Raw genomic sequence first — 72,089 nt, forward strand, 5'->3', positions numbered from 1 at the left:
ATATGTGACCAAACATTCTTTGGCTTAATTATTATGTATGTGACTAAACATTCTTTGGCTTAATTTTGGGGCTTAGCTATTTATGTAAAAGTAGTCTTATTATTACATTCTTATTATACAATAAAATGTTGAACATAACTAGAGAATTAAAGTCTGAAAGTTAGAGGAAAATTAAAAAAAGTGATATCATTCATTTTCTGAAGACGCTTTAAATTTGTTACAATCAAAGACTTAAATTAAGCTAAAACGTTTACAACCTATTTTAAACTATCATAATTTAAATACACAACCAATGATAACTCACGTAATAAGCAAAATAATTAATGGGAATGTCCCCAAGTTGGAGCATGCAAATTTGAAATGCCTAACTCACTGACAAGTGTAAGAAATGGTCTTTCCCCAATAGCTTTAGTTAAGATGTCTGCCAGTTGTAAATGGCAACAAACATAGGAAGTGGAAATCGTCCTAGCTAGGAGATGCTCGTTGGCAAAATGGCATTCTAAGTTGTTGCGTTTGGTGGATCGTGAAAAATTGGATTAGATGCTATATGAAGTGTAGCTTGATTGTCGTAATATAGAGATAAGGGATGATCGTAAGTAACACTGATGGAGGTTAGAAATGTTTTTAACCAAACAAGTTTAGTAGTGACATTAGCCATGAATTTATACTTAGCCTTCCAGGAGTTGTGTGCTACTTTTTTTGTCTTCTAGGATTGACCTCCAAGTGATGAGACAAATAGCCTAATCAAAATTGCGGTATACCTAAATATCCATTGCATAGTTAGACTTCATAGAAAGACCTTGACTTGAATTATTCTTGACATAGCAAAGCACACACGATTCCAGCATCAATATGCTCTTGTTGTGGATTCCCATGAACTATGAGAGAATGTGCACAATGTAATTGAGGTCGGCCAGGTAATAGTCAATTACACATATTTGTTAATGAGCTTGTGATACCTGTCGGGGTCGTCGTATACTTGTCCGTCTACCAAGGCCATTTTATGGTTGGGCTCCACGGATGAGTGAGTTGGTTTACACTCTAAAATGTTGGACTGGAGCAAAATTTGCATGGCATATTTGTGGTTGTAAACAGTGATGTCAATGACATTACGGACAATGTTACACGAAGGGTTTCTACTTGGGAAGCACTCAACATTCTTAAAGACTTTGTGGCTTAAGAGCCTTGTCACGTGGGCACCACGAGGGCTGTCACGTAAGAGTAATAATAAGGGGATTGTTATGTTGGCTACAGTTGTAACTATTGTAGGAAAAGGGGTATACGATATATATAGGAAATTAAAGTGTACTTTGAACCATCTGAATAATAAACTTCTTGTGTTAGTTTTCTTGAATTCCTTCTCTGTTTTAGTTCTCTCTGTTTGGTTGTAACCTAACAATTGGTGCTGTGCTTTCATTCCTTAAACACCAATTGTTTGTCACAATGCGCATTGAGCTAGCTGAAGAGTTCACTACTCTCCCACAACGCATTGATGTTCGTCATGACGATACTCAATCTCAATTGGCTTGACTTGAAACCAGATTCGAAGAGCAGCAGAATCAAATGGCGATGATTGTTATGCAGTTGCAACAACTCAATTCCACGGTACAGTCCATCGATGCGCGTAATCGTGAATCTATGCCTCGCATGTAACCTCCAATTGTGCCTCCGCATTTCGATCCACCATCTTCGCACACTGGACCGCGAAGCTATACAGATACCAGAAAATTGTAACACCCCGTGTATACTCGGTTTGTTAGGATGTCATCGTATTAAGCCATGCTTAATTAAAAAGGCAGAATATATTTTTCTTTTCAATTATGACGTCATTATACTTAACCAAGTTGATTACTTAATCATTTTCATAAAACGCATGTATGTAAACTGTAAAAGATAGCTAACTGAATTACCTCATAAATAATTAAGTGAGTATCTAAATCACAGATCTACAACACGTAATCCGGACACTATCCTGATACATTAATACAATCCAAACTACGAATCAGATAGTCAAGTCAACGTGGCATGGACAATCCCCATGCTCACTGAATAAATGACATAATCAACCGAGTCTCAACAATAACATCAAATGAAGCTATAAGCATGATATCAACATCCAAAGATCAGCATCCAAGCATATAAGCAGATAAACATCAATCAACTAAGCTCCGGCTCCTGCCGCTAAAGGTCTCAACCCCTTGGTTACCTGAACCTGAAATAAGCGCCCCAAACATGGGGTGAGATCTATAAACAGAAATCTCAGTAAGACAAGGGGTCCTCAAGGATCTTCCACCCCAAGCTCACTTACATGTGCAATATAAGTTCAAAAACAGTTCAACCGTGTAAGTTCCAAAATAGTGCAATGCAGTAGATAGTCATGTTATGTGTGTTATAACTATTCTACTAATCAGAGAAGTGCATGAATACGTCTATTACCCACACAGTACACACCCATGTTGTACCCGCCCACAGGACCACCCCATGGTTTCTTGTCTAGGCGAAACACCACATACATATCATAAAGCAATTGCACTTAACAGCTCAATATCATTTCAATAAAACAGTACATGATAACACTAAATGCATATAACCATCCCCCCATGAGACATGGTGGAACAAACAATGGCTAAACCGAGGACACGAAAGCTTACCTTGCAAGCTAACAATCCAAGCCAAGAGTCCACACTAGCTCAAAGTCCACAAACAGCACAATCACAATCTGTTTATACAGTAATAATCATCAATTACCATTTACCAAGGTTACATTAAGTGATTAAGACTTTCCATCACATTTTAAGTCATTACATGCTGTTTCTGCAGGAGGTATTCAAATACTCCCCGAGTAGTATTCGAATACTCCAGCTCTCCAGAAAGTATTCGATTACTTTCATTAAAGTATTCGAATACCACAAGGTATTCGAATACCAACACTCCAAGTATCCGAATACCACAGTATCCGAATACCAAAACTCACTGTATTCGAATACTCTTCAGTATTCGAATACTTCTTCAAAGGTATCCGAATACTTTTCTTCCCAGAAAACTATCCCAATACTCCTGCAAGGAGTATCCGATTACCAAGGGATAAGTATTCGAATACTACACAAAAAATATTCGAATACTTCTCCAACAGAATGCAGAAATTCGAACAGAATTCTGCATAATCCCACTTTTAAGGGTCCAAAAGCGATTGGGAGTCCAATAACTCCCTAAACAGATATTCAACAACATCTTAGGAACTCAGAAACACATTCTTTTACTCAAATGGTTAAAGTTTCTCTTTTTAATCGATTAAACAAGCTTAAAACATCAAAAACACAAAGCTATGATCATAGTATACCTCTAAGGCTCACAACTTCGAAAATGAGGCACACTAGGGGTCCTCTACTCAGCACCAAGGTTCTGACTATCAAAAGACACGAAGTTGACCACCAAGCTTGGTCCTTTAAGCCAAAAGATCACTTCTTGGCACCACACAAGGCAAGAACAAGGCCACACAAGCCAAACCCAAGAAGACAGCCCCAAAGTCAGCAACTTCACCTCACCACATAGGCTACAAACTTAGAATGCGACACTCCACACCCTCCCAAGGCCAACTCTCACAAGCTACAATGTTTAGGTGAAGGGAAAAGGAAGGAAATGGTCTCAAGTTCACAAAAATGGAGCAATGAAACAGTACCAAGATGATCAGCCCCTCCAAGAGTGTCACGTAGGAATAGAGAATGCCTAGGCTTTTGAGCCCAAAAGTTGAATTTATAGGCACTTAAGTTTTAAACACACAGTATTAACAAAAATAACTACGCTTAACATTTTAATCTCAAACTTTATATTCTGAACCTAACCATTTTTCTAGGATTTATCATATTTTTATTTTATTTTTCGCAGCACCTTTCCGGTACGCACTTTTCCATAGCCAGTATTAGTTCTGGCACCAGCTCTCATTATTTTAACTTGAAACTTGAAATCACAGTCCTATATATTATTCTTGAATTATTAGGGTAAATTATGGAATTATTTCCTAATTTCACATAATTAATTAATTAACTTCCTTAATTAACGGTGCGGGTTCTTACAAAAATTGTCTAAAGCGATTCGGCTGGAAATTCTTGAATTTTGTGGCATTGATCCTAATAATTGGATTTTTCGTGTAGTGTTGTTCTTTACTCTGCAATAGATTTCCGAGGAATTTAAGGTTCTTATCGCTGGACTACGTATGGATGGGATGGCGGCCTCCTGGTACCAGTGGATGTATAACTGTAGGCTGATCCATTCATGGAATGATCTTACTCGCGAATTGTGTGAATGATTTGGCTTCTCGACTTATACGAATCTGAAGGGAGTTCTTTCCAAAATCACTTAATCAGGTTCTTTGCGAGATTACATACAACAGTTTGAAGTTTTGATTAATCAGGTGCTTGGGTTGGACGATGATCTCTACCTGAGTTTCTTCGTTTCTGGTCTTCAGCCTGAACTTTGTAGTGCGGTTTAGTTACGCTCTCCGGTGACTCTCCACCAAGCCATGCAGCAGGCTTTGGCTTTTGATGATCATCATTCTGAGTTGAGAGTTTCGTTTATGGTCACACCTAAGAAGGTCCCACCTAAAACCTTCTCTGTGAATGATCCCGTCACCGCACCTATCTCCATTACTCCATTTTCTCAATTACCTTAATTGAAGCCTCTGTTGGCTTTATCGGCACCACCAGCTATTAAGAAACTATCTCACGCAGAGCTGCAAAAGAAATGTGAGATGAAGATTTGTTACTGCTGTGATGAAAAATGGAATGCCAAACATCGTTGTAAGAATAAATTGTTTTTAATGGTGGGTGATTTGAACGAGCAGAAGGATGATGCAGAGGTGGGAGAAGATCTAATTTGGCAAGCTGATGAGTTGTCTAAGGCCCCACATGAGGGAGCTCTTCATTCCTTAAGTGCTCAACAAGGTACTCGTTCTTTGATGTTTCTTGCTGCTATTAATGGGTGTGAGATATCTGTACTGGTTGATTCCGGGAGCACTTATAATTTCATCAGGAAGCAGTTACCTTGTGATTTAAAATTGACCATAACTCGTGGCAAGAAAATGCGTGTATTCTTAGGTAATGGAGAGTTTTTGGTGGCTGATCGTCAATGCTTAAATGTACCAGTCAACTTGCTGGGTCATATTTTCACTATTGATCTTTGGGTACTGAAACTAATTGATTTAGGGGTGGTACTTGGTATGCCATGGCTTGAGACACTTGGTAGGGTGACACACGATTATGAGCATTTGTCCATGGAGTTTTATTGGCAAGGTCAACTCATAATTCTGGAAGGAACTCATTCTCAGGAATGAGCTATCTCTACTATTGAAGGGGGGGTTCCCTGCACCTGTTACTTGTTATTCTCTAGTTTAACATGAGGATGAGTGCATGTTGGTCACTGTTCTAGAGCTATTGCCTTTGCGGACAGCTGTGGTAGAGAAACTTTTGCAGGTTTTGTTCCAATAACAAGCTGTGTTTCAAGTTTCGCATAAACTACCTCCCTTCAGCGGAATTGACCATGCTATTCACTTGGTTGATGGCTCAAAACCAGTGAATATGAAGCCCTATCGCTATGCTTACCACCAAAATTCAGAAATCGAGAAAGTTTTTGATTTGTTGTCCGCAGGCTTTATACAGCATTCCCAAAGCTCGTTTTCCTCTCCAATTTTATTGGTCTGCAAACAAGATAATTCATAGCGGATGTGCATTGACTATAGGGCCTTGAATGCAGCTACCGTTAAGGATAGGTTCCCTATTCCTACTATGGATGAACTCCTTGATGAGTTGGGATGGGCCATGGTGTTTAGTAAATTGGATTTGCGTGTTGGGTACCATCAAATCTGAGTTATGCCCCAAGACATTCTGAAGACAGCATTCAGAACTCATGAGGGCCACTATGAGTTCTTAGTCATGCCATTTGGGTTGACTAATGCTCCTGCTACTTTTCAAGCAACAATGAACCACCTGTTTAAACCTTATCTCCGCCGATTCATAATTGTGTTCTTCGACGACATCCTGGTGTTTAGTAGATCCATGGAAGAACATGTAGAGCATTTGAAGATTGCCTTTGAGCACCTGCAATTGCATTAGTTTTTTGTGAAGCTGTCCAAGTGCTCGTTTAGTGTTACGTCCATTGAGTATTTAGGCCATGTAGTCTTGGATCTAGGGGTGCATGCTGATCCAAAGAAGATTAAAGCCATGGTTGAGTGGCATGTCCCTTGCAATGTGAAGCAGTTCCACGCATTCCTTGGGTTAACAGGGTACTACCGTAGGTTTGTGAGAAATTACGCAACCTTGGATGCCCCATTGACAGACTTATTGAAGACTGTTGATAAGTTTCATTGGAATGAGGACACAAAACAAGCTTTTCTCTGCCTCAAAGAACCTATGATCCATACTCCGGTATGAATCCTACCTGATTTCAATTCATCTTTTGTAATTAAAACTGATGCTTTGAATAGTGAGGTAGGAGCTGTGTTGTTGCAACGGGAACGTCCCTTAGCTTTTTTTAGCAAGAAATTGGGAAAAAGAATGGCAAATGCTTCAGCCTATGTTAGAAAGCTTTATGCCGTTACTGTTGCTGTGAAGAAATGGAGGCAATATTTGCTCGGGTCTTCCTTTGTAATTATGACTGATCAAAGGAGTATTAAGGAACTGATGAGCCAAACGATTCAAACAATTGAGCAGCAAAAATATCTCTGTAAGCTACTTGGGTGTGATTTTAAAATTGAATATAAGGTTGGCATTAGTAATGTAGTGGTTGACGCTCTATCACGCATGTATGAAGGCGGTACTATTAATGTTCTGGTTTTGGAACCTGCCTTTAGTGTGTTAAATGAGGTTAAGAAGCAAAATCTAGAAGACCCTTACTTGTTGCAGTGTCATCAGAAGTTAACAATTGACCCTGGGGTTGATAAGAATTTATATGCTAAGGATGAAATTCTCTTATATAAAAATAGGTTTTTGTTGAGTTCCAATTCTTCTCTAATTCCTGCTTTAACTCATGAGGCTTATGCTACTCATGTAGGGGGTCATGCTGGGGTTCTTTTCACTTTTTTGAGGCTCTTTGCAACATTTTATTGGAGCTCTATGAGGAAAGACGTCAAGGAGTATGTGAGTAAATGTCTGGTGTGGCAGCAAGTTAAGTATGAAACTTCCAAGCCATGTGGGCTATTGCAACCCTTACATGTTCCAGAAGGCATTTTTGAAGATCTATCCATGGATTTCATCGTGGGTTTACCCTCTTCTAATGGATATACTACTATTTTGGTAATTGTAGATAGGCTTTCCAAATTTGTTTACTTTGGGAAACTACCTTGTTCATTTATAGCAGCCATTGTTGCTAAACTTTTCTGTTATTTAGTGGTTGTTGTCCACGGGTTCCCTTGTTCCATAGTCACTGATAGGGACCCCATTTTTGTAAGTCAGCTTTGGTCCCAATTGTTCAAACTCAGTGGAACAACCTTGCACACTAGCAAAACATATCACCCTCGGTCCGATGGGAAAACTGAAGTGACTAATCGCTGTTTGGAACAGTATCTTTGCGCCTTCTGTCATGCGAAACCACAACGCTGGTCAGATTTCATAGGGTGGGATCAATTCCATTACAATTCTAATCTTCATTCTAGCATTGGCATGAGTCCTCATCAAGCAGTTTTTGGAAAGTGTCCATGGATGATCCCTCATAACCCTCGCGGGTTAGTTAAGGTTGAAGCGGTGGAATCCTTGTTGGTGCAGCGTGATGAAGTTCTTGCTCGCTTTAAGATGCATTTGTCTCAAGCTTGTAATAGGATGAACATGCAATGTGACAGACATCGTAGAGAGCGCTCCTTTTAGGAAGGTGATCTTGTTTGGGTAAAACTACAGCCTTATAGGCAGATTTCTGTGGAAAAAGAGAGCTAACCATAAACTTGCCAAATGTTTCTTTGGACCTTATCTCGTTGTCAAGAAGTTGGGGGAGGTTGCTTACCTATTATAGTTACCTGAACACTGCCAAATACATCCTACGTTCCATGTTTCCTTGTTGAAACCATAGAAAAGAGATTCTAATGCTCAACCTCAACCACTTCCTCTGTTAGCGGTGGATAATAAACCACTCCAAGAACCCTTGGCAGTGTTGTCTACTAGGGAGATTCCAGTGAGAGGTGTTTCTCAACGTCAGTTCCTTATCCAATGGGCTCATACAGTACCAGAGGATGCTACATGGGAGTTTGCAAGTTTCTCAAACGTTGTTATCCTACTCTAGACCTTGAGGACAAGGTCAGTCTTGAAGAAGGGGAGAATGTTACATGAAGGGTTTCTACTAAGGAGAGGAAGCACTCAACATTGCTTAAAGACTTTGTGGCATAAAAGCCTTGCCACGTGGGCATCACGAGGGCTGTCACGTAAGAGTAATAATAAGGGGATTGTTATGTTAGCTACAACTGTAACTATTGTAGGGAAAAAGGTATACGATATATATAGGAATTAACAGTGTATTTTAAAGCATCTGAATAATAAACTTCTTGTCTTAGTTTTCTTGAATTCATTCTCTGTTTTAGTTCTCTCTGTTAGGTTGTAACCTAACAGACAATCTCGAGACGGAAAAAAAAATTAATGTTTCTAAATCCTTAATTTTAAATATTAAATTGAGATAGGCTTTAGCATATTGACATGCATTAGAGTTGTTGCCTGTAAGCACTATATCAACATCAAAAATATATTTATCATACACTAGTTGAGCTCAATGGCCGATGAATACAAATGAAAAGGAAGAAGAGATTGAGATAAAAAAAATACAAAATTCATTTATCTTTAGTTAGAATTCGTTTCAAGTGCTTATCTTCTTATTCATTCTGTCACAGCTCCTCACAACTTCAGAATGCACTGTTTCATTAAATGCTTCAGTGTTATATATAGTATTGCTACAACTTTGACTTGCATAAAAAATTTCATAGATAGTTAATTGCTTTAGAATTAAAATTAACTCAAATACAAACACTTGACATATTTTGCATTCAAAACACACAAAGATAATATTCATGCAATTATCTCATGATTATGAAGGAATTATAAACAATATTAGGCATCAAATCATCAACATTAAGCCCAAAATTAACTCTCCATGGAAAGTTAACATTTATGCACCCAATCAATGTGATCATTGGTATGAATGATATTCACAACAATTGGCTTGGTTGATACAAATAGACACCTCCACGATCTTTATCCAGACCAATCTTAATAGTTAACCATGTATTATAACTGTTAATTTTGTGTATTTAATGGTTATGGTTTATTTGGTCACACTCATTAATTAATTATTAATTTTCAATGAATCATAACCGTTAGATTCATGAAAATCAACAGTCACACCAAATCTTAACCGTTGATTTCCGTAAATCTAATGATTATAATTTATTGGATAATTATTATTAATTAATTATTAATTTTCAAAACATTATAACCGTCAAATTGACGAAAATCAACGGTTAATATTTGATATCAAATTTTTTAGTTTCACATAAGTATCAAATGATCCTTTCTCTCTCTCTCTCTATCTCTCTCTCTCTCTATATATATATATATATATATATATATATATAAAAGGTAAATATTTCTACAGTCACTTTAGATAAGGTTATCTACAGCTACCCTTTATAACTATGTACTACCGATAGTACTTAGTTATAATATTAAAGTTACTTTTTTCTCTCTCTCCACATCAGCTCTGAAAAATGACTGAAAGGAGAGAAAAAAAGCAACTTTAATGTTATAACTATGTACTACCAGTAATACATAGTTATAAAGGGTAGCTGTAGATAACCATATCTAAAGTAACTGTAAAAATATTTATTTATATATATATATATATAAATATTTCTCAAGTTGCTTGAGATATATTTATCTCCTGTCACCCCAAAACTATGTAATTTTGTTTATTTATTTTCTTATATTAATTGATTTACCTTTGAATGGTTATGATTCTGTAACGCCCCGTCTGCAGCCGGTTAATTCACATTCATATGATAGTAAGCGCAACATGCTCAACTTAATTAATGTGGAAGCTAACTAAATTTTCTCTCTCTTTTTCCTTATGTATTGCAAACTTTTTCACTTCCATGGCTAAAGTAAAACGGACAACATTTCGTCTATATTTTGGACCACTGGGGATAATTTCCACCAAGATAATTTCAACCTGCTTGACAATATAATATAATTCAGGCATACCACAACATAGATAAAACATATTGCCCAGCCATCCATGGCCTAGGCTATCTCATAATCATACTGTCTCAAAATAATGTACATGATGTTACTTATATAATTACATCAAATAAACAAAAGAGATCCAATTAAATTAGTAACATAGATCTGAGCATGCATCACTAACAACATATACAGGCTATCGACATGGCATAGACATCTCCTATGCTCTCAAAAAATACATGCCATATACAACTCAAAATAAAGTATGTCAGGTACAAATCTAAATATCCACAAGACCCTGACAATCATGTCAAGTAGTGTCTCTCATCTGGCGTCTTGTCACACGATGCCTCAGCACCATTAGCTCCTGTACCTGAAATGGTGATCCCCATAACGCGGGGTGAGATAATATAATTATCTCAGTAAATTAGGGACCCTTGGAGGGCTCATACACCCTTAAGCTCAGTTATGGTAAAAAAATTTATAAAAATCCATGCATGCATCAGAATATGTATGACAATCCAGTGTGCAAATAATAAATCCTACTGGCCAGAGAATATAACAAATATGCATTAGGCAAGGAAACACCGTCTTGCAACATATCGTATGAGGAAACACCGTCTCATACTATGCATAAGGAAACACCATCTTATGCCTCATATAACACCTCACAATTCTAAATTAAGTAATTAATACATTGACTGAATAATTAAGTGATGGATTAGTGAAAATCCTAAAGATTAGGCCAGAATACAAAGAAAGGGCAAAACAGTAAATTGCCAACACACAACCCTAGGAAGATAAAAATTGAGTAGAAGGTCTCAGATGGTAAAAATAACCCTGGAAATGGATTCAGAACGAAAAATTGAGTGGACAGGCAAGTTTCAGAAAAATCAATGAATAGTGTTTTTCGCGGGTAAAAATACTGCGGCACGATTGCACCGTAAAACGTGCCGATGGAGTTTTGAGCTCTAGGTTTCAAATATGAGTTATAATGGTTTACTGAGTTAAGAAATATGATTTTTGATAAAATCTGATGGAATTAAGTCAGTTTGGGGAAGCGTGCCAACGGCGCGCGCAATAACTTAAAACAGTGTTTTCTGCGAATGACCGAAAAATTCTGGATTCATCTGATCAAGTATAATTAAGGGAGAATGGTTAATGTTAAAAAATAGAGTTTCTAAATAGTTTTTGAATTTATGAACGTTTAGTGGAATCGGAAGGGAATTCAAATGAGTTTGAAATCGCGTGAGGTGGCGGTGGGACCCACCCCACTTAAACCACTTAAGCCACATCTCCCTACCACTATTCACCATCACTTTCCCTTCCCTTTTTCTTGCCAAAACTGTGACCCCCCCTCCCCTTTTAGACATTTTAGGTTCAAATTTTCATTCCTTGATAAATCCTTCATTTCTCAACCGAATCGAGTGATTTTTGTGTTGAAATTTGTTGAAAACAACCTTCCAAACACATTGGTAGTATCCATTAACCTTGAAACCCTCTCATTGGTGAGTTATTTCCCAAAGTCAGCTGCGATTTTCTTGGAAAAAATGGAGTTTCATGGAGTCATTTGAGCTCCCATTGCTCGGAGGAGTCTTGGGTTAGCATATAGCCTTGATTGTGAGTGTATTTCCATCCAATTTACATGGTTTGATTGTAGTTTATTTTCATGAACCCTACACCTTAATTTCGTGATTGGTGATGTTAGAGAGCTCAATTGGAAAATGTGTATTAGATGATAATGCCTTAGAATGATGTATTAAAGCTAGAATTGCAATGAAAAGTTTAGGTGAAAAGTGTTGATTTTTAACTTAGAGAAATTTTGATGGTTATGACTTGGATTTGGGAATTGTGTTAGGAGTGTGTTGATGAGTTGTTGTATGATTGAATGATGATATTATAGGATTATATGAGGTGTGGAGTGGTTAAAATTGATTGAAAATCCCTTGGAGTACCATAGGTTGCAATTCGGCCATTAAGTGAAAAAGAGGGGAATTGATGTTGAAAAATTATTTGGATGATGTTTTGTGTAATTATATGGTGATTAGATAGGTTGTGTAGTGGTTGGAAAGTGTTAGAATCAATGGAAAATAATAACTTGTGTTTAGGGACATAAATGAACCTAGAGTGAATTATTTAGCAAAACGATAAGTAAAAGACGTAAAACGGAACTTGAATTGGCCTCTTGGCAACCTAAGGAAGCATAATAAAATGAGAAAGAAATTTTAGAAAAATAAATCCTAAAATAACACTACAAGGGCCGAACCATCATGGTGATGGGAAGGATTTTTGTGTTTTTTCGCATTTTGACGTAAATTGACGTATACTGACGGCTGTATATGGTTGTATAGGTTGCCGTACGTCGACTTGAATCCTGAACAGTGAAACAGTGAATTGCCCTTGGTCCTGGAACAAGTGGATTGAGGTAAGTGATTGTATTATGCATGTGAAATTGAGAATTGACATGCATTTTGTGAACTTGAGTAAGTGGGAACGTCCTATGTGTAGGCGTTCTGTTGAGAAGCAGACTTGGAACTTAAGCTGCTGCGGAGCTAAGTGAGAAAACTATTTGAGGTAACCTCTTGGTACTGGGGCTTGTTCCCCTTTTCTGTTCCACCTTGTCAATTGATGGCAACGGTAGGAAGTGTGTATGAGTAGTGTAGAATAGCATTGGCATGCATGCATATATCACAATGGGTACTTATGTACCGAGTCTCTGGCCAGTAGACTAGTTTTAGCCTGCGGGCAGTGCAGACTTCCACTGGATAGGAAGGACTTTAGGGCTATGTTAGAGTTAGAGTTATGTTAAAGTATATGTTGTAAATGTAAAAGAGATGCATGATGTACCAGGATGGAAGGACTTTAGGGCTATGTTAGAGTTATGATTATATGCTTATATTGTGAAATTACATGTAAAGGGGACCTTTGTGATTGAAACAAGCAAGGATTATAATGTGAGTTATATAGTATAATCTGTGTAATAAATATAAACTGGATTGGGTTGTAAGTGCCCCAAGGCGTTGTTGGTACTTGTGTGTGCCACCCATTGGATTATTACTGTATTATTATGTGATCATTAGGTGCATTTGAGGCATAAATGAGCTTGTACAAATTTGGGGATTTAAGGAAAAACAAAGGAAACTCTGGCAAATTTTCTGTAGAATTGGCATATTTACGTGAACTTCGGGAGAGCATATCTCCCTCCATAGAGGTTTGATAGGGACGTACTATACGCCATTTTGAAGTTTGAGATGTCCCCTATATGGTGTTAAAATATGAGTCAGTTCTGGGTTGTACGCAGCCCTGTGGAATTTATTGAATTCGGACTGTCCAGGGACCTCTGATGCAGGGGCTGTTCTGGCCAGTTTTTGGGAATTTGATTCCCGCTTCGCCTCTTAGTCAAATTGAACGTGTGATACACTAAAATGAAATTTGAGATGTCTAGTTTGTAGGATAAAAATTTGAGAGAAATTGGATGAGTGGATTGTGTGCAGTAATTCGATAAGTGTGAGTGGTTTTAAGCTGTTTTGGGGTTGGTTGGTTGTTTTGCTTGTCCAACTTCAAACGGTGATAACCAGAGCAAATGAGCTCCGATTAAAGCGTGTGATAGCTTATTAGAAAGGGAATTAAGTAAGAAAAAAATATAATCTAAGAAGAAGGTCTGGTTGTGAGCGGTGTGTTCGCAGAAAATTAGTTAGTGAACCATGTTCAAGGAAGTAAAAACGTAAAAGTTAGTAATTGGCTAAGTGGGTTTATGGGAACCCCTTAGTAACTTATAATAAGTAAAGTAAGAAGTAAAAGTAGTTAAAGTAATTATTCAGCAATAGTTTTCAGTTATGGTCACAACTTTTAATTATTACGCTTTTATTGTTTTAAATGCTCGCGTAATAATCAGAAAAAGTTTATTCGTATTTTTTATAAATTTATTGCTGTGATTGTAACTGCGCTTAATATCATATTAATGTTAACAATATCGGTGTACAACGGGCTGTTACACCTCACACAAGGAAACACCATCTTGTGTAGCACACAAACATACATACATATACATGCGACATATAACAAATTATTTTCAACATATCATATCAAACAGACACCCTCCCTTGGAGTTTGGTGGAACAAACGGGGGATTAACTCCAAGGACTAAAAGCTTACCTGTCAAACACTGTCCTCCAATGCACTTTTTGTATCCAAGGGGTCACAACCACAATCTTTCACAATATCACAACCTATTCCAAATACGCGAAGACAATCAGTACATATATACTAGTCTACCACATTCAATATTCCAGACTACAACAATGAACTATAACAACCAAAGAGGGATAAAGCAATGGATTTAGTGAAGTAGGGATGCATAGGGAGTAAAATACGATGAAGCTGGAATGGTCAATGCCAAAGCCACGCAACATCCGACTTATTGGCCTCGGCAAATAGCCTACGGGTTCTCTTATAAGGAAGTGTTCCCAGAACATCAACCAAGGTACCCACCACCAATACACCCGAGACATTCCTAGAGTGCTCCTCAACGGATAACAACTCCATGACCCCAGGTCAACTGGAACTTCCTCATAGAGACCTATCCAGTGGAAGCCCGTAAAGCCTGGAAGCAACTATCTACTAACCAAAGACACGGTACATCCTATGTACCCAATATATATATACTCATGCATGAGCATGTTATAACACATCATTAATATACACCTCTAACCACTATCCCCAAGGGCATGGTGGAGCACAAACGGGGATTATCCCCAGTACCAAAGGATTACCTTGTTGAAGCCCCTTCCCTAGGTAACTCCAATGTAAGGTACAACCGAGCTTGGTCCCACCAGAAATGCCTACACACAAGACATTCCCATATCAATTATAACCAAATAAAACCCTACATGTGGCTATTCAAGTATTCATGCAATTTACCATAAGCACTTACCACAATCTTCTTGGTCAAGGACCAAAGGCAATCTACCGAGCTCACTGCTCAAAGCTCACGTCCGTGGGAGGCAACCTACAATGATCAGACAACGATCATCAACACAATGATGCAACCAAATCAAAATACAAAGCACTAAACTCCCACACACACATACACACCCCTAGGTTCGACCACAATGGCCAAAAATGCAAGGTCACGTTGTTAATTTTATTTCAAGGTTCCAATAGCTTTGTAAACTTACCACAACACCAAATCAAGTCCTTAATCCTATTCAATTACCATTCAACACCAACTTTTCCAATTTTCCTCTTTTAGGCCAATCCAACACTTAGGCACATCCAAGGGTTTCAATTCCAATCCATATGCATCAAACCAACATACAACTATTTAAACTTAGCTCACAATCACACAACACCAATTACATGATTTTTACATCATCCATCCTTATTTCTCCTCACATGGCCGAATTCGTCATGCATGTATACTAAGGGATTTTTACTTCAATTCAACACTTCCACACATCATACAATCCTATAATTAACTCATACAAATACTCCACAACTCAATTACACAGTCCCACAACATTTCCATTTAACAAAGTCATGCATACCAATCATGAAATTGCCGAAGTTATCAAACTTTTCACCAATAATTTTTATGACCTCAATCACTATAAAACATCATTCTAAGACAATTTTATCTAATACACATTTTCAATTTGAGGTCCCCAACCACATCAATCCATACAAGCATGCTTTAGGGTTCATAATTCAAATCCAACCAATCAACCAATGAAATGTGTTAAAACTTACCCCCACAATAAAGGCATATGACCTTTCCATACAATACCCAAGCAATGGAGGATCAAACAACTCCAAGAACATCAAAATTGTTCACCAAAATCGCGGACATGGGTCCATGTTTTCTCCCAAATTAGTGAGTTTCGTGCCTTGAGACTACCACGATTGTGTTTAGATTGCAATTTACTTAAAGTTTGATGTAGTGGAACATTGATTTTGGTGGAGTTTAGTGGAGATGAAGTTTTCAAAAAAAAACTGGCACACACCAGGGGGGCGCGTTTTTGGAGAGAGGAGAGGTGAGGAAGAACATTAATAGTGCCTTGTGCACATGTGTCAAGTCATAACTTAAGTGGGGTGGGTCTCACTGCCACCTCACGCGATTCAAGTTAATTCAAATCTCCCGCCTAATCCACTAAATGTCTATTAATTCCCAGACCATTTAGAAACTCCAATTTTTAACATTCACCAAAGTCTTTTAATTTTCCTTGATCAGATGAATTCGAAGTTTTCCGGTCGTTCGGTGCAATCAAAATTTTAAGCTGTTATGTGCACTGTGGACACGCTTCCCCAAAAATCCTAATTTCAATCACTTTTCATCAGAAATTATAATTCCTAGTCCTATGTACCATTTACAACTTATTTCCAAATCTAGAGCTCAAAATTCATTCGGCACACTTTACGGTGCAACTGTACAGCTGTATTTTTACTCGGTAAAAGCAATATTCATCATTTTTCCAGAAACTTGCCTAACCACTCAATTTTTCGTTCTGAATCCATTTTCAGGGTTAGTTTTTCCATTTGAGACTTTCTACTCAAATTGCATTTCCTAGGGTTATGTGTTTGGCAATTTACTGTTTTATCTCTTTTACGTGTTTTGGTTCTAAATTCAGGATTTTCACTAATCCTACCATTTAATCCCATGCTTTAAATATAATTATGTGATTTAGAATCACTAGGTGTTATATTCACCCCTTCTTTTTGAAATTTTGTCCTCAAAATTAATTCATACTTGTCCGCTAACTCAGGATATAACCGAAGAATCTCATCCTCCCGCTCCCAAGTAGCCTCCTCAGGTGTGCGTCCTTCCCACTGAATCTTCAACATTGGAATTATTTTACTTCTCATCCTCTTTTCGTTACGGTCAAGTACTTCAATGGGACCAACAGGAGTCTTCAGGTTCTCTCGAATTTCAATATCATCCGGTATCAGCACATGTGATTCATCCGAAACATAACGCCGCAGCTGTGACACATGAAAAACATCGTGTAGGTTCGACAACTGCGGAGGTAAGGTAAGATGATAGGCCACTAATCCCACTCATTTCATAATCTGATACGGCCCAATCAACCAAGAACTCAGCTTCCTTACTCCCAATGCACGGCCAACACCCGTCACCGGAGATAACCGCACAAATACATGGTCTCCTTCTTCGAATTCAAGCAGTCTATGTTTATTGTCATAATAAATTTTCTGCTGATTCTATGCCTGTTTAAGTTTTTCTCTGATTATTTCAATCTGCATTATAGTCTCCTGCACAAAATTCGGACCAAATCTTTCTTTATCACCTACCTCAGTCCAACAAGTAGGAGTACGGCATCTCCGTCCATACAATGCCCCATACGGTGCCATGCCCAGACTGGAATGAAAACAATTATTATAAGAAAATTCCACCAATGACAAGTATTTGTCGCAAGCAATATCCTGCTACAGTGTGCAAGCTCTCAGCATATCCTCAAGTGTCTGTATGGTCCTCTCAGTTTGACCATCAGTCTGCGGGTAATACGCAGTGCTCAGCCTAAGCTAAGTGCCAAAAGCCTGCTGCAAAGCTCCCCAAAAGCGTAAAGTAAACTTCGGGTCCTGATCACTTACAATACTAACCGGAATCCCATGGAGCCTTACAATCTCATTCACATAAAGTTTTGCTAGTCTCTCGGTAGAGAAATCCACCCGCACTGGCAGAAAATGTGCAGACTTCGTAAGTCTGTCCACTATAACCCAAATAGAATCGTAACCATCCTGAGTCTGAGGCAAACCAACAACAAAATCCATAGAGATGCTCTCTCATTTCCACTCTGGTATATCCAATGGCTGAAGTAAACCAGCCGGTTTCTGATGCTCTATTTTAACTTTCTGACATATTAAGCATTTAGATACATACTCCGCAACATCCTTTTTCATGCAAGGCCACCAAAATTTAACTTTCAGATCTTGGTACATTTTTGTAGAACCTGTGTGAATAGCATATTGACCTTTATGTGCCTCAACCATAACCTCCTCTACATTAACTTCTGAGGATCCTGGCATCTCATAACCTGAAATATTTTATCCATACCCATCATACAGGTAGTAACAACATTCGGGTCCTTTGACCCCTGAAATACCGGAGGTTTATGTTTTCTAAAAGAAATGAGTCTCCGCTCTTCAGCAGCACCAGCATCAAACTGCTCAGCAACCCCAGAAGTCTGAGCAATATAAGTAGGATCAACAGTGGGTTGACTAGCCTCACCATAATGATGACTAGCCCCACTCTCCCCCTGCTGGGGTGTAAAAGATGGTGTAGGTGTAGGAGTCACCGTAGCCGTGTGAGGAGGAGAATCATCCCTCCTATGATGAGCACTCTCCGCCCTTATCTCAGTCATGAAGGCCTGCATCATATCCTAATTATTCTTCATCATATTTTCAGTCATTGTTCTGTTAGCAGCCGTCTCCGCCTGCAAAGCATTCAAAACTGCAGTAATAGGATAAGGCGGTGGAGGATCTACACCTCGAGTCCCACAGCCGCCATGAATCCTCCTCATGATAACTGTACATGTAACACAAAGGAATGAGTTGATCATACCCACACTGAGGAATCACATATACATTAATCATAAAGAGTTTACAGACAGCTATGCAAAACCAAATACAGTCATACATAATCAGAGTTCCCTAGTAAACTGCTCTGATACCATAAAATGTAATAGCCCATTGTACACCAGTATTGTTAACATTGATTATGATATTAAGCGCAATTACAGTCACATCAGTTCATTTAAAAATGCAAGTATACTTTTTCCTTTTCATTACGTAAGCATTTAAAACAATAATAAAATGTAATGATAAAAGCTATGATCATAACTGAAATCTAAACGTGGAATAATTAAAATAATTACATAACTATCATATAATGCTTCTCTTAAGTCACTAAGGGGTTCCCATAAATCAACTTAGCATAATTCTCACTTTTACGGTTTTTACAAAACTGAACATGGTTCAGTAATCTAGACATTGCAAGAGATTTAGTGGTTATAAGCCTCTCATATTTTTGTATGTTATTCTAGACTTAATTAATTTCCCAACAAGGTATCACACGCTCCATAAAGTTCTCATTTACTACGGTTATCGCCGTTTGAAGTTGGATAAGCAAAGCTATCAGCCAACCTCAAACAGGGCTCCAAACATCCTCTACCATTTTGGCGATTCTGAACAAACTACTTCACGAATTGCTCTCAGATTTTTATACAGTAAACTAGACACCTTAAGCTTCAATCTGACATATCATGAGCCTAATTTGATCAAAGAATTTGGGGAGACATAAATTTCTCAAAACTGCCACCCGACAGCCCCCAAGTGCAGGGCATTCAGGACAGTTCCCATTCAAACGCCTCTACAGGTCTTCATACAACTCCAATGGTTACCAACTTTTGACACAACATAGTAGACATCTCAACCTTCAAAATGGTGTATGAAAAATCCTTGTTGGACCTCTATGGAGGGAGATATGCTCTCCCAAAGTTCACCCATAAACTATCATTTTATATAAATTTCGACGGCATCTCCTTTGCTTATTCAACCTATCTCATTTTATCAAAAGTGTGTTACTATCATCAAATGGTACCTAATAGACAATGGTGGCACTCAAGGACCAACAATGCCTTGGTGCTCTTACAACCCGTTACAATTTGTATCAATTTCCTCAAGTTACAATTCAATACTTCACTTGTCAAAACTTAAACAATCACATTATTCCATTTGCATGCATTCTTCACATTAAACGTAAATCATATCCTAGAATAGGCCTATTGCCCTTTCATCACATACATGCTTTAAATGTTACACAAGGTCCATAACAATAATATTACAATTCTCCAAATGCTTAACATAAATACAAATAAGTCCTCAAATAAAACATAATGAATCAACAACTAGACTTAGACAAAATATGACATGAACAAATATGACAATATGCATAATCCTAAACCCATATACAATGTTCATGCCCTAAGTCTAACCTATTCCAAAATGGCCTCAAAATGCAAAAAGGTCCTCCAATCTCCAAGTGCTCATCCTATGGGCCTCTTGCCTACGGCTCCAGCCCCACTGCAACTATATGAAATAATGCCCCTAACACGGGGTGAGATATACGAATATATCTCAGTAACCTAGATGTTCTGGAGATTACTCCGCCCAATGGCTCACTCAGATATAAATCAACAATGAACTATAACAACCAAAGAGGGATAAAGCAAGGGATTTAGTGAGGTAGGATGCATAGGGAGTAAAATACGATGAAGCTGGAATGGTCAATGCCAAAGCCACGCAACATCCGGCCTATTGGCTTCAGCATATAGCCTATAGGTTCTCATCCAAGGAAGTTTTCCCAGAACATCAACCAAGGCACCCATCACCAATACACTCGAGACATTCCTAGAGTGCTCCTCAACGGATAACAACTCCATAACCCTAGGTCAACTAGAACTCCCTCACGAAGACCTATCCAGTGGAAGTCCGTAACGCCCGAATGCAACTATCTACTGGCCAGAGACACGATACATCCTATGTACCCAATATATATATACTTATGCATGAGCATGTTATAACACATCATTAATATACACCTCCAACCACTACCCCCAAGGGCATGGTGGAGCACAAACGAGGATTAACCCCAGTACCAAAGGATTACCTTGTTGAAGCCCCCTCTCTACGTAACTCCAATGCAAGGTACAACTGAGCTTGGTCCTACCAGAAATGCCTACACACAGGTCATTCTCATATCAATTATAACCAAATAAAACCCTACACTTTGCTATTCAAGTATTCATGCAATTTACCATAAATACTTACCACAATCCTCTTGGTCAAGGACCACGGGCAATCCACCGAGCTCACTGCTCAAACTCACGTCCGTGGTAGGCAACCTACATTGATCACACAACGATCATCAACACAATGGTACAACCAAATCAAAATACAAAGCACCACACGCTCCCACACACACACACACAGGTTCGGCCACAATGGCAAAAAATGCAAGGTCACGTTGTTAATTTTATTTCAAGGTTCCAATAGCTTCCTAAGCTTACCACAACACCAATTCAAGTCCTTAATCCCATTCAAGTACCATTCGACACCAACTTTCTCAATTTTCCTCTTTTAGGCCAATCCCACACTTAGGCACATCCAAGGGTTTCAATTCCAATCCACATGCATCAAACCAACATAAAACCTATTTAAACTTAGCTTACAACCACACAACACCAGTTACATGATTTTTACATCATCCATCCTTATTTCTCCTCACATGGCCGAATTCTTCATGCATGTATACCAAGGGATTTTTACTTCAATTCAACATTTCCACACATTATACAATCCTATAATTAACTCATACAAATACTCCACAACTCAATTACACAATCCCACAACATTTTCATTTCACAAAGTCATGCATACCAATCATGAAATTGCCTAAGTTATCAAACTTTTCACCAATAATTTTTATGAGCTCAATCACTATAAAACATGATTCTAAGACACTCTTATCTAATACACATTTTCAATTTGAGGTCCCCAACCACATTAATCCATACAAGCATGCTTTAGGATTCATAAGTCAAATCCAACCAATCAACCAATAAAATGTGTTGAAACTTACCCACACAATCAAGGCCTAGGACTCCTCCACACAATACTCAAGCAATAGATGATCAAATAACTCCAAGAACATCAAAATTGTTCACCAAAACCGCGGACATGGGTCCATGTTTTCTCCCAAATTAGTGAGTTTCATGCCTTGAGACTACCATGTTTGTGTTAGAATGCAAACTACTTAAAGTTTGATGTAGTGGAACATTGATTTTGGTGGAGTTTTGATGGAGTTTAGTGGAGATGAAGTTTTCAAACAAAACTTGCACACACCAGGGGGCGCGGTTTTGGAGAGAGGAGAGGTGAGAAAGAACATAAAAAGTGCCTTGTGCCCTTGTGTCAAGTTATAACTTAAGTGAGGTGGGTCCTACTGCCACCTTACGCGATTCAAGTTAATTCAAATCTCCCGCCTAATCCACTAAACGTCTATTAATTCCCAGACCATTTAGAAACTCCAATTTTTAATATTCACCAAAGTCTTTTAATTTTCCTTGATCAGATGAATTCGAAGTTTTTCGGTCGTTCGGTGCAATCACAGTTTTAAGCTGTTATGTGCACTGTGGACACGCTTCCCCAAAAATCCTAATTTCAATCACTTTTCATCAGAAATCATAATTCCCAATCCTATGTACCATTTATAACTTATTTCCAAACCTACAGCTCAAAATTCATTCGGCACGCTTTACGCTGTAACTGTACCGCTGTATTTTTACCCAGTAAAAATACTATTCATCATTTTTTCAGAAACTTGCCTAACCACTCAATTTTTCGTTCTGAATCCATTTTCAGGGTTAGTTTTTCCATTTGAGACCTACTCAAATTTCATTTCCTAGGGTTATGTGTTTGAGAATTTACCGTTTTACCCCTCTAGGTGTTTTGATTCTGAATTCAGAATTTTCACTAATCCCGCCCTTTAATCCTATACTTTAAATATAATTATGTGATTTAGAATTACGATGTGTTATACTCATAATACCGTAATTAACTACTTATAACATCAGCCATTATACCCTTAATAAACATAATAGCAATTTAATTTCATAACTCTCATAAGAAAATCAAGAGACAATTGACTCTTCAACATTTTAAGTGACACAAAAAAATAAATAGACATTTCAGCATTTATACACAACATCAAAACTCAAAATGTATATTTTGTACCCAACCTTTATATACAAACGTAAACTTCCTATAACTATTGTAACAACCCGTTACGTACTGGTATTGTTAACATTAATTATGATATTAAGCGCAGTTACAATCACAGCAATTCATTTATAAAAAATACGAATAAACTTTTTCCGATTATTACGCGAGCATTTAAAACAATAAAACGCGTAATAATTAAAAGCTATGACAATAACTGTTAACTCTTGCAGAATATTTATTTTATCTATTTTTACATCACAATATACTTATTATAAGTTACTAAGGGGTTCCCATAAACTCACTTAGCCAATTACCAAACTTTACGTTTTTACGTATTCGAACATGGTTCACTCCTAAATTTTCTGCGTACACACCGCTCACAACCAGACCTGATTCTCGGGTTATATCTTTGTCTTACTTAATTCCCTTTTTAACAAGCTACCACACGCTCAATTCGGAGCTCATTTGCTCCGGTTATCGCCGTTTGAAGTTGGATAAGCGAAATAGCCAACCAACCCCAAAACAACTCTAAACCTCTCTCACTCCACGAATTACTGCACTAAATCCACTCATCCAATTGCTCGCAAATTTTTACACCATAAACTAGACACCTCAATCTTCGATTTGATATATCATACGCTTAATTTGACTGAGAAACGAAGCAGGAATAAATTTCCCAAAAACTGGCCAGAACAGCCCCTGCATCATAGCTCCCTGGACAGTCCGAACTCAATAAATTCCACAGGGATGCATACAAGCCAGAACTGGGTCATATTTTAACACCATGTAGGGGATATCTCAAGCTTCAAAATGGCGTATGGAACGTCCCTATCGGACATCTGTAGAGGGAGACATGCTCTCCCGAAGTTCACCTAAAATCTGCCAATTCTACAGAAAATTCGCCAGAGTTTCCTTTGTTTTTCCAATAATCCCCAAATTTGTACAAGCTCACTAATGCCTCAAAGTACCTAATAATCCAACAATAATACAGTAATAATCCAATGGGTGACACACACAAGGACCAACAACGCCTTGGGACACTTACAACCCAATCCAGTTTATAGTTATTAGGCAGTTTATACTATAGAGCTCACATTATATTCCTTACTTGTTTCAATCACAAAGGTCTCATTTACATGTAGTTTCACAATATAAGCATATAATCATAACTCTAACATAGGCCTAAAATCCTTCCATTTTAGTACATCATGCATCTCTTTTACATTTACAACATATACTTAAATATTACAACTTACGACTTCAACTTCAAATTACCCTTTACAATATTACAACTCTAATTACAAATTTAAACATAAATTCAAATGATACAAACTACTAGACCTAGGCATGCCAACATGAACAATATGCCAAATACTGAAAATGTTCCTCTATCACTCTGCGGGCCTCTTGCCCGCTGCTCAAACGCCACAGGTACATCCTGAAATAAATGCCCCGAGACGGGGTGAGATATACGAATATATCTCAGTAACCCAGAGGTTCTGGAGAAAACTCCGCCCAATGGTTCACTTCGATGCATATGAATAGAATACAACAACCAATTTTTAAAACGGGATATAGCAAGGGTTTTAGAGAAATGGGGAATATAGAGATACAAACTACGATGATACGAGATGGTAACCCCAATTCCACGTACGCCCTGGGCATATATAAGCCTATGGGTATCATCCAAGGTGCGTTCAAAAAAACCACAACCATGATGCCCCAACCATCCAAAACGCCAAAGACATTCCTAGTGTGCTCCTACCCGGATCACACACCATGACCCACGGTCAACTGGAACTCCCTCTCGGAGACCTATCCAGTGGAAGTCCGAAATTGCCCGAAGGCTAATAAAACTGTCTACTGGCCAGAGACTCGGTACATAAGTACCCATTGTAATAATGCATGCATGCTAATGTGTTCTACACTACTCATATACACTTCCTACCGTTGCCATCAACTGGCAAGGTGGAACAGAAAAGGGGAACAAGCCCCAGTACCAAGAGGTTACCTTAAACAGTTTTCTCACTTAGCTCCGCAGCAGCTTAAGTTCCAAGTCTGCTACTCAACAGAACGCCTACACATAGGACGTTCCCACTTACTCAAAGTTCACAAAATGCATGCCAAATCTCAATTTCACATGCATAATACAATCACTTACCTCAATCCACTTGGTCCAGGACCAAGGGCAATTCACTGATTCACTGTTCAGGATTCAATTCGACGTACGACAACCTATACAACCATGTACAGCCGTCAGTATACGTCAATTTACGTCAAAACGCAAAAAAAACACAAAAATCCTTCCCATCACCATGATGGTTCGGCCCTTGTAGTGTTATTTTAGGATTTATTTTTCTAAATTTTCTTTCTCATTTTATTATGCTTCCTTAGGTTGCCAAGAGGCCAATTCAAGTGCCGTTTTTCCGTTTTACGTCTTTTACTCATCGTTTTGCTAAATAATTCACTCTAGGTTCATTTTTGTCCCTAAACACAAGTTATTATTTTTCATTGATTCTAACACTTTCCAACCACCACACAACCCATCTAAGTACCATATAACTACTCAAATCATCATCCAAATCATCTTTCAACATCAATTCACTCATTTTTCCTTTAAAGGCCAAGTTGTGACCTAGAGCATTCCAATGATTTCCTCTCAATTTTAATCACTCCAACCCTCACACAATCCATTATATCATCATACAATCATACCACAATTCACCAAACAAAGCCTCAACACAAAACTCAAAAGTCCAAAGTCATGACCTCAAAATCCACTAAGTTAAATATCATCAATTTTCACTTCAAATTTTCATTGCATTTCTAGTTTTAATACATCATTCTAAGGCATTATCATCTAATACACATTTTTCAATTGAGCTCTCTAACATCACATATCAACCATGCAAGGTCTAGGGTTCAAGATTCAAATCATCACATTCAATCAATTAAAATGCAAGAACACTCACCCAAATGGAAGGTACAAGGCTCCTCCTAAACATACTCCACCATTGGAGCACCTAGAAGCTCCATGAACACAAATCTCCAAGCTTGAGCTGCGGCCTTGAGGAGGGATTTTCCCAAAATATAGCTGGATTCAAGGCTTGCCACTAGTGCCAATGTGTTTAGAAGGCCATTTCCAACAAATTTCAACACAAGAATCACTTGATTTGGTGCCAAAATGAGTAAGTTATGATGAAAAGAAAATTTGAAGTGGAAGTGGCCAAGGAAGAGGAGGGCTGCGGGTTTGCAAGGAAGGAGAGAGAGAGAAGATGATGAATAGTGTCCTAAGATGATGTGGCTTAAGTGGTTTAAGTGGGGTGGGTCCCACCCCCACCTCACGCGATTTCAAACTCATTTGAATTTTTCTCTGATTCCACTAAACGTCCATAAATTCAAAACCTATTTAGAAACTCTAATTTTTAACATTAATCATTGTCCTTTAATTATACTTGATTAGATGAATTCGGAGTTTTTCGGTCGTTTGGAGAAAACACAGTTTTAAGCTGTTGCGCGCGCCGTTGGCACGCTTCCCCAAACTGACTTAATTCCGTCAGATTTTATCAAAAATCATATTTTCTAACTCAATAAACCATTTATAACTCATATTTGAAACTTGGAGTTCAAAACTCAATCGGCACGTTTTACGGTGCAATCGTACCGCAATATTTTTACCCGCGACAAACACTATTCACTGATTTTTCTGAAACTTGCCTATCCTTAATTTTTCGTTCTGAATCCATTTCCAGGGTTATTTTTATCATCTGAGACCTTCTACTCAATCTTTTTATCTTCCTAGGGTTGTGTGTTGGCAATTTACCGTTTTGCCCTTTCTTTGTATTCTGGCCTAATCTTTAAGATTTTCACTAATCCATCACTTAATTATTCACTCAATGTATTAATTTCTTAATTTTGAATTGTGAGGTGTTATAACTATCCTGCTAGGAACTTCTCTTGAGCTTCACCCTTAATTTGGCATAGCTCAATATAAAATTAGAATTTTGAAAACAGTGTTTATAATAGCCCTAGCCTAATTAATAAATAAATTACATGTGATTAAATAATTAATCATGTATTAGTGAGTAAAATTAAGTATTGAGCTTAATTAATTGAATTGGAGTCACTTTGGGGGTAAAAAGTGTACTCTGCGAAAATTAAGGGGTATAAATGGGTGTAGGCAAAAGTACCCAAAATATAAAAATGGAAGTGGAAATATTCGTAGAAAAATATTCTAGACAATTGGATAAAGTTTGGTAATTAATGGAGTTAAATAGATAGATGAGCTGATACCCACTTGTCACCACTTAACTAATGTTAAGTGACTACCTAATAGAAAAAGGACCCAAACCCCTCCCCATTCCCGTCGTGCAAACAGAAAAGGAAGAAAGAAAGAAGAGAGAAAGGAAGGGAGAAGGAAATCCAAAGACCCACCATTCCTCAACCAAATTGGATGATTCCAAAGCCTAAACTAGTCCAAATCTTCCCCTCTTTCATAACCCTAACTTAGTTTTGAGTGGGAATCATTGTGGAGGGAGATTTTCCTTGTTGAAGGTGGCGAAAATTAGGGATTTGATGAGGTTGAGGTGAGGTTTTCCATTGTTGTGGTTTGGAACATCTCCATTGGGCCATTGTGGTGGTGATTGTGGTAAGAAACCCTCCTCTCTTTCATGGTTTTGTTGAGTTGGAAATTTTAGGGTTTTAATGATAATGTGAGTCAAATGGCTATGTCCTAGGAGGATTAATGCTTAATGTATGTAGTAAAAAATGCTAGGAATGACATTTAATCAATGCAAATGAGCTTAGTTAGTCCTTGGTGTATACTTTTGGAAATTACAAGATTATGCACTTGATTATGGATTGACTTGCTTTAGTAATCAATGGTTTGGTTGAATAATAATTGTGTCCATGTGATGTCTAGGATTGAGGCATTTGGACCAACTGTGATTGACCAACCATTGGAGCAATCGATGGAGCTCGATTAGCTCCTTGGAATTGGTGTTGGTTTTGGAGAAGAGTATTGTTGTGATTGGTGAAGAACAAAGGGTGAATTGGAAGCTTGAGGTAAGCCTTCGGACCTTGGGTGTAATTCCCTTGATTGTTCCACCAAGCCCTGATTGGGTAGTGTTGTGATAGTGTATATAAATGCAATGAAATAGAGTAATGCTTTGTTATACGTATGTGTATGCTTTGGTGTGGAATAGGATGGTGTTTCCCTATGTTGGTATGATGCATGACGATGCGTAAATCATACTTGGTAGTTTAGCTGGCCAGTAGGACTATTTGCATCTGAGTATCCTTAGGACAGCTTAAGAGCTCGAGGGATTTCTCCTGGAGATGTTATTTACACTTTGCATAGATATGTATTTACTGCATTATTATTGTTATTGCTATTAAACTGTTTTTGGAACTATGGGGTGGAGAGATGCTCCAAGGACCCCTGGTTTACTGGATATATTCGTATATCTCACCCCGTGTTGTAGGGACCCCCTTTCAGGTAAAGATGCTGCAGGAGCCACCAGTGGCAAGTGGCCTTATTTGGATTAGTAGTGATATATGAAGATGCTGTCTTTTGAGATTATACATGTTATTTTGTAGTTCACATGTATAGGATTGTTCATTGATAGATATATATCCTGTTTTATTTGAATCGACTTAGCCTATGCTCATGCCTTTGGTTTTCTCTTTTGTGGATGGGAGCCAAGGGAATGATCATAGTATTTTGTAAGCTAAGTTCCCTGATTTGTAATGAAGATATGTTGTAAATGATGCTTACTTTAAGATAAATGCATGTATGCACTTTATGTATTGGACTTGTTGAGCTGGAAACTTAATTAGGTACCTAGTGATAAATTGGGAAAAGTTGAGAAAACAAAGGAGATGCTGCCCAATTTTAGTCTAATCCATGTGGAGAGGTTGAAGAAGTACTAGGAATAACTTGGAAGCATGGACATTTGAGGCTTGTCAAATGGGGTTCACTTCCCCTAGGGTTAGAATTGAAAAATGAGAGTGTGTAGAATTTCCTGGCAGCGCGCTTAAGCGCCCTGGAGCGCGCTTAAGCGCCCTGCTGCCCCTGTGAGAGCCCATGTTCTCTGCCTCCGCGGGCTTTAGCGCCCAAATTGGGGGCTTAAGCGCCCAGGGTAGCGCGCTTGAGCGCCCTGGTGCGCGCTTGAGCGCCCTGGTGCGCGCTTGAGCGCCCTGGTGCGCGCTTGAGCGCCCTTAGTTGCAAAAAGACGAGTTCCTCTCTGCCTGTGGGCGCTTTAGCGCCCGTTAGCGCGCTTAAGCGCGCGCGGCCTGTGTCCAATATAAACATGTATTGTTACAATTTGTCATAACTTGAGCTACAGAGCTCCAAATGAGGCGCGGTTCGAAACCACGCGTAGCTAATGAAGAGAGGAGGACATTTAACCACCTTTGGTCTAATATAATAAGAGTATGATGTTAAGATTAATTTATTTTATTCCGCAATGTAATATGGTTATGATCACGCAATTGGGCATTTTAAATTCGGCATGTTTTAAAAGAAAAATTTAACCGAATTTTAATTGAACCCATGTGATTGTAACTGCGCTTAATATCATAATGCGATGTTAACAAACCGGTTCTAGAACGGGGCGTTACAATGTTGCTATGAGATATGCATCCGAGTTGGTAATTCATACTTGAAAATAAAAAATAGTTATAATTTCCAAATATATTCTATATTCAAATGATTTTATAGTAATTATTTTAAATGATTTTGTTGTCAGGTTGCCTTTAACTCAAATGGAGGAGGTCAGAATTGTTAGAATTGAATATCCACACAGATGCAAGAGACAACTATACTTGTATATCTACAAAAAAACTTTTCTTTTCTATTCTTGCTTACCAGCTCTTTCTCTTTTTCTCTTGATCTCTTGATCTACATTTCATACAAACTATCAAAGGCTATTTATAAGCTATAAAACTGACCAACATAACTCCACACATAACACCCTCATTACTTTATAATTGACATAACTGACTCATTAATATTCTAACTGACATAACTGACTCATTAATATTCTAACTGACCAAGAAACTAAAAAACCAAAACTGCTAAAAAACAGACATTTAAAATTTATCCCAACAAAACTCCCCCATAAATTTTAAATTCTTCTTTCTTTCTTCGCGTTGCTTATGCTTTTCTTCAACTTTCTGATCGCGCCTATTTTCTTCAATCTTGATCACTGACAAAAAACATCTAACACCTTCCAACTTAATTAACTCAAAGAAAATATCTCCCCTGCAATTATTTTTCTGAACATATTTTATTTTATCCGGTGGCTTCTTCAATTTGATATTTTCAGTTTCATTAGCAGGACTTTCCTTGTTTCCATTCGTTGTGTCTTCTTCACCTGCAAGTTTCTCGTCACCCAAATTCTTCTCAGTTTCATTCGCCACTTTATCAGTTGCTTTCACAATTTTATTTCCTCGTCCAATCCCAATTTCTGCATCATTGGTATTGTCAACAAAACCTCTTTTTCTCTTCAAGACCACATCTTTTTCTTCAAATGCACCTTCCATTTTTTCGCCGTTCTCGGCTCCTTCATTGCCGTCTTCCTCGCACCTCCTCAATGGCATCTCGGACCAGCGACCTATGCCAGTCGCCGACGTCGACCTCGTCACGCCGGGGTCGAAGTCTCTTCCAAAACATGAACTCGGTGATTTAGTCGGGATCTCCCCCATCCCGGTTATCAACGCAGAACTCAGATTCGTAGTCTCCTCCAAGCCGGTCTCCATCAAGCATCTCGGATTCCACGCTTCTCGTTCCTTTGCTGGCTTCTCAAGCTCCTTCGACATCTCGTCTTCTTCCTTATCCTCTCTATCCGTCTTCTGAATTGACTTGCCGCTCTCAGCGTCTTCGATCACGCTCCCATAGCCGCAGTCATCGTCTTTTTCTCTGGACTCGTCGTCCCCGTCCTTCTCTGCTACGATCTCGGCTCCTTCGTTCTCCTTATCTTCTATCTCAGCTCCTTCGTTCTCAGTCATCTCCATCGTCTTCTTCTCCGAGTCATCTCTTACGCGCTCCGACACGTCAATCTCCTCCGCGGATGCGTTGCCGTTGGCAACCTCGGATTCCACCATCTCGGTCTCTTCTTCATCCGCATCATTTTCCTCATCTTCATCATCATCATTGAAGATTTCATCTTCTTCATTAATCAGATCAAAACGTCCAGGCAAGTATTTTGTTATGAAGGCCATTAGAAAATCCTTCCACATATTATTAAAGTCGCGGCAGTTCCATGTACAGAACCATTTGATTGCGCTTCCTCTGAGTCTTCTCAATGCTTCATGCCATTTGTCCTCTTCAAAGGTTTTTTCTCTCCGAAAATATTCTTTCAGACGGAGTAAGAAGACCAATGCTTCACCTTTATCTCCATAAAAGAGTGGCACTTCCATCTCGTTCTTTTCCTCCATAGCCCAAGCTCTGATACCAATTTGTTAGAATTGAATATCCACACAGATGCAAGAGACAACTATACTTGTGTATCTTCAAAAAAACTTTTCTTTTCTATTCTTGCTTACCAGCTCTTTCTCTTTTTCTCTTGATCTCTTGATATACATTTCATACAAACTATCAAAGGTTATTTATAAGCTATAAAACTGACCAACGTAAACAGTTCCATGTACGGAACCATTTGATTGCGCTTCCTCTGAGTCTTCTCAAAGCTTCATGCCATTTGTCCTCTTCAAAGGTTTTTTCTCTCCGAAAATATTCTTTCAGACGGAGTAAGAAGACCAATGCTTCACCTTTATCTCCATAAAAGAGTGGCACTTCTATCTCGTTCTTTTCCTCCATAGCCCAAGCTCTGATACCAATTTGTTAGAATTTGGTATCCACACAGATGCAAGAGACAACTATACTTGTGTATCTACGAAAAAAACTTTTCTTTTCTATTCTTGCTTACCAGCTCTTTCTCTTTTTCTCTTGATCTCTCGATCTACATTTCATACAAACTATCAAAGGCTAATTATAAGCTATAAACTGACCAACATAACTCCACACATAACACCCTCATTACTTTATAACTGACATAACTGACTCATTAATATTCTAACTGACATAACTGACTCATTAATATTCTAACTTAAAAAACCAAAACTGCTGAAAAATGGACATTTAAAATTTATCCCAACAGGAATATCTGTTGTCTACAAGCTCGTTGAAAATTTGGTGGGTCCAGCATTGCGTGAAGGACAATATTTATTTTGTGTTGGAGAAGTGACAACAACTCTTCAAATCGAAAAAGAGAACCTTATACTAATTCAAGGGATAATTCAGAAACGTATTGAGGAAGAACTCAAGCTAACAGAAGAAATTGATGAAGATGTTAAGAAGTGGATGAATGATGTAAACGAAGTCATAGCAAAGGTGGAGGATTTGCGACAACAATTGAATGCAAACAAGGGCTGTTTTCGAGGGTGGTGTCCTACTTGGAAGCGATATTGTCTATGCAGAGAAATGGCAAAGAAAACAGGGAAAATGGAACTAATAAGGTTTGACGTTAATAAGATCATTTCACAACTTTCTAAAAATTTAAAATACTTCAAGTCCACAAAGGAGGCAAAGGATAAACTTCTCGAAGCTCTCAAAGATGACAATTGCTATATTATTGGATTGTATGGGATGCGAGGTTCGGGGAAAACATCCCTATCAATTGAAGTGGGCAAGATAGCAGAGAAATTGAGGATTTTTGATCATGTTATATTTACTGCAGTTTCCAAAGAACCACAAATCAACAAGATTCAAAAAGAAATTGCAGACTTCTTGGGACTAAAATTTACAGAAGAAAGTGATTCAGGAAGGGCAGCACGAATATCAATGAGAATGAAGAGTGGGGAAAGAATTTTAATAATTTTGGATGACGTCTGGGCAAAGCTTGATTTCAAAAAGATAGGCATTCCTATTAAGGGTGACCACCATAAGGGTTGCAAGGTCCTTTTGACCACATGCCTCCAACAAGTATGTACCTCAATGGATTGTAACACAATGATTGCGTTACATCTTTTATCTGAAGAGGAGTCTTGGACTTTGTTAAAAATTAATGCAAGAATAAATAATGGATTCTCCTCTGACTCAATGAACAAAGTGGCACGTGAAATTGCAAGGGAATGTAAAGGGTTGCCCATTGCAATTGAAGCGGTGGGAACCTATTTGATGGGAAAGTCTGACGATGACTGGAAAGTAGCATTGAACAATCTGAGAAATGAAACCGCCAAGTCAATTTTGTTGATATGTAGTTTATTTCCTGCAGATCATGAGATTGAAGTTGAAGATTTATTCAGATATAGAATAGGACTGGGAATATGTGGGCAAGTTGACTCATTTGAGATAGCAAGGAACAAAGTGAATGAATTCTCATTGATTCTTGTTTGCTTTCCTATTCTGGACAAGGAAACAAAAATTTAAAAATGCATGGTTTGGTTCGTGATGTAGTTATAGGAATAGCGTCCAAAGAGAAAGGAACCATTTTGATAAATGAAGGAAGAGAGCAGCTTGAATTACTAGAGCATGAAGCTGTTAAAGATTCTTTTGCGATATCTTCTTGGGATTTGAAAGGAAATTGGTTCCCTGCTGAGCTGAATGCACCAAAACTTGATGTTCTATTGTTGAACTTCTTTAATCCTCCACCAGTGGATTGGTCAAATGTATCATTTGAAGGTGTGAAAGAGCTCAAGGTTTTGACAGTAATAGGGGAACACACTTGGCGTTTGTTGCAGAAATTATCATTGCCACAATCAATTCAATGGCTAACTAATCTTCGAACTCTGCGGTTGTTGAAATTGGAGTTAGAAGACATCTCTTTTGTTTTAAGCCTAAGGAGACTTGAGATTTTAGACTTGAAATATAGGAAATTTAAAGAGCTACCCAATGATATTGACAAACTGAATAAATTGAAATTACTGGATTTGTCAGTGTGTCAAATTGAAGAGTGTTGTGATGAAGTAATCAGAAGGTGTTCGCAGCTGGAAGAGTTATACATTTATGGTGAAGTGTGCATAAATTCATATGTAACATTGGAGAAGAATGAAAATTTCATGAAATTGCAAAGCTATGTGATGAGTGTTGGGGTGCCCGAACTTGATAACCGCTATGTGATTCAAAATTTGCCAAAGAGAGTTATGTACATGGCAAAGTTCAATATCTCCATGCCAGGTACAGTTGTTAGGAAACTTCTACAAAGAGCAAACTCGGTTCTTTTCGATAGACTTAAGGGAGGTTGTAAAAGTATCTTCCCCGAAATGTTTCAAGCTATAGGAAGCATGAACGAGTTGACTGAGCTCCATTTGATTGATTGTAATGAGATAGAATGCCTCGTCAATCAAGCTACTGAACATGGAATCAGCTTCTTCCAAAAATTGGAAATACTAGAAATACGTAATTGTTGTAATTTGCAGAGTACGTTTCCTGATGAAAGCAATTTGTGCAATCTTAAGCTCTTGGCCATAAAACAATGTCCTAAGTTGACATCACTCTTCCCAATGTCTGCTGCTCGAAATCTGCTTAAGATTGAAGAAATAGAGTTATCAAGTTGTGGTTTATTGAAACATATGATAACAAAGGAAGAGAGTGGGATTAAATACTTCCCGTTACTGATGAAGAACTTGAAATTGAACTCCCAAACTTAAGGGAGATAACACTTGAAGCATTGCCAATTCTCGTTGATGTCTGTCAAGGGATAAAGCTACACGCAGTAATCAGTTTGAAAAGTCTTGAGAGGCTACACGTGCATAGATGTAGTAAATTGAAGTCCATCTTTTCTGCCGCTGTCATCAGAAGTCTTCCGCGGCTCGAATCAATTGATGTGGGCTGACTGTGAGGAGTTGGAGGAAATAATTTCAGATGAGGGAGGCAAAGAGCCATCAAATCCACTCCCTCAACATGTGTGCTTCCCAAAACTGAGAACTCTTGTTATCGAGAGATGCAGCAACTTGAAATGTGTCTTCCCTATGTCCATGGCTGGAGATCTGCCACAACTCTATGACATGGACATAAAGGACTGCTCTAAACTAGAGTTTATTTTTGGAAGTACATATAATGCTCATGACCTGGAGGGGATACAATGGAAGTATCTGTCGGAAGTGCATCAGGAGTTTCTGCCAAATCTTAACCGCTTGTAACTCGAAGGACTGCCGTCTTTGATATTTCAACCTCGTTTATCCTCAACCACAATTACGGCTCTCCATAACTTAATCCAGGTACTTATGATACAATATATACTTTCTAATCCTTAAGTTAATCAATGATATTATTATAAATCGTTACTATATAATTTTATTTTTTTGGGAAAAAGAAAGCACTTTTGTTATGAGATTGTTTATTAAACAGAGTAAGTTAATTGATGCTTAAGTTGAGCTTTTTGATTACTATAGCCCTTATTTAATAATTAATTATCAAATCGACCTTGATAATAAACTATTTTAAAAATTTAACCTTGCTTAAAAATATAACATCAATCTGCCCCTGTTTGACCGTTGACCATCAAGTCTACCTGGGTATCCCCTTCCCTACTCGGGTATTTTTTGAAAATTTTACCCTACCCGAATAGTCAAAGGAATACCCTAATATATTTCAAAACTCTGGGAAAATGGTTGAATTATTTACCCGAGTAGGGAGGGGCTACCCGGGTAAATGTCGCATGGATTATTTCACAAAGACGGATGGAAGTGTCTTTTACAACTGCAACATGCTTTCTCATAATGGTGTCTCTGGTTATGCTATGGGCATGGAAGATGCTGAATTGGATGTGGCTGAGGCCAAAGAGATTGGAGAGGGTGTTGAGAGCAAAGGCCTTCAAGGCAATCCTTATAGGCTTTTGGTTGGGGACACTATGGAGATGTTTAAGATGTTTAGGGGTTGTTTGGTATGTCGCTTCTGATGAAAATCATGGGAAAGTGATGTAAGTAAACAATGTTTACCATGTTTGGTAACTGGTTTTGATAAAAAAAAAAAACCGGTATAATAATGCAACCGAGAAAATAATTTTGTACTAGGAGATGGAACAATTAAATGCAATGTGAACCGTGGTATTAATAATATCCACGAATTGAGATTCCTGATTTGCAATTTTTAGGACGAAAATGCCCTAAAAAAGCAACTTTTGAGTACAACTTATGTGATTTGTGTCAGCGTGAGATCTATTCGACCACAACTTATCTTTGTCTTTGTGAAGCTCCGTCTGCGTTGTGTGGGTGAGGAGAGATTTGCTTCAGCGTGAGATCTACTTTGGACCACATCAAGTCTTCGTCATTGTGAAGCTCCGTGTTGCTTTGAGTGGGTGGTATGTTGTTCACAAAGCATGGTTTCGAAATAGATATTTGTGTGAACAATGTTTCTTCATAACCTGCTTCATCTAGTTTGAACTTCGATTTTTAGGAATCTGCCAAGTTGTGGTCCTATTTTCGAGCTTCATACCTGTGCCGTAGATACCGTGGTGCTTCTTCTCGGGTACGAAGTTGTTATTCTTTTGCATGCTTAGTGTGTCTCTTAATTTCGATCAGAGATGTGTGGGTGAAACACAGAGAGGCACAACAGTATTAGCTACCATTTTTGTATATTTTTATTATTACTACACAAACCACATACTCACGGTGAAAAAAAACATGAACCAAAAAAACTCTCCAATCCATTTCAATTGCAAGTACAAAAATGAAATCAAATAAATAGTAAAATTACTAACAGGGGATATTTGTGGAGGGTAACCATGCATGGTGACAAATTCATACTTTGGAATATAACCCTAAACACTGTGCAAACCTTTTGAAGTACGGATATACGAAGAAAATGTAGCTTCCAGTGCCGTTCGCAAGGATGGCTGCAAAAAGACGCTCGTTCAGCTCCGGAGTTCGTTCGTTTGGACAACTTAGCGGTGCAGGAGGACCAGTCGATGTGGACGGCGAGTGTAGAGGCCTGACTCTATGCGGGCTCTCCGATTTGATGAGATCTCCTCCACCACTGATACCGAATACAGGAAGAGAGGTGAAGCCAAATGTTCGCACAAAGAGAAATGAACGTTGAGAGGGAATACAGAGGTGAACTAACGTTTTCATGATGAGGACATTCAATATTCAAAATGGTGGGCAATTTGGTAATTTAGGTTTACTTTCCCATCAATATTTTACAATCATCCAAATACAACATTAGTAAAATTCACTCAATTTTTCTGGAAAATTTTGGTCTACCAAACATTTTTTTTAACTTACCCGGCAAAAAATTCTTCCTACTATATTCGAGCAAATTTCTTTCCTATTAAAAAAAAATATTCTCTGTACCAAACGCCCCGTCAGAAGGAACGTAACAAATGTCAACAATCCATGAGTTCTCTCTCAAATGACAAGGATATAGCACCCCGTGTCTTCACATTTAATCTTGTGAGATTTGTCTCTGATGATCGATTAATATGTCTCTGTCTCTCACAACATTCAAAATCAAAAAAACTAAGACACATTGAGTTCAATTTTTTTGAATTTCTCAGAAGAACCAAATCGATTCTTTTTACTGGAGACACAATCCTTTGGATATTCTTGTAATATTTAGTTGGGTAACTCCTTTCTATCTGGGTAAATAATTCGCCATTTTTCTAGATTTTTGAAATGTATTAGGGTATCCCCTTGACTATCCGGGTAGGATAAAATTTTCAAAAAATACTCGGGTAGACTTGATGGTCAACGGTCAAACAGGGGCAGATTAGTGTTATGTTTCTAAATTTTTTAAATAATTTATAATCAAGGTCAATTTGATAATTAATTATTAAATAAGTGTTATAGTGATAAAAAGTCGCTTAAGTTGGCTTAGATACGTATCTCCATGCATGCATTATTTTGTTTATTATTTTTATTTCATGGCTCCCCTAACCAAGTTGTACCATTGCCAAATGAAGTTGTAGATAACAGGCCAGTGCAGTCACCCGTTGCAGTATTGATGTCTCTAGAAGTGGAGATTTGTGGGCTTAGTCAACCACTGCTCCTCATTCATGGTCTAATGCCTCTCCTGAAGATGTCACATAGGAGTTTAAAAATTCTTTGAAACAAGTTTATCCCACCTTGGATCTTGAGGACAAGGTCCACTTTGAAGGGAGACCGGATGTTACAAGTGTAAGGCCCAATGATGATAACACAGTAAGACCCAACCGTGAAAGGAAGCTGCCAGCGTGGAGGAAAGACTTTCTGCAGTAGGGCTTGCGTGTAATAGTATCAGTAGTGGGTTGTAATATATCAGTAAATAGAATGTGTAATAAATGACGTGGCATATGGTACTTGGTTGGTTGCACACGTGATTAGTTATGATAGGTAGCTACAGTAATTATGCATGAATTGTATATAGTTAAATAAGGATACTTGTAAGAGGCATATGACAAATATCAGAATTCTTGTTTTTCTTCATTGTTCTTCTCTTAGAACTTTGTTGCGATTATGACAAGTATACCGTTTGTTTAAAGTAATAAAAGTGTGAGTAGAGTATCGTCCCACAAGGATTAATGCACCAAGTATTATTTAACTAGTCCCCTTAATTTGAAAAACTCGAATTGTTTTGCAAAATAGAATTTGAATTAAAATTAATTATAGAGAATATCAAAAATATTCAAGAACGCAAGAATTGAGAATTAAGTTTAAAATATCAAAAACAGAAACTGTAGCTATGAATTATTTCACCTCGGATGCTCCTAGAGTAGTTTAAATTAAATTAAATAATAATTCATCTCATATATTTCAGATAATTCTTCTTCTAAAATTAGTTAGTTAAATCCTAATGTCTTAGTGACTTTAACCCTTTACTCTAATTAGAATCATAATGTCTTAGTAATTCCTCTTAGAATATGCATTAGAAACAATGAACTATGAAGTCTACAACTCAAGCAAGCCTATGTCTAGATCTTGCAAGAATTGGTATTTTACCCCTGTCAGGATTAAAACCTCAATACGTCTATTGTGAGCCCTAACCCTCAAATCCCTATAAGAGTGATCAATTCATACAAGGATATAGAAATTCATGTAAGGTAAAACACAAATAACTAAAATAATTTATTAGAGAACAAATTTAAACCACAAATAGGATTCACACTGGATCTATAATCCTAACTACATAAATGAATTTAGCCTAACATATTCATAAATTCAAAATAAAAAGATGATGAAAAATAAAAAAAGTTCATGATAAAACTTGATTAATGATGATCAATTGATGAAGCTTTGATCTCCTTCTTCTTCTCTGGAATTCCGCTCCAGAATTTCTCCTCCGGTTCTGCCTTCTGCCTTCATCTACGAGTTCTCCTTTCTTCCGTCTTTTGAATTCTGTTTTGAAGGCTTCATCGCGTTGTATTTAAAGGCTTAAAATTGGGCCTTTAATTTTGGACCATCTCGCTGAGGAGCTCGCTGAAGCGAGCTGCTCAGCGAGCTAATTTCCTTCCCTCGCTGTTGTACTCGCTGAAGCGAGCAACAGAGTGAGCTTCTCGCTCACTTTCTCGCTGAAGCGAGCAACAAAGCGAGAAAAAATTAAATTTTATTAATTCTTTATTTCTTATTTTTTATTTATCTTCAGCCGGTGCCAACTGCCTTCTCCTTATCAGGTTAGTAGTTTCTTCTTTCTATTATGAAACAACCCGAAACAATAAAAAGGATTAGAATCTTATCTATTTTTTGGCATTTTAATTTTCTTTTAGATTTTATTAATTAACACTATATTCTTAATCATATTAATTATTATTTGAACTATTTTTGACATTAAAAACATAGTGTCTTTGACACTTATCAAACTCCGTTCCTAACACTATGCCCATGTCTATAGCCTCTGTAGCCATGGTTTTTTTTGGTGATATTAAATGTATTTTGGTCATGATATTGCTAGAAATGATAGAATTGGACAATATATACAAAAATGAAATGTCATGCTGTTAAGGATGCTACCTAATGTAAGTTATGTCCTTGTTTAGAAAGTATATCTCAAAAAGGATGGTACCTTATGTAAGTTACCTAATGTAAGTATAGCAGCTGTTAGAGATATTTAAAAAATTATTAGTGTAGTCTCACCTAATAGCTTAAGCTTTTGGGTTAAATTTATTCTTTATATGGAATCAAAGCCTCGGAGTCACGGGTTCGATCCTCACCCCCCCACTTTCTATTATGGAATTTCTTGGCACAGATAGGCTAGGTTTGATGCATTATCCACCCTTCAAGCCCAATAGACTTTCGCGTGAGGAGGGCGTGTTAGAGTATAATATAAAACCATTTAATTAATAATTAATTAAGTCTTGTGGAGTTTCTTAGTACAGGTAGGTGAGACTGTGTATTACCCACCATTATGTAGGAGCAATTAGATCATGCGAAAGCGTTTAAACCATTGAAGTTTGGAAATATAGAATCATCATTGTTTACAATTACCTCTTGTTAGCGTAGATATGAGATGATGCTCCACACGCTTGAGTCCTTTGCATCACAGCACGGACTCACGAACTATTGCGACACAACACAAACAGATCTCTACTGTTCGGGTAAACCTTCCAAACTATCTCTCGAGGGGGGAGGGGAAGTGTGTGGGCACTTTTCAGATCTGAGCTTACCTTTTTGTTTACAATGACCTATGAGGAGGATGACTTAAGTGGTAGTATTTATAAGGGTTCCAAGAAAAATAACCCTAAATCTCAAGATGTGTTAAATGGAGGTTTAAGAAAGACAGTGTGTGAATTTTGTGACTGTTAAGAAAATTCTGACAGTTGAATCATGGAATTGTCATGATAATGAATTGAAGGACACAATTTATGCCTAACAAGTCAATTAGGACCTAAAAAGAACATAAGTTGTGTTTAGAGACAAAATTACAAAAATTATGTTAATGGGGGTATTTTGGTAATTTTATAAACTAGGGCTGAACTGAATTTTAACAGTCTAGTTAAATTTTTTGTTGAATTTTAAGGGATATATATGTGTCTAATTTGATTAGATGATGTGTAGAACAATTTAAATAATTAGGTCAAAGTTTAAGGAAATTCAAAGTCAAAACTATGTAAAAATAAGCTTAAACTTTACAACTAAGCTTAAGTCTTGGTCAAAGATGATTGTATTGTTTTGTTTGCTATTTTTATGTGTAATTGTATAATTGTATGATTTGTTGGTCAAAGATTCAAGTGTGTGAGGTGTAAAGTAAAAACCAATAGAAATTAAGTTACTTTTTACATGTAAAAGTCAAATTTTGTGTGCCATGCTTTCTTTATGAGTGCATCTTGATTCTTCCTTGTATATTATCCATATTCCACGCCATTTTATGTATGAAATCAGCCAAGGGAGTGTGTTAAAAGATTAAAGCCATAACCAATGAGAATTAAGTTACTTTAAAGGTTTGAAAAAGTCAAAAATGGTGGCTTTATGTAGCTTTTACTAACCAAGTCGGTTTGCATTCTTTTTGGCCTCACTTTCACACATGTTTGGCTGATTGGAAGAGTGTTTGTCTTCTCTTGGAAGCTTGGCTAGAGTTGGATGAAAATATCTTAAGTTAAAAAGTGAAAAAGTAATGTAAACTTACACTTTAAGTCTTTGAAAATTGTTAAAGTTGGCATCTTTTCTTTCTTTCCTCCAAAAACACATGACACCTTCTCCTCTTCTTCTCCCTCTTGGTCGTGACATATGGTGAGGTGAAGAGCTTGAGAGAACTTGTGATTTAGACATTATTTTAAGAAAGTTTCAACATGAAAAAGATATCTAGTGAGCTTGTGAGTAAAACCCCTAAAACTATACACCTTGTAGCTTTTTTTTGAGTGAGATATCTTCTCCTAAAGACTTGATTAGCTTATGTCCTCTTGGTGTTTGGATGAGTTTTTGCTTGGTTTTTATGTTGGAAAAAGCCTTCGTTTACCTAAAGGAAGCTATACAAGGTAGTTGATGTTAATTTGGTTGGTTGGAAAATGATTTGTGAAGCTATGTGTTCTTGTGTTTACCATGAATTTCTATGGATGTTGATGATGTGTTTTGAAGTGGTTTGATGTTGTATGTTGATTAATTTACCATTTAAAGTAAAGATAATATCATGTATACATGAAAAATGAAAGATAAATAACCTAATCCTAAGTATGTGGTTTGTCCATCACTAAAGTAATTAGAGTTTATATGTTGTATGATGATGTTTAATATTGGTTGATGATTAATTGATGATTTAAAGTTGAATTAATGGATTATATGTTAAGAAATGTCAACTAGTTAAACTAATTTCAAGAACATGAATTCGATCAAGTATGCTTAAATGGTGAAGACTATGTGTTCATGTTATAATGAATATGGAATTAGGATTTTGTGATGGGTTGTTAATGATTCAAGTGGTGAAAACATAATGAATCACATAGGCCTTTGTGTATGCTTATGATTCGGTCATGCCTAAATAAATTAGGGTTTGAACTTTGTTTGATTAAATGAGTATGTGAAGTATGAATTCAATGAATAAATAAGTGATTGGTGTCATTGGATTAAAGATTGAATGAAAGAAAATTAAGAAAACCTAACCTAGGCAATTCGGCCACTATAGGTTTATTAAGGTATCAATTATGTTTAATTGGTGTTGAATGATGCTAAGTGCACTTTGTGTACAATAAAGTGTAATGGAATGATTTGATTAAGTGTTTGAAGTTGTGAAAGTAAATTAACACTTAAAGGACATATAAACAATGATTTGAAAGTCTAAGTTTAAGTGTATATTGTGATGCATGATGAAATGGTAAATGGAACATTGAATGGTGTTATAAAAGCATGAAAATGTGTGTAAATTTGTAAGATAAAGTTCGACCATGTTAAGTAAATATGGTTGGAATTGAAGTTAATTAATAACTGAACCCTAGAAACTTAGATGAAGAGTATTTAAGTAAGTTTGAATGGTTGAGTCTCTAATTAAGGGTGTTTGAATATATGTTTAACAATATGTGACTAAATGTCAAAGAATGAGTGTTTAGGTCTGACTTGTGGTATTAGCATGAATTGTCAAGAATGAAATGTGGAATTGACAAGATAAAAGTCTTGTGATACAATGGGATGGGTGAAAGTTATTCTGATAAATATTTGGATAACAGGTGTGAATCAAGATACAATGATCTCTGATTATAGCTCTGAGGTAAGGATCTAAAAGGATCATGGTTGCAATATCTGTGTGTTTGTCTATTGGATTCTGTTAGATACTTAGTGTAGTTGCATTCATATAGGTGATGACATGTGATTGTATATCTGAGATAACATAATAAATTAGGCTATTATGATGTATGTTGTGTGTAACAACCCATTGTACACCGATATTGTTAACATTAATTATGATATTAAGCGCAGTTACAATCACAACAGTTCATTTATAAAAATGCTAGTAAACTTTTTCCGTTTATTACGCGAACGTTTAAAATAATAAAAAGCGTAATAAATAAAAGCTGTGACCGTAACTGTAAACTCTTTGCGGAATAATTATTTAAACTACTTTTATAACTTATTTTACATCTCTCAAGTCACTAAGGGGTTCCCATAAACCCACTTAGCTAAAATCTCACTTTATCCATGTTCCACACTAAAGGCATTCACCCATTTATTTACACGAAGGATTTTATACCTCACCAATGCTCCTCATGTTTTAATATATTATATATTTACTCGTTAGTTTTGCGTAGGTTCAAACCGAGTTCAATTTGGAGCACCGTAGCCCAAGATATGCATTTTCTAAGAGGAGGGATGCTGATTCACAGGACCCCCGCGATGACAGCGTTAAAACCCGCGCTGACAGCGCCACTATCGCGCCAAAGGCAGAGAGGACGGAGCTCATAGCACCAGATTGGAGCTCGTAGCGCCAAGGTCACTGCCTCCAAATGATGGGTGGCGCTAATAGCGTCAACTTGACGCCAAGAGCGCCACAGTTCTGAAAGGGGATATTAAAACAGGGAAGATTCATCCATTCTTGGTATTTTATCCATAACTTTTGTTATACTAATCCTATGGACACAAACTTAGTCTTGTTGGAAAGCTAAAAGGAAGATCTATAACTTCCATGAAGGCCAAGGGGTTCAATTCCATCATATAGGGGTGAAAATTTTGGCAACACTCTCTATTTATATTTTAGAAATTTTGCCAGAGTTTCCTTTGTTTTTCCAATATATCCCAAATTTGTACAAGTGCTCTATGACCTCAAAATGTACCTAATAATCGCTGGGTGGCACACACAAGGACCAACAATGCCTTGGAGCTCTTACAACCCATCACAGTTTATATTAAATTACGCAATTCATATCACATTGCTTACTTTGTTAACACTTAACATATTTCAATCATCAAGGTCCATTTGCATGCATTTTCTAGACATACACATAATCATAATCCTAAAATAGGCCTATTGCCCTTTCATCATATTACATATGCTCCATGGTTACATCAATTCATGTACAATTTGCAAGGCTTCCAATGACATATTACAATTACAAACCTTAACCTTCAAATAATACATAACACATACCCCAAAATAAACATGATAAATGAACCTCAAAATGACATAATCCAAATGTAACTAGACTTAGGCAAAATGACATGAACAAATATGACAATAAATCTCCTCCTAAATACATATGCAATTTTCATGCCCTAAGTCTAGCCTAGGCCCAGTGGCCACCAAAATGCAAAGCAACTAATTCTAGGTCTTAGTCATCCCATGGGCTTCTTGCCCACCGCTCCTGCACCTCTGCTACCTCCTGAAATAAAGCCCCCGAGACAGGATGAGATATACGAATATATCTCAGTAACCCAGAGGTTCTGGAGAATACTCCGCCCAATGGCTCACTTCGATGCATATAAATAACATAAAATAACATCTTGAAAACGAGATAAAGCAAGGGATTTAGAGAAATCGGGAAGCATAGGGATATAAAATACGACGAAGCTGGAATGGTCGATGCCAATACCACGTAACGTCCAGCCCATTGGCTCGGCATATAAGCCTACGGGTCTCAGCCAAGGCGTGTTCCCAGAACATCTAACTAATGCACCCTCCATCCATATACACCCGAGACTTCCTAGTGTGCTCCTATCCGGATCACACATCACGACCCTAGGTCAACTGGAACTCCCTCTTGGAGACTTATCCAGTGGAAGTCTGTAACGCCCGAAGGCAAACTGTCTACTGGCCAGAGACACAGTACATCCTATGTACCAACACACATACTCTATGCATGAACATGTTATCCTACATTACTTACATACACTTCCTACCATCACCCTCAACGGCATGGTGGAACACACAAGGGGATCAAGCCCCAGTACCAAGAGGTTACCTGTATAATCCTCTCCACGTAGCTCCAATGCAATTTATATTTCGAGCTCGTTTCACAACAGAAATGCCTACACAGAGGACATTCCCAATCAATTACTACTCATACAAACGCATGCAAGTTACTAATTCTACAAGCATGGTTCCAATTACTCACCTCAAACCCACTTGGTCCGGGACCAAGGTTCGGGGTTCAAATCTACGTACGGAAACCTACAACAACCATGTACGAATCATCAATACATGGAAAATCTATCAAAATACAAAAACGTCAAAAATCCTCCCCCACCCTAGGTAGGTTCGGCCCTATTAGTGTTAATTTGCAATTTATTTTTTTAAATTTTCTTTCTCATTTTCTTAGGCATCCTTAGGTTACCAAAAGGTCATATCAAGTGTCACTTTTCATTTTAAATCATTCAATCATCGTTTTGCCCAATATTTTGCTCTAGGTTTTATTACACCACTCAACACTATCAATTATTTTTTCATTGGTTTTCCAACCTTCCAACCACCTCACAACCCTTCTAATTACCTTACAATACACAACACATCATTCAAATAATTTTTACAACATCAATTCCTTAATTTCTTCACAAGGCCGAATTCTATATTGGTGCACTCCAAGGGACTTTCAATCAACTTTAACTATTCCACACCTCATACAATCCTATTATATCATCATACTACCATACAACAATCCAATTACACAATCCTAACACAATTCCAAAACACAAAGTCATGACATCCTTAGAATTTTCCGAAGTTAAAATCATATTTTCACCAATAATTTTTATTGCATTTATATCTCTAACATATCATTCTAATACATTATCATCTAATACACATTTTCCATTTAAGCTCTCTAACAACACAAATCAACAAAACCCCCTTTAGGGTTCATGAAATCAATCCAACAATCAAACCATTAAAATGGTGAAGAAACTTACTCAAAAGCTTGGCACAAGGCTCATCCATGACATACTAAACCATTGGAGCATCAATCAACAACATGAACACAAATCTACCACTATGAGCCGCGGCCTAGGGGAGGGAATATCTCACTTTCTAGTTGTTTTCAAGGTTCAAGGGTACCACCAATGGGTTTAGAAGATGATTTCCTATAAGTTTCAAGTCAAGGATCAATGGATTAGGTTAAGGATTGATGGAGTTAGAGAGAAAAGAAAAATCAAAAGTGTGTGTCCATGGGGGGGGAGGGGGCTGTTCGCGGGTTTCACAAAGGGAGGGGAGGGAGAGATGATGAATAGGACATGTGCTTATGTGGCTAAGTGGTTTTAAGTGAGGTGGGCATCACCGCCACCTCACGCGATTTCAAATTAACTTGAATTCCCTCCGATTCCACTAAACGTCCATAAATTCACCACCTATTTAGAAACTCTAATTTTTAACATTAACCATTGTCTTTTAATTACCCTTGATCAGATGAATCTGGAGTTCTCCGGTTGTTCAGAGAAAATGTTGTTTTAAGCTATTGTGCGCGTCGTAGGCACGCTTCTCCAAACTTACTAATTTCCATCAATTTTCATCCGAATTCACATTTCCTAGTTCTATATACCATTTATAACTTGTATTTAAAACCTAGAGCTCAAAACTCAATCGACACGCTTTACGGTGCAACTGTACCGCAGTATTTTTACCCGGTAAAAACACTATTCACTGAATTTTCTGAAACTTGACTAATCACTCAATTTTTCGTTCTGAATCCATTTCCAAGGTTATTTTTATCATCTGAGACCTTCTACTCAATTTTACCTTCCTAGGGTTGTGTGTTTGGCTTTTTACCGTTTTACCCTTCCTTTGTATTTTAGTCTAATTTCCAGGATTTTCACTAATTCATCCCTTTAATCCTCATTTAATATATTAATACATGTTTTATAAATGTGACGTGTTATATTAAGCTATATCTTACCTAACATGCAGGAAGTGAACTCACGGGTGGAGACTACTCCATAAACCCTAAGTTTACGAGATTTATTTTTCACCCCGCGTTATGGGGATATATTTCAGGTACTTCAGCTGCAAGAGAGCCTTCACAGGGTAAAAGGGTGATGTAGGGATAAAGGTCCCAGATATGCTAGAGAAATTACTGTACTTTGACATGATGTATGACCATGCATATGTATAATTGCCAATTTTTTTCATAGGCATGTGTAGCCTTAGGTTATGATTTGATGCAGTATATGTATACAGATGACGAGTGTTGGTGTAACAACCCGTGTATTCCCAAATTGTTATCATATTACGGTATTAAGCGCAACTCAATTAAATACGAAAGCTAAAATATATTAAGTTTGCAGACATGCAAGATAACTTTTTCTTTATTAACATAGCAATATAAAATCCATCTATATCTTTATGTAATTGCAAAACCACAATAGAATTATTGAAATGCCTCAATATCATAAATACATACTAAGTCATGAAGCTACATCCCGTAGGCATCACCAACGTCCATATCTCATGGCGTCAACAAAACATACATGTCCAACCAAATAACAATATCAAATAAGGCATGGACAACCCCCATGCTCACAACAAACATAACATAAGCATAATAGTCATATCTCAGGTACAAAGATGCATATAAATAAAGCATACATATAAATCAACTTTGCTCTGGCCTCTTGCCTCGGGAAGCATCCATTTCATGGACGTCTACACTTGAAAATATGCCCCACATGGGGTGAGATCTATAAACAGAAATCTCAGTAAGCAAAGGTCCTCCGCCCCAAGCTCACTCGGTATAACAGTTCAAAGATAACAGTAATAATATAATCACATGATGCAGCAACATATATATCATGCATGTGTTCTAACAAGACTACTGGCTAGAGAACGCATAGTTTACGCATGTCTGCTACACGCATAAGAAGCATAAGGCAGAACCTTATACCCACACTCAGGGATTATCATCTTGTGCAGCTCCACACTACACTCAAGGATTACCATCTTGTGTGTAATACACCACATAACATACATATATAAGAGTGCATCATTCCATCATCTCAAATAACAGATAAGCACATATATCACATAAAACTACCATCCCTGTCTTGGAGTATGGTGGAACAAGTGGGGATTAATATAACACCTCATATTTCTTAAACATAAAATTATATATTAAAATGTGGATTAAAGGGTAGGATTAGTGAAAATTTTGAATTAGGGGTCAAAATGCATAAGAAGGGTAAAATGGTAAATAGCCAAACACGTAACCCTAGGAAAGGAAAATTGAGTAGGAGGTCTCAAATTGGAAAAATAACCCTGGAAATGGATTCATAACGAAAAATTGAGTGGTTAGGCAAGTTTCTAGAAATTTGATGAATATTATTTTTACAGGGTAAACATACCGCAACACAGTTGCACCGTAAAGCGTGCCGAATGAATTTTGAGCTTTAGGTTTGGATATAAGTTATAAATGGTACATAGGACTAGGAAATATGATTTCTGGTGGAAATTAGAGTGTTTGGGGAAGCGTGCCCACAGTGCGCATAATAGCTTAAAGCTGTGATTTCTCCGAACGACCGGAAAATTCTGGATTCATCTGATCAAGGACAATTAAAGGGCAATGGTTGATGTTAAAAATTGGAGTTTCTAAATAGTTTAAGAATTTATGGATGTTTAGCGGAATAAGCGGGAGATTTGAATTAATTTGAATCGCGGAAGATTTGAATTAATCTGAATCGCGTGAGGTGGCGGTAGGACCCACCCCACTTAAGTGACTTAAGCCACATGTCCCAATCACTATTCATTCTCTCCTCCTCTCCTTGTCAAACCCGCGGCCTCCATGGTTATTGGGCAAGTTTTTTCTCAAAACTTCATTCCCTTCTAACTCCCTCAAATCTCATTCAAAATCAACAAAGTCCTACATCAAACTTTAAGTAAAGGACCTTCTAAACACAACCATGATAGTTTTAGGGCTTGAAACTCAGTAATTTGGGAGAAAAGGCACACACATGTCCGCGGCCAAGTGAAAGTTTTTGAAGTTCTTGGAGTTAATTGATCCTCCAATGCTTTGGTATAGTGTGAAGAAGTCCTAGGCCTTGCTTGTGGGTAAATTTCAACACATTTCATTGGTTGAATCATTGAATTTAAATTTGATGACTAGGGTTTGCATGCTTGGATTGATGTAGTTAGAGAGCTCAAATTGAAAATGTGTATTAGATAAATGTGGCTTAGGATGATGTTTTATAGTAACTGAACTCATAAAAATTATTGAGGAAATATTTGAATAACTTAGGAAATTTTGAAGAGGAAAATCCAAGACTTTGGGAAATTGATATGTTGTATGATTATTTAATTGAGTTGTGGAGTATTGGTATGAGTTGATTATAGGGTTTGATGATGCAAAATTCATACAACTGGTATTTGGAAGCTTTGAGCGAAGTTTAAATTGGTTGTATGTTGAGTTGATGCATTGAATTGGAAACAAAACCATTGGGTGATGGGTGTGTGTGCATTTCAGCCATTTAGGGAAATTAGGGAAAATGGTGCTATGATGGTGTTACCTGGAATTAAGGACTTAAATTGGTGTTATGGTAAGCTTAGGAAGCTAGTGAGAACTTGAAATAAAATTAAGAACATGGTTTGGCAAATTTGGGCCACATAGATGAATCCTAGTATGTGTGGGTGGGATTTTGGGTGTTTGTGATTTTGTTGGTTGCAGCTTGTGTTGATGATCCTTGTGTGATCATTGTAGGTTGTCTCCCACGGAAGTAAACTTGGAGCTTTGAGCTTAGTGGGTTGCCTTTGGTCCTTGACCAAAAGGATTGTGGTAAGTGGTTATGTAAATATGCATGAATACTTGAATAAGCATGTATATGTTTTAGTTGATTGAAATTGAAATGAAAATGCCCTATGTGTAGGCATTTCTTGTTGGACTAAGCTCAGTGGTATTGTGAATTGGAGCTACCAAGAGAGGGAGTTTTCATAAGGTAATCGCTTGGTACTGGGGTTTAGTCCCTGTGTGTGCTCCACCTTGCCCACTATTAGGGTATATTATAACATGCTTATGCATTTATGTATGTTAGTGGGTACATAAGATGTACCGTGTCTCTAGCCAGTAGATTGTTGCCTTCGGACGTTACAGACTTCCACTAGATAGGTCTCTTTGAGGGAGTTTTAATTGACCTGGGGTCATGGGGTGTCATCCGTTGAGGAGCACTCTAGGAAAGTCTCGGGTGTATATGGATGGAGGGTACCTTGGCTGATGTTCTGGGAACACTTCCTTGGATGAGAACCCATAGGTTATATGCCGAGGCCAATAGTCCGGATATTGCGTGGCTTTGGCATTGACCATTCCAGCTTCATCATATTTTTACTCCCTACACATCCCTACTTCACTAAATCCCTTGCTTTATCCCTTTTTGATTGTTGTAATATATTATTGATGTGCATCTGAGTGAGCCATGGGGCGGAGTAATCTCTAGAACCTATGAGTTATTGAGATATATTCATATATCTCACCCCGTTTTGGGGACTTTATTTCAGGTAGTAGTAGTGGGGAAGGAGTTGTGGGCAAGAGGCCCATAGGATGAGCACATGGACATAGAGCCTATTTTGCATTTTGAGGCCACTCGGCCTAGGATAGACTTAGGGCATGAATATTGTATGTTGATTTAGAATTATGCATATTCTCATATTTGTTCATGTCATGTTTTGTCTAAGTTTAGTTGATGATTTACCATGTTTCATTTTGAGGTTATTTTATTATGTTGTATTTGAAAGATTATTGTAATATATGGTAATTGGAGGCTTGTAATTGTAATATTGGACCTTGTGTATTATTGGAGATGATGTATGATGAAAGGGAATTAGGCCTATTTTAGTGATGAATTATGTGTATGTTTAAAGAATGCATGTAATTGGATCAAAGTGATTGAAATGGTTTAAGTTTTATAATTTAAGGAATGAAATGTAAAGTCAGCAAATGGATATAAATTGTGATGGGTTGTAAGAGCACCAAGGAATTGTTGGTCCTTGAGTGTCACCCTTGTATATTAGGTACCATTGGTGATAGATAACACACTTTCGATAAAGAGGGATAAGTTGAATAAACTAAGGAGATGCCGTCGAACTTTTTAGAAAATGGCAGATTTTGGGTGAACTTTGGGAGAGAATATATCCCTCCAAATAAGTCCAATAGGGACGTGCAGTATACCATTTTTAAGAGTGAGATGTCAACTATGTTTTTTCAAAATTTGGTAGCCATTGGAGTAGTACGCAGACCTGTAGAGGCAGAAGAGTGAGGACTGTTCCGAGGTGCCCTGCACATGGGGCTGTCGGATACTGTTTTTTGGGGAATTTATTCCCGCCTCAATTCTTGGTCAAATTAGGCCTATGATATGTCAAATTAAAGCTTGAGGTGTCTAGTTTACTTTATAAAAATTTAAGAACAATTAGTGGAGTGGTGTATCCAAAATGTTTGAAAGATTCAGGGCTATTTGGAGCCCTATTTGAGGTTGGCTGGCAGCTTTGCTTGTCCAACTTCAAATGGTGATAGCCGAAGCAAACAAGAACTTTATGGAGCATCTGATAGCTTGTTGGAAAGAAAATTAAGTTTAGAATAACATACTAAAACATGAGAGGTTTGTGACCCGCGGTTTTTCTGCAGTGTCTAAAAGACTGAACCATATTCGGATAGATAAAAACCGCAAAAGTGAGATTTTGGCTAAGTGAGTTTATGGGAACCCCTTAGTGACTTGAGCAAATTATATAATAGTTAGGTAATTAATATTATTTCGCATTTAGTTTTCAGTTATGTTCACAGCTTTTATTTGTTACGTTTTATTATTGTTTTAAATGTTAACGTAATGAAAAGGAAAAAGTTTACTCGCATTTTTATAAATGAACTGCTGTGATTGTAACTGCGCTTAATATCATAATCAATGTTAACAATATCAGTGTAAAACGGGTTGTTACAATTAACCTTGAGAACACGGAACGTACCCGTGAAGTAGTGTACTCAAGCTCAAAAGTCCAAATAGCATTCCACGGGTCACCAAACAGCAAAATCACAGTCTATTTATGCCATTATATTATTAATATACATATCCCAAAATTGCAAGTCAAATGGACTACGTTCTTCTTTTATATTTAGTGGTTGCAGGCTTTTCCCAAAGCCCCCAGCACAAAATTGTGTTTACTTATTTAAAACATTAAATGAAACTCTTCACCAAAAACTCTAGTATTTTAATATGTTAAACTAGACATCCTAAGTTTTCCAACGATATATTTTATGTCTCAATCGGAGTTGTATAACTCCGGTTATGTTTTACGCAAAGTGACTACTACAAACAGAATTTTCAACAACCAAAATGCGATTTAAAATTGACATTGTGATCAAACCACTTATCCAGTGCTACTAAATTTTACAGATTTGTATCCCTATGTGTTAGCTTCACATAGGTCCAAACGACACTCGATTTGGATCTCTATAGCTCAAGATATCAAGTTTTTAGTAAAATAGGTTCGTTGATGTCCAGACCAAAATATCGGGATATTGCCAAAGGAATATCGGGATATCAATATCTGGATATCAATATTTGGATATCATATCAGGATATCAATATCCGGATATTGACGAAGGCATATCCGGATATCGATATCCAGATATCAGATCGGGATATCCATATCCAGATATTGGTTTTCTAATATCGGGATATTTTGCGACAATTTTCCAAAAATGCATTTTTTTATGAGTTTTTCCTACAAGATTCAATTTTTACCCACATCAGAAGTCCAAGCTACCATTTTCATATATATTCATGCTTGTTTTCATCAAGGTTACTTATTTCTTTCCTTTAACATGCCAAGACTCAATCTTTCTCAAAGAACTTCAAAGGATAAAGGTGGAAACACATACCCAAAGCTCAAAACAGAAGAAATGAGTGATCTTTGAGGTCTTGAAGTAACTCTAAGCTACTGACCAGATGTGCACACAAATTCAAGCTCTCAAGCTGGGTCCTTTCTTCATAAAGGAGGCTTCTTGGTGATGACAAGTAGGTGTACAATGGCCCAAACCAACAAAACAATGATGAAAGCTGTAAGAACCTGCACCGTTAATTTAAGACTTTAATTAATTTAAATATGAGTTTATGAAATAATTTCGTAATTGACGTAGGATAAATATGGAAATACTTGAATAATTAATATAAGGGCTTAATAATTTTGAAAGTCATTTTTCTGATGAAAAGTGCAGATACCAGTTCTGCTTCACGCTATAAGTGTGTTCCGGTGAATTATCCCGAAAAATTATAATAAGTGTATGAATATTCCTAGAATAATATTTAAGTCAAGAATATCAAGTTTGAAGTCAAAATAATGAGAACTGATGTCAGAACTAATACCGACTGCGTGAAAACGCGTACTGTAACACCCCGTGTTAACCCGATTTGTTAACATGTCATCGTATTAAGCCACGCTTAATTAAAATTGTGGAATATCTTTTTCTTTCCAATCATGAAGTCATTATCATTACCAAGTTGAATTACTTAATTCATTTTCAAAACATTGCCTGTATGTAGTTTGCAAAAGACAGCTAACTGAAGTACCTCTATAGATAAAATAAGTGAGTGTATCTAAATCACGGAACTACAACATGTAGTCCGGACCATAATCCTGATACATTAATACAAATCGAAACTAAATAGGACATAGTCAATCAATGTGGCATGGACAATCCTCATGCTCACCAACTAAGGCAACATAGCCCAACAGAGTCTCAAACCAAATAACATAACAATAATATAAAGCATGTCAGCATCCAAAGCATATAATCATACACAACACATTTCTCAGCTAAGCTCCGGCCTCTTGTCGCTAGAGGTCTCAACCCCAGCATTACCTGAATCTGAAATGTGTGCCCCAAACGTGGGGTGAGATCTCTAAAAAGAAATCTCAGTAAGACAAGGGGTCTTCAAGGACTCTTCCGCCCTAAGCTCACTTACAAGTATAATATAAGTTCAAAAGCAGTAATTTCAATGCATGTTCATGTTAAGGCATTTATATCATGACAGTATAATCTCTTGCTCAACAAGCTAAATACTACAACTCATTAGTCATATGATGTATGTAGATGCGGTTCGACTGGCCAGGTAACAGGATAGGGATTATGCACATCTGCGACCCATCTAAACATAAGAGTCGCAGACTTATGCCTTACACACCAGAGTCGCTGTCTGATTGTGTAAGTAAACAACATCACTTCCATACACTACATGCCTTACACACCAAAGTCGCAGTCTGATTGTGTAAGTAATCAACAGACATATTCACATATCTCAGGCATATATCAATGCATATAATATTTTCTTAAAAGCATACCATGCATATAAACCACTCTCCCAAGGAGGTCGGTGGAACAAACAACAGATCAATCCGAGGACACGAAAGCTTACCTTGCAAGCTAGCTATCCAAAACAAGAGTCCACACAAGCTCAAAGTCCACAAACAGCAAGTTCACAATCTGTTTGGACCAATAATCACATCAATATTCATACTCTACACGCACATGACATAAAGACAACGCATTTCCTTTACGTTTCATGTCTTTAGGCTTCTCACAAAGCCACAAGCCCTTAATCACTTAGATTCTGACTTATTTTAATTATTACAGAGGTTCAACTTAGCCAATCTAGGGTCCACAAACCCCAAACATCATTCTGTATGAACAGTGCAGCTATTGTTCTTCAAAAACCCAGAATATCCGGATATATGTCGGGGTCATGCATATCCGGATATCATATCCGGATATCACAAGACCCCATATGCGGATATCCATATCCGGATATTTCGCGACAGAATGTAGTTTCTGCATTTCGCGAGATATCACTCCAAAAGTTGGGTTTTTAACCCATTCCAACGTTAAAGCATGCATTTTTATTCTGTTTTAAGTTCATATACATATTACCTACTTGTTTAACTCATTAACATGCCAAGAATTTACCTTTACACCAAGAAAACTCATGATCAAGGTTGGGGAAGCTTACCCAAGGTTCAAAACTTAGAAAAGGTTGCTCTTAAAGCTCACCACACAGCTGCAAGGTTCTTTCTCCCAAGGCACACGAAAATGACAAGCAAGCAAGGTTCTTTTTCACCAAAGGTGGCTCCTTGAAGCTCAATAAACAAGGAACAAAGGCTTCCCAACACTGAAACCACCAAGTCAGCCCCCTACACCTCACACTCAGAAGCTGGAACTCAGAAAAGGGAAGTCTCACCCACTCACAAGACCATTTCACACTAATTCAAAGTGCAAAGGTGAAGGTTTAAAGGAAGAAAAGGTCTATTCGCTCACAGAAATGGAGGAGAAGAGAAGGTGACCTGCTTGGGAGGCAACCAACTTCAACAAGGAGGCGCAACATGCAATAAAATCTGACCTAGGGACATGTGCCATCAAATTTATAGGGGTATCAATTTTAATCACACTGTATTAGCGCTAATAGCTACGCTTAGCATTTTAATCCCAAACTTATAATTCTGAACCTACTCATTTTTCTAAGATTTATCATATTTTTGTTTTATTTTTCCCAGCACCTTTTCAATACGCGCTTTTCCATAGCCAGTATCAGTTCTGGCACCAGTTCTCATTATTTTAACTTGAAACTTGTTTTACAAGTCGTATATATTATTCTAGTGACATATAAACACTTTTCATAATTTTCCGGGATACTTCACTGGTACTCATTTATACCGAGTAGCAGAACCGGTATCTGAACTTTTCGTCCGAAAAGTGACTTTCAGCATTATTACTCACTTACTCTAATTATTAAAGCCTCATAATAATTATTAGGGTCAATTATGGAATTATTTCCTAATTTCTCTTAATTAATTAATTAACTTCCTTAATTAATGGTGCGGGTTCTTACACGTACCAGAAAAGTGTTGCAAAAAATTATAATAAAAATATGACAAATCTTAGAAAAATGGATAGGTTCAGAATTCAAAGTTTGGGATGAAAATGATAAGCGTAGCTATTAATGCTAATATAGTGGGATTAAACTTAATCCGCCTATAAATACTAAATGCACAGATTTCTAGGTCAGAAATCACATGCTGCGTGCCTCCATTTTTCTGAAGTTTAGGAGTAGCCATTGCCACCCTTCCTCCCTTCCTTTTGTGAGCCAAAGGGGCTACCTTTCTTCTAGTCCTCTTCACCAAAACACCTTGTGTGAGTGAGAGGTAGCATTGGGAGTGGGTAGGAGACTTCATTTCTGAGTTGTAGGTTCAGTTTGGGTGAGTTTGAGGTGCTGAGTTTCTGAGTTTCGTTGGGGAAGCCATTATCTTGGAATTTAAGGCTTCAAGAAGCCAATTTTTTTGGTATAAATGACTAAGCTTATGTGCCAAATTCGTGACTTGGCAAAGTCAGAACCTTGGAGCTGTGTTGGAGGCTCTAAGTCTGTCCCATTTTCTGAGTTTTTGAAGTTTGAGGTATACCATGATCACCTCCCTTGTATATTCATGATTTTTAGCTTGATTAAGCCCCTAAATGAGGAAACTTTGATTATATGAATTAAAGGTTGATGAACTATGTTTAAAATACATTAATGGACTTTTGTTTGTGGAGTTATTGGACTCCCAATCGCATTTGGACCCTTAAAAATGGGATTATACAGAAACTGCTCGAGTTTCTGTATCCTGTATGTTAAGTATTCGAATACTTTTCGTGGAGTATTCGAATATTCATCAACAGGTAGTCGAATACTCTTGGAGGAGTATTGAGATACTTTTCTAGGAAGAAAAGTATTCGGATACCTTAGTGGAAGTATTCGAATATTGTGAAGTATTTGAATACTGTAGTAAAAGTATTCGGATACCATGTGGTATTCGAATACCTTAGTGAAAGTATTCAGATACTTTCTGGAGACATGGAGTATTCGGATACTCATCGAGGAGTATTCGAATACCTCCTGCAGAATTAGCCTAAAATCACTTAAAACAAGTTGGAAAGTCATAGACAATTAATGAAACCTTGGGCTATGAATAATAAGGGTTATTTCTGTTATAAACAGACTATGAGAGTGCTGTTTGTGGACCTTGGATTGGCTTGGACTCTTTGTTGGGATTGTTAGCTTGCGAGGTAAGTTTTCGTGTCCTCGGATTAATCTGTTGCTTGTTCCACCGACCTCCATGGGAGGGTGGTTTATATGCATGTATGCTTTATTGAGAAATGATATATGCATTGATATATGCCTGAGATATGTTGAAATAACTGTTGATGTAATGTATGGATGTGATGTTGAGTACTTACACGATTAGGCTGCGACCCTTATGTTTAGATAGGTCACAGACGTGTATAAATCTTATCTTGTTCCCTGGCCAGTCGAACCGCATTTGTATACATCGCATGATTAATGAGTTGTAGTACTTGGCTCGTCGAGCAAGAAATATGTTGTCGTGATTTAAATGCCTTAACTTGAACATGCATTGTAATTACTGTTTTTGAACTTATATTTATACTTGTAAGTGAGCTTGGGGAGGAAGAGTACTAGAGGACCCCTTGTCTTACTGAGATTTCTTTTTAGAGATCTCACCCCACGTTTGGGGTACATTTTCATGTTCAGGTACCTCCGGCAGTAGGAGGTTGGAGCTTAGTTTATTGATGCATGCGTATTGATGTTGATATACTTGATGCTGATTATGTTTTATTTTCATTATACTATTATTTGAGTTGAGACATTGTTGGGCCTTGTTGCCTTATTTGGTGAGCATGAGGGTTGTTCATGCCACATTGATTATGTTTTGTTTATTTAAACTCGTGTTGTATAATGAAGCAGGATTTTGTCCGGACTGCGCATTGTAGTTCCATGGCTAGATACACACTTATTTAATGAGGTTATTCAGTTAGCTTTTATTGCAATTTACATACAGGCATTATTTTGAAAATGGATTAAGTAATCAACTTGGTTAATATTAATGACGTTATCATTGAAAAGAAAAAGGTTAGCTTCCGCATTTAATTGAGCTGCGCTTAATACTCTAATATATAACAATCTGGGTATACACGGGGTGTTACATTTTATGGTATCAGAGCACTTTCTAGGGAAAAAGCCTGTATGTATTGCAACAACTTAGGATGCCTTGTGTGTTTTGTCTTGTGTGTTTCTCTTTTGGGTTTTGCTATAATGATTCATGTGTGACCAAATTGCGTGGGCCTGATCAACTCATTCTTTGTGTAACTTGTGCAAAGTCATGGTACTACCTCGGAGGAACCGGGAGACAAAAGAGGGACAACCTGACCCGGTCCTGGCTGCATTAGCTAAAATGCAGGCGGCTCGACAAGCCGACCAGGAGGCCATAAAAGTGGCTAACCAGGCTATGTGGACGCTGTCAGAGAGGCGAACAGGAAAGCCACTGAGGATGTGCTGGAGGAAAACCGCCTGGCGAACATGACCATGATGAAGGTCATGTTTGAGGAGATGAAGACTGGTCCTACTGGTGGCCAGCATCCTCCGCCACCACCTCCATCGCCACCACCGCCGCCGCCTCCACCCAGTCATCAAGATGAGAGTCATAGTCATATGGAGGGTGTCAGTCATCTCACTGGGATGATGCAGCCCTACTTTGAACCCGTGAAAGACAGAGATACGATTGACCGCCGGCTGAATGCTTTCTGCAAGCATAAGCCACCTTCTTTCGATGGATCCTATGATCCAATTGCCGCTGCTAGATGGCTTCAGGCCCTGAACAAGATATTCAGGGTGATGCAGTGTACAGATCCCTAGAAGCTGATGTTTACTACTTACATGTTGGAGGGAGACGCTTATGAGTGGTGGACGAACACCGCCATTCTTTGGGGACTCATTTTTGGGGAGATATGTTCCTTATAATGCCCAGGAGAGGAAACAAGGAGAGTTTGATCAGTTAATGCAGGGCTCGATGGCTGTGGACGAGTACTTGGCTAAGTTCAATGAACTAGCCAAATTTGCACATTTCCGTATTACTATGCCTACCCCGACATTTTTGGCTTCTAAGTTCCGTAGAGGAATTAATGAGGAGATAGCTGATAGGATTGCTGGATCGGCATCTAGAGATTTTGGCACGTTGGTTTAGCAGTGCCGTGATATTGAGGACGTATGCATCATGAGCAAGGCCAAAAGGGCCAAGGTGACTGAAGTTAAGGGAACCAGCAGTTCTACTTCCTGGAAGGACAGGAAGTTTGGTGGAAAAGGAAAAGGGAAGCATTTGTTTACGAGACAAGCACCGAGTCAGTTTAAGAGGACCTCTGCATAGCAAGGAGGTTTTGCTAGACCTCCTTCCACTCCTAGATGTGCGGGATGAAGAAAGGAGCATTTAGGACGTTGTGCTATTAGAGAGTTTCTATGTTACAAGTGTGGAAAGAGTGGCTATATGGCCAAGGATTGTTATACATCAGTTGCTAGGGCTGCAGCAGTTCAAGCGGCCCCTCTTCAGATGATTCCTGCTTCACTACAGCGGCACCTGTTGTGCCACCTGCCACTGGCCGAGTTTACACATTGGATCGGCAGCAGTCGGACAGAGCTCCGAACCTTGTGAGAGGTACTATTTCCATTGGTGGTTCTTCTGTTGATGTGTTATTTGACTCTAGGGCTACACATTCTTTCATCGCGACCCCGATTGCTGTGGGGCATGAGTTGCCTATGTCTCTGCTTTCTCCACCGTTGCGGGTGACTACTGCCACCGGAGAAAAGTGTGATTGTAAGAACCCGCACCGTTAATTAAGGTATTTAATTAATAAATTATGTAAAATTAGGAAATGATTCCATAATTGACTCTAATAAATATTATGAGGCTTTAATAATTATAGTAAGTGAATAATAATGCTGAAAGTTGCTTTTCGGAAGAAAAGTGCAGATACCGGTTCTGCTAGTCGGTATAAATGAGTATCGAAAAAGTGTCCTGGAAAATTAAAGTAAGTGCATGTTAATTACTAGAATAATATGTAGGACTTGTAAAACGAGTTTCAAGTCCAGATAATGGGAACTGGTGCTAGAAACCGGTACTGGCTTGGAAAAGCGCGTACCGGAAAAGTGCTCAGAAAATTATAAGAAAAATATGATAATTCTTGGAAAAATGTGTAGTTTCAGATTCCAAAGTTTGGGATTAAAATGCTAAGTGTAGCTATTTTTACTTATATTGTGTGTTTAAGTGCGTTTGGGCTATAAATACCCTTTTAAGGGCACATAACCCTAGAAAACTGTCTCTATGCGTGAGTGTCTTGTGGTGGCTGATCAGTTTTACTCTGTGTTGGTGCTCTCTTCCCTTGTGTGAGCCTTGTGACCTTCTACCTCCATGTTACCTCTTCCTAAACACTTGGTCTTGAGGGTGAGTCTTGTGAGCAGAAAAGAGTCATCTTTCTGAGTTTATGAGTTGCTGTTTGTGAAGTTCTTGCTCTGAGTTGGAGAGTTTGGAGGAGAGTCGTCTTGTTCTTGGTGGTTTAGAGCTCCAAGTAGCTTCATTGGTGAGGAAAGGACTCATCTTGTTGGTCCATTTTCGTGCACCTTGTTGAGTCAGTCTTGAGGGGCTGATTGTGAGCTCCAAAGAGCAACCTCTTCTTCTGTTTTGAGCTGGGGTATGTGTACCAACCTTTGATCATGAGTTTAATGCTTAAAAATGAAAGCTTGATGCATGTTAAGGCTTAAAGATGATTACTTATTGTTGGGTAATGTTGAACACACCTAGAAATGCATGTTTAGGTGCTTTAAATCGTTAAAAACCCAACCTTGGAAGGATATCTTCACGAAATGCATTTTCTGCATTCTGTCGTGAAATATCCGGATATGTGCCCGACGAATATCCGGATATGGGTTTTGAGTATCCGGATATTAGATATCCGGATATGGGATTCTGGATATCCGGATATTGCATATCCGGATATGGTCCCGAGGAATATCCGGATATTCTGGGATTTCGAAGAACAGTAGCTGTGCTGTGAGGACAGTAGGCTATTGGGGGTTTGTGGACCCTAGATTGATGAAGTTGAACTTCTGTTTTAATTAAACTAAGTCAGAATCAAGTGATTAAGGACTTATGGCTTGGTGTGGAGTCTCAAGACGTTAAACTTATGGAAAGGCGTTGCCTTAATATTGTATGCTTGTGGTGCATGTTGTTGATGTTTTGTTGGTCCATAACAGATTGTAAATCTGCTGTGTTTGGACTTTGAGCTGTGGACTCTTGGCTTTTGGAGTTAGCTTGCAAGGTAAGCTTTCGTGTCCTCGGTTTAGCCATGTTGTGGTTCCACCATGTCCCATAGGGGTATGGTTTATGCATGCTATGTACATGCTTTTGGAATATTTGATATGTTGATTGAACTTTACATGTAATGGCTTTTAATATGCATGTGTTGTTTCATCTTGACGGGAAGCCTGAGTATGTAGCGCCATACAAGACGGTGTACCGGGGTGAATGCAAGTGGTACTTGCACGGTGTGTAGGTGATAGACGTATACCTGCACTGTCTCTGGCCAGTAGGTTAGTATTGACACACATGGCATGATTATCTGTTGCATTGCATTGTTTTAGAAATGATAAATCATAAACTGTTTTTGAACTTATATTGCACATGTAAGTGAGCTTAAGGTGGAAGATCCTTGACTCACTGACTTACTGAGATTTCTAGATTAGAGATCTTAGCCCACGTTTGGGGAATGCTTATTTCAGGATCAGGTAGTATGGGTATTGATGCCTCAGGCGGCAGGAGGCCGGAGCTTAGCTGATTATGTTGTTTCTGCTTATTTGTTAGCATGACTGGATATTGATGCTGATTATGTTTTATGCCTTTTATCATTATGTTGTTGTTGAGACTAATGTTGGGCATGTTGCCTTATTTGAGTGAGCATGGGGATTGTCCATGACACTCTCTGTTAGTACTTTTTAGATTGGAGTTGTATAAACTGTTAGATGGTCCGGTCTACATTGTTGTAGTTCCATGACTAGAGCCACACTTATATTATCTATGTATGAGGTATTTCAGTTAGCTGTTTTATTGCAATTACATACAGGCGATGTTTTATTAATTGATTATTAAGCAAGTTGGTAATGTTAATGGCATCATAATTGAAAAGAAAAAGTAATTCCGCATTTTTAATTAAGCGCAGCTTAATATGATATTATGATAACATTGTCGGATATATACGGGGTGTTACATTTATGGTATCAGAGCAATGGTTCGAGGGAAAAGTCTGTATGTATTGCAATTGCTACGTTGTTGGTTGTGTCTGTCTTTGTGTTTACTCCGTCGAATTTTATTATGATGCTGTATATGTGATCACATTGCGTAGGCCTGATCAACTCATAATTTGTGTAACTTGTGCAGAGTCATGGTAAGGTCCGGGAGAACACGAGATACATCTGAGGATCAACCCGATCCTATCCTGACTGCATTGGCTGAGATGCAGGCGGCTAGATTAGCCGATCAGGAGGCCACTAGACTGGCCAACGCGGCAATGATGGAAGCTGTTCACGAGGCGAACCGGATAGCCGCAGCTGAGGTTCGTGAAGCGAATCGGGGTACCACTGAGGAAGTCCTCGAGGCGAACAGGATGGCGAACATGACGATGATGAGAGTCACGTTGGAGGAGATGAGAGTTGGTCCTGTTGTTGGCCAGGCTCCACCACCACCGCCACCGCCGCCACCTAGTGTTCAGGAGGAGAGCCATAGTCACATCGGTAGTGCTACTCATGCCGCTGAGACGGGGGAGCCCCTTGTGGGGAATGCTGAGGATCGTGATGTGATCGATCGCCGGCTGAATGCTTTCAGGAAGCATAAGCCACTTGTGTTTGAGGGGTCTTTGGATCCTATTGCTGCTGCGAGATGGCTTGAGTCGCTGGACAAGATCTTTCAGGTTATGCAGTGTACTGACCCACAGAAGCTGATGTTCTCGACCTACATGTTGGAGGGCGATGCCCATGAGTGGTGGACGCACACCTCTCATGCTTTTGAGAGGCAGGGCCGTGTCATGACGTGGCCATTCTTTGAGGAGTGCTTTCTGGGCCGATACTTTCCCTAGGATGCGCAGGAGAGGAAGCAAGGAGAGTTTGATCGTTTGGTACAGGGCTCGATGTCTGTTGATGAGTACCTGGCTAAGTTTAATGAGCTAGTGAAGTTTGCACACTTCCGGATGGTTCCTCCTACTCCGTTGTTTCTGGCAGCTAAGTTCCGCAGGGGACTTAGTGAGGTGATTGCTGAGCATCTTGCTGGTGCTGCTTCGAGGGATTTTAGTACACTGGTTCAGTAGGGTAAGGACATCGAGGATGTTTGCGTGGCAAGCAAGGCGAAGAGGGCCAAGGTTGAGGAGAGCAAGGGAACAGGTGGTTCCACTCCTGCTCCTACTTCTTAGAAGGACAGGAGGTTTGCTGATAAGGGCAAGGGAAAGCAGTTAGCGACTAGGCAGGCGACTGGCCAGTTCAAGAGAGTTGTTTCATATCAAGGGGGTTCTGCTAGGCCTCCTACCACTCCGAGATGTTCGGGATGTGGGAAGGAGCATGTGGGATGATGTGCTATGGGGCAGTTGCTGTGCTTCAAGTGTGGCAAGGAGGGCCACTTCTCTAGAGATTGTCCGTTGTCGATGGCGAGAGCTGCAGCTGTTCAGGCAGTTCCTTTGCAAATGGTTCCGATGGCATCTTCTTCGGAACCTGCAGTGCCACCTTCGGTTGGGAGAGTTTATACACTGGATAGGCAGCAGTCGGACCGCGCTCCGAACCTTGTCAGAGGTACTGTGTCTATTGGTGATTTTTTTGTTGATGCTATCTTTGATTCCGGGGCTACTCATTCGTTTGTTGCTACCCCGATTGCTTTGGGGCTTGAGTTGCCCAGTGCTGTGCTTTCTCCACCGTTGCGGGTGACTACCGCCACCGGAGAGATTTTTGATTCTACCACTGGTCATCGCGATGTAGCGTTTCAGTGGGATGGCCGTGAGTTCTCGGTAGATCTGATAGGATTGCCGATGGCCAACCTTGAGATTATTCTAGGCATGGATTGGTTGTCTAGAAACTGTGCATTGATTGATTGTTGTGCAAAGCGAGTGGTGATGTCTCCGTGTGATTCCACAGCTAGTTCCTCGCCATACATTTCACTGCTGCAAGCCAGGAAAGCGTTGCGAGCAGGGGCATTGGGTTATGTCATGTTGGGTGGTTTGGTGAGTGGGACACAGGAGGATATCACTGGCATTCCTGTGGTGGGGGAGTTCCTTGAGGTGTTTCCTGAGGAGATTATTGAGCTTCCGCCACAGCGGGAGATAGAGTTCTCCATTGACTTGTTGCCCGGTGTGGGGCCGATTTCTTTAGCTCCTTATCGGATGTCGCCACCGGAGTTGGCTGAGCTTAAGAAGCATATTGAGGATCTTTCGACGAAAGATTTCATTAGACCGAGTGTGTCTCCTTGGGGAGCACCGGTTATCTTTGTGAAGAAGAAGGACGGGACAATGCGATTGTGCACCGACTACAGGCAGTTGAACAAGGTGACAATCAAGAACAAGTATCCCCTTCCTCGGATTGATGATCTGTTGGATCAGCTCAGGGGTGCTTGTGTGTATTCCAAGATTGATCTCCGGTCCGGATACCATCAGATTCGGGTGAAGCCGGAGGATGTCCCGAAGACCGCGTTTCGTTCGAGATACGATCATTTTGAGTATTTGGTGATTCCGTTTGGACTCACAAATGCGCCGGCAGTGTTCATGGATTACATGAACAGGATTTTCCAGCCGTATTTGGATCAGTTTGTGATTGTCTTCATTGAAGATATTCTGATCTACTCCAAGACTGAGGAGGAGCATGCGGAGCATCTGAGGATAGTTCTGCAAGTGCTGAAGGAGAAAAAGCTTTATGCTAAACCTTCTAAGTGTGAGTTTTGGCTCAAATCAGTCAAGTTTATGGGGCATGTGATTTCAGCAGATAGAGTTGCAGTGGATCCCAACAAGATTGAGGCCGTGTTGGATTGCGAGAGACCCAAGACAGCTACGGAGGTGAGGAGCTTCTTAGGTTTGGCAGGTTACTATCGGAGGTTCATCAAGGGTTTTTCCACGATGGTTCTCCCTTTGACTCGCCTTACCCTAAAGGAGACTCCATTTGTGTGGACTCACGAGTGTGAGGCGTGCTTTCAGGAGTTGAAGGAGAGATTGACTTCTTCACCTGTGTTGATCCTTCCTGATCCTGAGGAGCAGTTTGAGCTTTACTGTAATTCTTCTGGAAAGGGGCTGGGTTGTGTGCTGATGCAGTCTGGTAGAGCTGTTGCTTTTGCTTCGAGGCAGTTGAAGCCTCATGAGGAGAACTACCCGACTCATGATTTGGAGTTGGCTGCGATTGTGTTTGCTTTCAAGATTTGGAGGCATTATCTTTTTGGTTTGAGGTTTGTGGTGTTCAGTGAACACAAGAGTTTGAAGTATCTCTTCGACCAGAAGGAGTTGAACATGAGGCAGAGGAGATGGATGGAGTTCATAAAGGACTACGACTTTGAGCTAAGGTATCATCCTAGCAAGGCCAATGTGGTAGCTGATGCTTTGAGTCGGAAATCCAGTAGTTCATCCAGTTTGCTACTTGGTAACTTCGATGTGGTTAAGAGGTTCCGCCACTTGGTAGTGACCGCTCCGTGTGCAAGCGTACTTCTCGGGTTAGAAGCATCAGATGTTGTGAATGAACTGCTAGAAAAGATTAAAGAGGCACAAGTTCAGAGAGAATTTCTGGATTATGTGAAGAACCAAGACGGTGTGTCTTGGAATGATGATGGATTGCTTTTGTTCCAGCGGAGGATTGTGGTTCCTCGAGGTCCGTTGACAGAAGAGGTTATGGCAGAAGGCCATAAGGGTCAGTTTTCTATCCACCCTGGTGTTACTAAGATGTATCAAGACTTGAAGAAGAACTTATGGTGGTCGGGCATGAAGAAAGATGTTGTTATCTTTGTGTCCAAGTGTTTGGTTTGCCAGAAAGTGAAGATTGAACACCAGAAGCCGTCTGGTAAACTTCAACCTCTTGAGATTCCGGAGTGGAAGTGGGAGAGCATTTCCATGGACTTCGTTGTGGGTCTGCCGAAGACTTAGGTTGGTTGTGACTCGATATGGGTCATTGTGGACAGACTAACGAAGTCTGCCCATTTTCTTCCAGTGAAGGTGAGCTTCACTACAGAGCAGTTGGTCAAACTGTATGTTCGCGAGATTGTGAGGCTTCACGGGGTGCCCGTAAGTATCATCAGTGATAGGGACCTGAAGTTCACATCTCGGTTCTGGGAGGCGCTGCAGGGAGCTTTTGGTACGCAGTTGAGACTGAGTACAGCCTATCACCCTCAGACTGAGCGGACTATCCATAACTTGGAGGACATGTTGCGGGCTTGCACGTTGGAGCAGGGCTCGGCATGGGATAGGTACCTTCCATTGGTAGAGTTTTCTTATAACAACAATTTTCATGCTAGCCTGGGCATGGCACCCTACGAGGCGCTCTACGGTAGGAGGTGTCGTACACCTACCTGTTGGTCGGAGGTTGGGGATCGTGAGTTGTTTGGCTTGAACTTTGTCCAAGATACCACCCTGCAGATCCTGATGATCAGGGAAAAGCTGAAGCAGGCGCAGAATCGTCAGAAGAGATACTACGATGTTAAGCATCGGCCACTGGAGTTCAGTGAGGGTGAGCACGTGTTTGTGAGACTTTCACCTGTCACGGGTGTTGGACGGTCACTCGGAGTGAGGAAGCTGAGCCCGCGGTTTATTGGGCCATACCAGATTCTTGGTAGAGTAGGACCTGTTGCCTACAGGCTTGCCTTGCCTCCGAACCTGACCAACATCCACGACGTGTTTCACGTGTCTCAACTTCGGAGGTACATAGCAGATCCTTCGCACGTGGTGCAACCGGATGATGTGGAAGTTCGGGAGAACCTAAAGACTCCCGTCAAACCACTAAAGATTCTCGATCGTGGCGAGAAGCAGCTGAGGAGCAAGATCATTCCGATGGTCAAAGTGCAGTGGACCGGAAGGACTCCTGAGGAGTGTACTTGGGAGCGTGAGGACGAGCTTCTCCGGCAGTACCCCGAGTTTCGACCAGGTATATTTCTGATTTTGATGTCAAAATCCTAAAAATGTGGGGTGAATGTAAGAACCTGCACCGTTAATTAAGGTATTTAATTAATTAATTATGCAAAATTAGGAAATGATTCCATAATTGACCCTAATAATTATTATGAGGCTTTAATAATTATAGTAAGTGAGTAATAATGCTGAAAGTCGCTTTTCGGAAGAAAAGTGCAGATACCGGTTCTTCTAGTCGGTATAAATGAGTACCGAAAAAGTGTCCCAGAAAATTAAAGTAAGTGCATGTTAATTACTAGAATAATATGTAGGACTTGTAAAACGAGTTTCAAGTCCAGATAATGGGAACTGGTGCTAGAAACCGGTACTGGCTTGGAAAAGCAAGTACCGGAAAAGTGCTCAGAAAATTATAAGAAAAATATGATAATTCTTGGAAAAATGTGTAGTTTCAGATTCCAAAGTTTGGGTTTAAAATGCTAAGTGTAGCTATTTTTACTTATACTGTGTGTTTAAGTGCGTTTGGGCTATAAATACCCTTTTAAGGGCACATAACCCTAGAAAATTGTCTCTATGCGTGAGTGTCTTATGGTGGCTGATCAGTTTTACTCTGTGTGCTCTCTTCCCTTGTGTGAGCCTTGTGACCTTCTACCTCCATGTTACCTCTTCCTAAACACTTGGTCTTAAGGGTGTGAGTCTTGTGAGCAGAAAAGAGTCATCTTTCTGAGTTTATGTGTTGTTGTTTGTGAGGTTCTTGCTCTGAGTTGGAGAGTTGGGAGGAGAGTCATCTTGTTCTTGGTGGTTTAGAGCTCCAAGTAGCTTCCTTGGTGAGGAAAGGACTCATCTTGTTGGTCCATTTTCGTGCACCTTATTGAGTCAGTCTTGAGGGGCTGATTGTGAGCTCCAAAGAGCAACATCTTCTTCTGTTTTGAGCTGGGGTATGTGTACCAACCTTTGATCATGAGTTTAATGCTTAAAAATGAAAGCTTGATGCATGTTAAGGCTTAAAGATGATTAATTGTTGTTGGGTAATGTTGAACACACCTAGAAATGCATGTTTAGGTGCTTTAAATCGTTAAAAACCCAACCTTGGAAGGATATCTTCACGAAATGCATTTTCTGCATTCTGTCGTGAAATATCTGGATATGTGTGATAACACATATTTTGTTACACTTATTTGTTACTCTTGATTAGTATTTTTAGTATTTATTTGAATAAAATAATGATTGTTAGAGTTAATTTAGGTTTTTAGTTTTTAATTGGGTTTAATTTATTTTCGTCAGAATTTTTCAGCTTTACGTTACTTCTGTATTTTGGCCATATCTCGGTCTATAGTTGTCGGATTGACTCCGTTCTTGTTGGGTTTTTCAGATAACACAGAGAGCTACAATTCTTATGCAGAGCTCTAAGCCCAATTCGGACTAGAAGCTGGTCAATTTCGGACACCAAGTTGGAAGCGTTTTGCTGAAGTTTTGTTTGACTATTGGGCTTGTAATTTAAATTAAAACCCAATTACTTAAGTGGCCCAAAGCCAAGTTTTATTGTTTCATTTTATTTTATTCGGTTTTTTATTTTATGTTTGGGCTGAAGCAATGAAACCCTAGCCGTCCTGCGTGACGGCTATTTAAAGGGGACTCTAGGAAACCCTTGGGAGTCAGTTTTTACAACAGAGAAGTTCTCTCTGAGTTTTTATTCAATTGCGTTCTTCATCTTTTTTCTTCTTCTTCTTCTTTTCATTTCAATTATGTTTACCTTAGCCATGCGAGGCTAAGAACCTTTTAATCAACCTAAGGGTAATGGATTCCATGGATTGGTCTTGAGGATCTGCGTTTATTTCAAATCAGTTTTGTTTCCCTTCCCAACTCAGATTGATATCGTGCGATCGTGGATATTCAATCTGAGGTTCGCGATTGCGATTATGGAAAGGGATTAATCATCAGATTTGATTATTAGGTTGATTGACCCTATGACCTTAAATCAAGCGGGCTGATACTCTGCGATTGTATGAGTAGAAGCATCGTCTTTGATCAAATGCTAAGCGATCGCTTAGAGAGGGTTGTCAATTGGAAATAAGGATTCTGATCCGATTGACAAATCAATCACGATTCTGATATCTTCTTATCCGAGGAAAGACGTCCATGGAACCCAAACCTTAGGTTGGTTATTTTTAATTACGAATTTTTATTCCAAATTTATATTCTGCCTCTTTAATTATTGAATCAAAATCTAAAACCCCCCTTTTAATTTTCTGTTCTCATAAGCGATTTTAACCAAAACAATTTCCTTGAGAGACGACTTAGGGTTTCCACTTTACTGCAAATTTTCTGAACCCTAATTAAAAAAATAATTTTTAATTTGCGCGAGTTCGACAGCTCGTGTCAAATTTGGCGCCGTCCGCATTTTTAATTAAGCGCAGCTTAATACGATATTATGATAACATTGCCGGATATATACGGGGTGTTACAGTGATACTTCCACTATACATCGAGATGTTATGTGTCAGTGGGATGGCTGTGAGTTTTTGGTAGATCTGATAGGATTGCTGATGGCTAATTTGGAGATCATCCTTGGCATGGACTGGTTGTTCAAGAATTGTGTGATGATTGATTGTTGTGCAAAGCGAGTGGTGATATCTTCGTGTGATTCCACTGACAGTTCCTCGCCTTATATTTCAGTGCTGCAGGCTAGGAGAGCCTTGAGAGCATGGGCATTTGGATATGTCATGTTGGGAGGTTTGGTGAGTGGGACACAAGAGGACATTACCGGCATTCCTGTGGTGAGGGAAATCCTCGAGGTGTTTCCTGAGGAGATTCTTGAGTTTCCGCCACAGTGGGAGATAGAGTTCTCCATTGATTTGTTGCCTGGTGTGGGGCCTATTTTCTTAGCTCCATATCGGATGTCTCCACCTGAGCTAGTAGAGCTAAAGAAGCATATTGAGGATTTTTCAGCAAAAGACTTCATTTGACCAAGTGTGTCTCCATGGCGAGAATCGGTCATTTTTGTGAAAAAGAAAGATGAGACTATGCGATTGTGGACCGACTATAGACAATTGAACAAGGTGACAATCAAGAACAAGTATCTCCTCCCTCGTATTGATGATATGTTGGATCAACTTAGAGGTGCTTGCGTGTAATCGAAGATTGATCTCTGGTCCGAATACCATCAGATTCGAGTCAGACCAGAGGATGTCCTTGAGACCGCGTTTCGTTCGAGATACGGTCACTATGAGTATTTGGTGATCCCATTTGGACTCACCAATGCACCGGCAGTGTTCATGGATTACATGAACCGTATTTTTCAGCCCTACTTGGACCGTTTTGTGATCGTCTTCATTGACGATATTCTGATATACTCCAAGATGGAGGAGGAGCATGCGGAGCACTTAAGGATTGTGAGACATGTGCTAAAGGAGAAAAAGCTTTATGCTAAGTCTTCGAAGTGTGAGTTTTGGCTCAAGCCAGTAAAGTTCCTTGGGCATGTTATTTCTACTGAGGGAGTTGGAGTGGATCCTAATAAGAGTGAAGAAGTATTGGACTGGGAGACCCCCAAGACCGTTACAGAAGTGAGGAGCTTCTTGGGTTTGGCTGGGTACTATAAGAGGTTCATTGAGGGATTCTCCAAGATGGTTGATGGGACGTAAATTCGTTCCCATCTAAGCCCATTTTGATGGTAAAATACCATACGTTCCCTCATCTGATGAGCAACTTCAGCATGAAAATCACTTGTTTTACACATTTGTGACAAAAACACAGTGGAGGAACAGATGGTAACGTATTCCTTTAAAATATATTAAAAGGGGAACGGACTGAGACGCATTTAATGCACCTGCTCCATTCATTTAATGCTTCTGTACACTTTGCAGGTAACGTAGAGTTAAAGACTTCTAAAAAGCAAGGCGGTGCACCAACTGAGCAGCTGGAAACGTGAAGAGCAGAGAATCAAGAGTTCTTATTGGCTGAAAACAAAAGCAAAGCATGGGAAGGTCTGCAAACAATGGCTAATCATCACCAAATCCTGTTCCATCCAGCAATTCACGCAAGCTTCACACTCTGCTGCCACAGTCCCGTCCCCTCATTCAAGAAACTAGCTCCAAAGGTGAACTACACAGTCAATGAAAAGGAGCTATTGGCTGTAGTATATGCTTGTGAAAAATTCAAGCCTTACATTTTAGGATCAAAAGTTACTGTCTATACTGACCATACAGCTCTCAAGTACCTCTTCTCGAAAAAGGAAGCAAAACCAAGATTGATAAGATGGGTCCTACTGCTGCAAGAGTTCAATCTGGAGATCAAAGAAAGAAAAGGATGTGAAAATCAAATTGCAGATCATCTGTCTAGATTAGAACACATTGAAGTGGGGCTACCAATCAAGGAAACGTTCCCTGACGAACGATTGCTTGTCATTAATCACATAGAGACAAATGCTCCTTGGTTTGCTGATATAGCCAACTTCCTCGTAGCAGGGCTGGAACCTTATGAGGCGAATAAAATGCAAAAGAAGAAATTTTTTCACGATTGCAGGAACTACCTCTGGGACGAACCACTACTGTTCAGAAGATGCGCAGACCAAATGATAAGAAGGTGCGTCCCAGAAGAAGAACAGCCTCAAATCCTTCAACACTGCCATTCGTCCCCATATGGAGGACATCTAGGTGGAATCAGGACTGCCTCCAAGGTTCTTCAATCAGGTTTCTTCTGGCCTTCCCTTTTTAAAGATGCACTTCAATATGCAAAAAATTGTGATAAATGTCAAAGAGAAGGTAACTTGACTAAACAAAATGAAATGCCCCTCGATCCGATC

General features: G+C 38.7%; 1 protein-coding gene and 1 long non-coding RNA gene across 2 annotated transcripts; one reads left to right on the top strand and one right to left on the bottom strand.

Annotated features, from left to right (window-relative positions):
- Window positions 1–10,493: 10,493 nt before the first annotated feature.
- On the bottom strand, window positions 10,494–37,070 carry LOC133306335 (uncharacterized). The gene is made up of 4 exons (XM_061506642.1): window positions 36,778–37,070; window positions 21,048–21,121; window positions 20,887–20,955; window positions 10,494–10,578 (listed from the first exon to the last, which is right to left on the bottom strand). Exons 1-4 carry the CDS (start codon window positions 37,068–37,070, stop codon window positions 10,511–10,513), a joined length of 504 nt encoding a protein of 167 aa, XP_061362626.1. The 3' UTR covers window positions 10,494–10,510.
- On the top strand, window positions 36,167–36,899 carry LOC133306336 (uncharacterized). The gene is made up of 3 exons (XR_009750872.1): window positions 36,167–36,301; window positions 36,397–36,468; window positions 36,787–36,899. It is a non-coding gene; the product is annotated as an uncharacterized LOC133306336 (long non-coding RNA).
- Window positions 37,071–72,089: the final 35,019 nt, after the last annotated feature.

The sequence above is a fragment of the Gastrolobium bilobum genome, unplaced genomic scaffold, assembly GCF_033153095.1.
Source record: "Gastrolobium bilobum isolate Gb01-03AN ecotype WA unplaced genomic scaffold, APGP_CSIRO_Gbil_v1 utg10035, whole genome shotgun sequence".
Lineage (NCBI taxonomy): Eukaryota > Viridiplantae > Streptophyta > Magnoliopsida > Fabales > Fabaceae > Gastrolobium > Gastrolobium bilobum.

What these genes read in the sequence shown, in the direction of transcription:
- LOC133306335 (XM_061506642.1), bottom strand. Translation starts at nt 37,070, where the DNA reads ATGAAAACGTTAGTTCACCTCTGTATTCCCTCTCAACGTTCATTTCTC. An exon ending in CCTTGACCAAGAGGATTGTG is followed by an intron (nt 20,956 to 21,047) that starts GTAAGTATTTAT and finishes ACCTGTGTGTAG; the next exon opens with GCATTTCTGGTAGGACCAAG. An exon ending in AGAGAGGGGGCTTCAACAAG is followed by an intron (nt 10,579 to 20,886) that starts GTAATCCTTTGG and finishes TCACCATTTCAG; the next exon opens with GTACAGGAGCTAATGGTGCT.